General features: G+C 50.7%; 1 protein-coding gene across 4 annotated transcripts; it reads right to left on the bottom strand.

Moving 5' to 3' along the window:
• Nucleotides 1-13,434: 13,434 nt before the first annotated feature.
• LMO1 (LIM domain only 1) lies at nucleotides 13,435-54,782 on the bottom strand. Of its 4 annotated transcripts, XM_043903874.1 has the most exons (5): nucleotides 54,556-54,782; nucleotides 49,837-50,096; nucleotides 17,894-18,107; nucleotides 15,258-15,383; nucleotides 13,435-13,818 (listed from the first exon to the last, which is right to left on the bottom strand). In XM_043903874.1, exons 2-5 carry the CDS (start codon nucleotides 49,859-49,861, stop codon nucleotides 13,713-13,715), a joined length of 471 nt encoding a protein of 156 aa, XP_043759809.1. In that variant the 5' UTR covers nucleotides 49,862-50,096; nucleotides 54,556-54,782; the 3' UTR covers nucleotides 13,435-13,712. The 4 variants fall into 4 exon arrangements, with proteins under 4 accessions (XP_043759809.1, XP_043759815.1, XP_043759835.1 ...); XM_043903880.1 differs by lacking the exon at nucleotides 49,837-50,096; XM_043903900.1 differs by lacking the exons at nucleotides 49,837-50,096; nucleotides 54,556-54,782 and adding an exon at nucleotides 49,306-49,541.
• Nucleotides 54,783-70,983: the final 16,201 nt, after the last annotated feature.

Below are 70,983 nucleotides of genomic sequence, written 5' to 3'. Positions count from 1 at the left end.
CCCAATTGAATATTAATTAGCTAATTAACGGATTTATTGTTCCACGCCATTTCTGGAGAGGCCATTTTTTTCGAGTGCCATTATTTTTGTAAATGATTTTTCGCATTGTGCATAATTGAATCTTTGCAGCTGCCAGCATCTTCTGCATGATTTGGCAAAAAAAAGGAAGCAGAAGCACTTAGGGTTTTCTCCCCCCTCCTCTCTCTCTGAACAAATGTGTTCAGCCCCTCCTGCTAATGCGGGAGCGAGGGGGAGGTGGGGGGAGCGGGTTCTGTTTCACAGGTTTGTTTTTTAAGCTGAAGTGCAGCCTCCGCACCCCTCCTCTCCTCCCTTTTGTAGGCAGCTGAGGGCCGAGGCACTCCGGGCGGTCCCGCACCAGGCCTTTGTCTGGCTGTCTTCAAACTGGCCAGACTTCGCTTTTTGCAGCCCCAACTCCTTAAAGCACTGCTTTCTATCAGTGGGTGGGGAGGGGGAACAAGGTCCAAGCCTGTCCCGCCCAGAACTCCCAGTGGAGGCAGGCCAGCTCTCCCCAGCGGAGCAGCACTGCTTGGAGGCTCGGCCTGGTTTCCCGTCCTCACCTGCCATCCCCCAGCCTTCCCTCACCCGAGCCTACCAGGGTCTGGTTGCTCTGGGGGGACAGAACCCCATCCCAACATCTCTCTGCTGTTCTTCAATAAGTCTGCTCTGAATTCCATGCAAGGGCTGTCTGACTCCCTGTAACTGACACCTGCCCATAATAAGTTGACCTAGGTGGTCCCACAGGCAAATGGCTGATTGAATCAAACCCATTCCTTAGCAGAGGGTCTGGAACTGAGAGGGGTATGTGCACTGGGGTGGGGCTCACGTGGAAGGCTCAGCAATATTTTCAGGCAGCATCGGGGAGCCCGCTGGACCTCCCAGCCCCCTTCAGCATCATTAATGAAGTTGAGGGCAGACAGAGGCTCCAGGAATATTAGTCAGGGGCCCCTGGTGGGTGGGTCTAAGGAAGGCTTGTGCCCAGGACCTGGCCCTGGCCACCAGGGGCTGCAGAGTTTTATTGGGATTTTTTATTAAGCCACCTCTTCCTGCCCTTGTTCCTGTCCCTATCCTGCTGCTTCTGTTTAGAAAGAGGAATTCTGAGGGCTTTCTGAGCAGAGATGAGTCAGGAAGACGGTCTTGCATCCCTCTCTGCAGACACTGGATGGGATCATGCCATCTGCCCATTTCCCTTCCTCTGGGCTGGAATAGAGTCCCAGTGGACAGCCTGACAGATGTCATGGGCATCCCCACCAGGTGCACAAGTTGTAGAAGGGACCCAGAAGTCTGGCTAAGAACTGGAGGGGGCCCTTAGAGTTGAGGAGGGGGAGTCATTCTGCTTCTGTTTGAAGACCTCCCGGGGAGGGAAACTTTAATAATAAGGGTCCTCTTATATGAAGTCTGCATGCTCCTCCCTGCAACACCTCCCCCACCCAGAGTCTCCCCTTCCCTTGTCAACAATTTAGCTCTAATAACAATAATCATAATAGTGTCTAATGTTAGTTGAGGAACTACTATGTGCCACACGTGTGTGTATGTGTGCGTGTGTGTGCACTCAGTTGCTCAGTCACGTCCAACCTTTTGCGACCCCGTGGACTGTAGCGCACCAGGATCCTCTGCCGATGGGATTTCCCAGGCAAGAGTACTGGAGTGGGTTGCCCTTTCCTTCTCCAGGGATTGAACCCATGTCTCTTGTGTCTCCTGCACTGGCAGGCCAATTCTTTACCACTGTGCCCCCCGGGAAGCCCTGCCTCACATAGTATTAGGCACCTATTATGTACCACCTTATTTAGTCTTCCTAAATAAGTGGGGGGGAAGTGGGATTCTGAGCCACAGACACATGATACTACCTAGGCAAGGTCATTCATGAAAGTAACAGCATCAGACACCAAACCCCACTTTGCCAGACCCTACTTTTGACCACTCTACTCTGCAGACAGGAACACCGTGGCCCCGAGGCAGGCCTTCAGCAGTTAATGCCGCAGATGCTCCTTATCTAGCAAGGTCTCCCTTCTTCCTGCCATCCTGGGCCTCCTTCCTGCTGTGCAAATCCCAGAGGTGGTCTGGCCAGGAGAGAGAAGAGTGAGCCCATCACCTTCCACGTTGTAGACACTATACTGTGTTAATGCAGCCTCGTGGGCAATGAGGTTCTTAGCAAGGGTCCCTCTCTTCCCCAATGCTGCCTGTTCTCCAAGGTTCAGATTCATTGTTCTGAAAAGGAACCGAAAAGAATAAAGACACCAGAAGTAGGGTGGGACCCCAAGTTGGTCAAGAAGTTTGTTTGAGTTTGCCATACCAGTGCTCAGAAAAACCTGAATGAATTTTTTGGCCAAGCCAATATGTACTCCCAGTAGACTTAATGAAGTCATCAAGAACATAGGTGTTTCCATTCCTTCATTCTGCCTTCCTGGGTGTCAGCTTCATTCTAAGGCTGGTTTCCTTTGTAGTCATAAGACGCTTCCAGTGGCAAACAGAGCTTCCTTGGGACAACTTGGATGCCTACTCACCGTGGACCAATAATTGGTGTCAGGTGGCCTCTTTTGATTTAGACTGATCATCTGTGGGATGGAAGTTGAACCAAATGTCCACCAGAGAGGGTGTCTCTGGGTTCCCTGGTTCCTCTGAGAGAGAAAAGGATGTTGCTGCTCTGGTTCTGTTTCAGTGTCTCAACCAGACATACATGGCTTCTCCCTGGATTTACCTAAGAGAAATTTGCCACTGCAACATAGCTGATTCTCACCAGAGGAATGCGTGTTCCTCCTAATAACTTCATTTTTATTTCTCTCCAATAATTATGACCTGGAATTACTGTGCCAAGGAAGTGTTTGACTCATTTCTGATCCTGCTTTCCCAGGCTTCTCCATTCACAGAAAATGCTCCCACTTGAGTCATTTGGGATATTGGCACCATTCTCAATTCCTTTCTCTATGAGCCCCAAATGTCTTCTCTGGTAATGGAGGGGGTGATACTGAGGAGCTGGCCACAGTCCATCTCAACTCACAAAAAATTGTTTACGCAATGTGAACACTGTTCCTTTGGCCATTTTATTCTCTGTGCTTGCAGATGCCCTGGGAGCAGAACATGGGTAAAAGTCCTTGGGAGGAGATCTGAGAGGCTGGATTTTCTGAAAAGGGAAAAGGCAGACCTTGGAAGGTAGGGGAGGTAGAGCATCTCACCTCTGCATCCCCAGGGGAGTTTGAGTATATGTTTTTTGAATGGGTATAAACATAAGAAATCCCAGCAGGGGCCCGTGAGGAGCAAGTCATGCAAAACTCATTTCTCACCTGGGCAATTTAAACCACAGGTGTTCCAACCCCTGGGGTCTGCTCCTTCTGATTCACCCTTTATGTCACTCCAGAATGATCTTTCAAAGAGTGCAGATCTGATCATGTCCTTATTCCATTTACAAAGGCCTGACATTTCCCTGTCGCCTCCAGGACAAAGGTCCATCTCCCCAGCCCAGTGTGAGGGCTCCCGCCAGTAGCCTGGCTGCTTTCCCTTGGGCCTCTGTGTTCTCTGTGGCAGGCCTACTGAGCTGTGGGCTACCCTCCACCTGAGCTCATTCTCTCCCATTTCTGGGCCTTTACCCACTGCCTGCCATGATCATCTTCGCTTGTTTGATGGTTGAAGCATTGTTTCCTCAGGAAATCTCTTGTCTCCCAGGCTCAGTCAGTCACCTTCTCTTTCTTCTTTCTCAAGCTCTATCATGACACTGACACTCTGAGTTATGACTTTTTCACTGGCTGGCTCCTGCCTCCCCTCCTTTCTGTGAGAGTTTTTGAAGGCAGTTACTTTGCTTCATTTCTTTTGTATCTCTCTTGTCATATCCTGTATTAGATGCTCAACATACATTGGCTAGATAGAGAAGTGAATGGAAGGGGGAATGGAAGTGGGGAGGGATGGATGGAGAAATTAAAACAACCTCATTTTTTTCCTGTCTACATCACACACACTTAGGTGTCTGAAGACTTGCCCCTCAAAAGCACCAAATATAGTAGCCTGATAGGAGGTGCCTAGTGATCAGATACAGAACTCTGTCCTAGGCCATGCCATGCCCAATTTTTAGCCAAGAGAGTGACCCTCTCTGCCTGCAATCAGCATTATTATCTCTTGGGAGAGGCAGCATTTAAAACTATCACCCCATATGGTGCTGAGCTCTGCCACCTGTTGAACTCTCTGGTCTCTCAGACCTCAAAGTCCTCCCCAATAAAGGGCACCCCCTGACCTTAATCAACAGAGGGCCCAGGGCTTGCACTGTGAAGGCCTGGAGGTCCCCAACAGGACAGAGCACACTACTTTTTCCCCCCTCTTATATTCCCACTTTAACAGGTTATGACTGAACATTGGTGGATATCTATTGCTGCTGGGGCTGGGAAGAGAGCATTCAGTATCACCACATGTCCTTTGAGAGGGGAATTGAGGGCTCCCAGAATGTAGGAGGGGAGGGATCTCTAGGATTATGTAGTAAATACCCCAGTGAACTCAGGAAAGCAGAGCCAGATGGAGTTGGGAGCCCAAGTCAGAGGCCCTAAATTAAGGAAACAATGTGTGGGCATCTCCCTATGTTATTTAAAATAAATATAATATCTAAAGTGCAAAAGAAAAGTGCATTTTTGAGATGAAACAAACTTACATATATGACAAAATTAAGATTGTCCTTTGGGAATTTCCTGGTGGACTCTGTGCTTCAGGGTGGGGGTGGGGGCAGGTAAGGTCCCTGGTTGGGGAACTAATCCCACAAACTGTGGCCCCCCCCAAAAAAAAAATAAGATTGCCCCCTTTTTAGTTTGGTTTTTCCACCTGCACATTCCAGGCAGGAGGCAGAGAAGAAGAAGATGGGTCACTATGAAGGGCAGTATTGGCCATCATTTCCCAGAATTAGAGGGGCCTGAACAGGGGTCTCCCTTCTTAGACTCCAGATACTTCTGGAGACAGTAAGCACCTCTCTTCCAGAGAAAGGCTACATCTTGATACTTGGAGGTGCTTTCCACCATCCTTTCCACTCTGGGTAGCTGACAGAACCAGAGAGCTCAGGCTCAAAAAGTTCAGAACCATGGAGAGCTCCAGGGAGCGCTGTAGCCCTAATCCCATTCTCTCTTCTACAGGGCATGTTCAAGCCTTGGGTTTGAGCAGGAAAACTTGAAGCTCCAGAGGGGATGATCGCCACCATTCAGCCCTGCTTTTCCCTTTATCCCTCCTCCTCAATACTTTCTCTCCATCCAACCCTACCAGTTTGGACCTATCCTGCGCAGTCTCCTCCAAGCTTAGCTTTCCTGAACTCTCTTGGACATTTGCCTGGAGGGAGAGGATCCTCTGATGATGCTCCCATTGCCTCCCTGCTTCAGAGCCTGGAAAGGCATCTGTAAAAAGCCACAGCCTGAGGCTAGGTGGGAGGACAAGGAGCAAGGTCCCTCTTCAGATGGGAAGTGGTGGTGATTAGCCTTACTAGGGAGGGAAGGGTAGCCCATTTCATTATAGGGAAATGAGATTTTTAAATCACATTTTAAGGGCTGCATCAGTTCTAAAATGGCCTGTGGTGGGGCCTCAGAGCAGTTGGTAATTAGCTCTCTTGTTTCTAATGAAAGCAGAGGGGCAGGAGGAGGGGTCACCTAATGAACACAGGGATTAGCTTCCAAATAGGCCCTGAGTAAGAAGACAGGTGCAGGAGAGGGGGTGAAGGACAGGCCAGGCCAGCTGGGTCTGAGAATGAGGGGCATCCAGCCTGTGCAGACTTGGAGAAGGGGGTCCAGTGTTTCCTGAGCCCCACAGAACCAGTGCCTACACCAACCCTACTTTGTGAAACTTCCCCTCACTTCTTCACTGCGAGCTGATAGGGCTGGGTGGGGGCCTAGTGACCCTCATCTAGAAGTAAGGGGCTCTACTGTCAGGGGGATTCTGGAAATCTATAGCCCTGGATGAAAGGCCAGGATGAAGCAGGAGGGGCATCTCAGGGGTCAGACAAAACCACCCTTCCTTCAGGGGGTGCCTGATGGGGTACACTGTTGGCAGCAGCAGGAGCCCCCAGCCTCAGCTCTGTGACACACAGTCAAGAGAAACCCAGCTCCATTGGCCCCTCTCTGGGCCAGGTCAGTCCAGTAGGAGCCCTAAGACTGAGCCCTCAGAACAGACCAGCAGAGCTGAGGGTGGTGAGGGTCTGGAGAAGAGGTAAAGGATTGTCCTGTGGCCCTCTGGGCACTGCCAATTTCTGCTTTTAAATCACCTCTTCTTCCCTGGAAAACTGGTCATGCAGAGTCTGCAGAGAAGCCTACTTTCCTGATGCATCCTCTGTGGAGGGCAGTAATTCCAAGGGTTTAGAACAATCAGACTAGAATCCCCAGAAGCCATGGATCCAGCCAGTGTGTCCCAAGTTAGTGGTATTACAGTGCAGGGAGATTGGTGATGGCAGCCAAGAACCCAAGCCCAGTTTCTTGGTATTTTAAGGAATACTATTTCTCATTAACCTAGAAAACAAAAGGAGAGGAGCAGCAAGCAGGCATCAGGGCTGAGAGATGCTCTCTGTCCTCCAGGCGTTGTATCCCAAGGAAGATCCTTGACTGGAATACAGGTCTCAGGATGCAGGAGACAGAGCCCTGGGTCAGGCTGAGGCCCAGGAGGTCAGGCTTCCAAACCAGTCTGGCTACAGTGTGCCTACAGACATTGCTTTCTCCCTGGGCCTCAACTTCCCCAAAGTGAGCTCTTTGATTAAGATGGTCTATAAGAGTGAGCAAGAAAAGGCTATTCTTTCTCACTCTGTCTGAAGTAAGCCTCCCTCAAGCCACTTGATACTATATTTAGCTTGTTATTGATCAATTTGTTTATCATTTGTCTCCCCCACTAGGGTGTAAATGACACAGAGAGAAGGACGCTATAGGCCTTCTCTAATGGCATTTCCATTCTTTGCACCCAGAACCATGCCTGGCATGTGGCAGACACTTGATTCATGACTGTCAACTGACTGATGGGCTGGCTCCCTGACTGAATGAATGATGATGCATTGAGGACTGTCTCACTGAGAAACCTCCAACCCAGGGATTGGGTGAATGAGAAACCTCCAGCCTTGGGATTGGTGACTAAGAAACCTCCAACCTCAGGAGTGGATGAGCCGCTGGAGTCTCAGCATTGCTCCACCTTGCACTGCCTCTAATCCATCACCTGGAATTGCTCCATTCCAACCCAGCACCCAGCACAGGCCAGGCCCAGTGACAGGCTCAGTTAGGATGAGCAGTAAGGGACAGAAGGGCCATCCTTACCCAAGAAATAAGTTCTCATTTGGAGGATGGGCTGTGAGACCCAGGGGCAGTCTGGGGAGGTGGAAGTCCAGGGGCTCTGTCATAGGTGAAACCAACTGTGCGCTCTCAGATCCTTTCACTGCACGAGGCTGCCTCTAGCTATTCATCTCATATGGAAATTACCTGCATGGAATCTGGTTAGGCCAGGTCTGAATTCAGATCTAGGTTCTATTGCTTACTAGAACAGCTCTCTGAGCCTGTTTCTTCAGCTGTAAAATGGGGATGATGATAATAGTGGCACCCATAGCAATGGGGGTAACAAAAATAGCACCTACCTAATAGAGTTATGGCTTCCCTGGTGGCTCAGTGGTAAAGAATCCGCCTGAAAAGCAGGAAATGTTCAATGGTTCAATGGTTCAAATGGGTTCAATCCTTGAGTTAGGAAGATCCCTTGGAGAAAGAAATGGCAACCCACTCCAGTATTCTTATCTGGGAAATCCCGTGGACAGAGGAGCCTGGCAGGCTACAGTCCATGGGGTCCCCGAAGAGTTGGACACAACTAAACAACAGAGCTCTAGAATGGCTCAGCTGGGTTTGGCATGTTTTTGCTTTTGAAAGCCCACTGGGTCCCAGAGTGCAGTGCCCTTTCCAGGGACCACACACCGATGCCCGAGAACAACCAGTGGGGTGTGGCTAGAAGCTGCCGTGGGGAGCCCAAGCCTTCTATGAGAGGGCTCCAGGCCTCAGGACCAGACCTAGACATGGCTGAATGCAGTGAATGTTCCAGCAGTGGAACTGCATGTCCTGGTATTTACCATGAGCCTGCTGCAGTTCTAAGTGTTGTCCATGTGATGACTCAGCTAATGCTCAAGGCAGCTCTGAGAAGTAGGTACCATCGACACACCCCTTATAAAGATGAGGAATGCCTGATCTATAAGCTAAGTAAGTTGCCCAAGGCTGTAAGCTGCCAAGAGGAGGAGCATCTGAACCCACACAACTGGCTCCTGGGCCACATGCCACCACCATACCACACTGCCCTCTGCCACCATGGTGGCCCCTACCCCAAGTCTTCCCTGCAGTTAGCAGATTCTTCCCAGACTCTTGCCCATTGTCTCTCCTGCTCTGGCTCATCTCTTTTCATCTGTTTCTTTCCCCCACGTCCCCTTCCTCCTCCCTTTCCTCCCTTCCTGCTCCCTCTCTTATTCCCTGTCCCTCTATCTCGGGGAAGTGATCCCTGATCTGTGTTGGCAGATGGGGAGGGAGGAGGAATAAGGGGAGCCTGGGTCCTCTAGGGAAGCCTTTTGCCCTTCTATGGGGTGAGCCCCCATGTCCCCAAGTGCAGCGGGAGACCAGGTGGAACAAGAGGTGTGGCCTGGAAACTGCCTCAGTCCCTCAGCATCTCAGACTCTGGGAGACAACCATGGACTTGCCAGAACTATAGGAAACTCCACTCCGCTCACAAAGCAGATCCAGGAGGTATGAGTCTGTAAGTCAAGCAGAGGGACAAGTCCCCGTCTTAGCTTCTCTCTGGGATCTGGTTGTGTCTGCAGAAAAGGCAGGAGAATGTAGGTATGTAGACCCCCGAACTGGGTGCTACAAGCAGCCCGAGGGACTCAGCCTTTCTCTGCCAAAGTCATAGTCTCTGTAAAGCCCAGTGCCGGTGGGATGGACTTGGGCCTGGGCTGCTCGTCTTGGGCTCTCAGCATGTGCAGAGAATCGGGGCCTGAGCAGCACCCACTGGAAGCCTTGGGTAGCTGTGAAGCCTGGGCATCTGGAGAGCAGGAGCGACCGGTGTTTTGGGGAACCCAGCAGCACAGAGGGCTTCTATCAGTTCTCAGGAAGGAGAAGAATGTGGCCCCAGAATAAAAAACATCTTGTAGAGTCCAAAATATTTGCATCCAAGTTTCCCCTGCCCCCAACACTGAAAATAGGTTCTTAAACCTAACTTCTCTCTCTGAGCTACAGGGTTCCCTCCTACCTGAGGCCTGGTCCAGCCTCTCCTTCTTCCTGCTACAGCAGTTTCAGAGTGAAGCACCTCTCTCCTCTGCCCCACACCCCTGATGGATGCCAGAGCAGCAGTGGCGTTCCCTTTCCTTAGGTGCAGCCCTGAGACCCTAGAGAGGGTTGTGGGGGTCTAACGCAGAGCCACACCACTGGAGGCACCCTGATCCCACAAGAAGGGTGTAGGCAGTGAATGGGAGAAAGCACAGGGTGGAAAGAAGTTTGCTGTGAAACTTATTATGTGAACACTGGATCCAGTCCCAAGGGGAGAGTTGGTGAGTGTTGGAGGCCACTGGGTCCTCAGGGGCTCAACATGGTAGCAGGAACAGAGAGGTGTTGGTAGACTGGGGGCAGACCCACTGGCTGGAGGGGTTGTTGGTGGGGGACAAAAAATGGCCCCAACAGGAGGGAGCTTAAGAACAATCTACTCTGGAGGTACCAAGAGTCGGAAGGAATCTGGACACCCCTCAAACCTTGCATCTGGGAGTAGGAGGTTCCCAGTCTTGCTGGGATAAACTAGCCTGAGAGTCTGCCCCAGGGGCCAGGAACAGAGATGAGGTTTGCTCACTAGGTACTGATATACCAGCACTTTTTGCTGGATTTTAGTTCTGTGTGTGGGTGTGTGTTCGGTTCATTTGATCATTTTCTCATGATAAACCAGTCTGGATCAAGTATTTTTCTGCACCAACTCACCTTCATGTCAGCTCTTCTCTATTCATTATTAAGCAATTATAGTATGGGAGGTAATATATAGCAAGCTTTGGCCACCTGATGCGAAGAGCCAACTCACTGGAAAAGATCCTGATGCTGGGAAAGACTGAGGGCAGGAGAAGGGGGCAACAGAGGATGATATGGCTTGAGTTTGAGCAAACTCCGGGAGATAGTGAAGGACAGGGAAGACTGGAGTGCTGCAGTCCATGGGGTCGCAAAGAGTTGGACACGACAGAGTGACTAAGCAACCACCAACAACATATAGTGAAATAATGATTTGCAGATGGACAGAATTTTCCCACTGGAGTTTTCACCAAGAGTGACACACAATCTCAGCTACAAAACATCTTTCTTGAACCTATGCTCACCTGGTGGCGGCATCCCCAGGTGGGTGATGCTGGGGATCACTTAGTGCCGGATTCAGCCTGCCCTTTACTATCTCTGACAGCTTTAAGGGAAAGAGCAGCTGTCTCCATGTAGAAATGAGATTTCCCAGGCAGAGATTTCATGTGGATTCCACCTGTGGCTCCTATGTGTCTCATGGTATGGGGCACAGTTTCTGGGCCATGTGAGATTTCAGGATGGGCCCTATAGTAGTTTCAAGGCTAGAATCAAACTTCTTTCCAAACACAGACTCTGTGGTCCAGCTTTAGACCAAGCAGCAGGGGCATACGCACATGCCATGTTCCACGGGCCCCAGGCCTCTTTAAGAGTATTTTTGACGCCAAGCCACTAAGGAAAGCAGGAGGGGAGATGGGGTCCCATGGGCTGGTTGGGGATAGAGGGGATTTAAGCACCACTACAGTGCAAGGCCTTCCATATCCCCACCACCCACAAGCCCCAGGCTGAGGCTTGAGTCTCTATTGGTTCATGTTCAGTACAACCTGGCTTCTCTAATCCATTCTTCTGTGGTGGGAGGCAGCCTCAAGGAGAACCAGGTCAGGACCATTTATGCGCTATACTTAACCAAGTTTCTCCTACACAGTGACCAGGGAAGTGGAGAAAATCAGGGTCTTCCTGCATCTCCCCTGGGGGGTTGCAAATCCTTTCCAGGCACATAATGCCTGGCTCCCAGTAGCCATTCCAGCCCTAGCTTGGTTGCCCTGCTACAGAGAGATTGGACCCCGCTCTGATTTGCTCTCCTCCCCACCTATTGGTTCTACACCTGCGGAGGCAAGGCCTTGTGTGGCCTCTTCATGGGGGCAGCTGTGAACTGCTATGGGTCTTCCTGGGCAAAGGGTCTCCTACTCAGGACTTCATGATGTTCAGGATGGTGACCCCAGCTCATGTAAGCACAGCACTTCACAGTGTAGATCTCTGCCCTGTGGCTGTCCCAGGAAACAGATCATCCCCATTTCCTGGAGGAGGACAGTGAGACAGAAGTAAGTGGAGCCATGATGCTGGACTTGGAACTTTCCACACCATGTTAGGCTGAGGAAGCACCCCGGCAAGGTCTGCGTCAGGCAGAGTGGGGCTGGGGTCATCTTAGAAGGCTGGCTCTGCTCTTGGGGGCTTTCAAAGCCTAGCTGCCTGACTTTTGAGTCAATCTCATTGTGAATGAATTAATTGTTGTGCAACCTAGAGTGTGAGACAAGTTAATTACATAATTACTGCAAAATGACACGTTATTTCATGGCTGCAATATGGTAACTCTGTTGGAAACAACTGTAATTGCCCAGAAACTGCATTTGAGTGGCTCTGTTATCTCTCGATAACCATGCAATTAACTTGCATTACAACTTTATCTGTGGCAAACTCCGAAGTTAGGAGTTGGGTTCTTGGGGGTGGGCACAGCCATCCTTAAACATCAGGGCCCAGGGAGGGTCTGGCATTGGGGACTCTGCTACAGTCCAGAGAAATAATTTACTTGTTCATGTTGAGCAAGAAAAATCCCTCACTACGGACTTCAGCCTCCAGTTCATGCGCTCAGATCCATTCACAGTTTCACATGGTCACATATAGATGACAGCTCCTGGTCTCACCAGACTCACTCAAAAATACCTGCTGCAAAAAAAACCCAAAAAACCCACTGCAGCCTCTCTTCTCTCTCATATACATGGATGCAGCTCCTTCACAGAAGGTGGGAGACCCAAAGTGGAGAACTCTTAACCCAAGATCCTTGGCCATAGCAATCCCTTCCTGTGGAATGGGTCACTGGCCATAAAATCATACCTTAGAGACACAACCTCCTCCAAGTGCCTCCAAGAGCCCAGGCTTCCTCCCACATCACTCCAGGGGAGAAGCAGGCCTTGGGGCAGGTGACGTGAGGTCACAGTGCAGCCCCCACTCCATCTAGGCAACAAGTCCCTTGTCCAGGAGTAGGCAGAGCTTGAAGCTGTGGGCTGACTTCATCTGGGCTCTGGTCTGTGGCCAGGATAAAAACAGTCCCTGGGGAAGGGGGAGTGAGTGGCCTGATGGTTGGAGGAGCCTGTCCATTCAGCCTTCTCTGTTCCGGCTTTGGATCCAAGGAGCCTCTCTCTTATACTGCTCAGTGACACCTCTTCAGTTCCAGACCGTGTGCTCGGCACTGTGGCTACAGCCGCGGCCTCACTCAGTCACTGGTTGTCTGGCTGTCTTCCGGTCTGAGTACCTGCCAGCTTCCTGGCTGTCCCTACCTGTCTCTGCCGACACACCCACCTACGTGTGTGTCCATCTCTTCTTCTTGTCAGCACACGTATCTGTCTGTGTGGTGTTGACTTGTCTGTCTGACTCTCTGGAGTCATCGCAAACAGTCCTGTGTCTGCTGGAGGGAATCGGCCTGTCTTGGGTCTCCCCGTGGCGTTTGTCCTCACCTTGATGTGATCTGTTTGTTTTCCTGGCTTTCCCCCTCGTCCTCAAGGGCATGGACTGTGTCCGATCCGTGATTCATCCTCGTCTGGTACTTGCAGGACAGGGCTGAGACAGAGTGGATTAAGGTTTGCCGACTGAATGAATGAAAACCTCCAGCCTGCGCGGGCTGAGTTACAGAGAAACAGGATTTTCGCTCTCACCCAGAGGAGCAGAATGCCAAGACCCAGGCTGTAATGAAGAGACAGCAAATGTCTGTCCCCCTGAAGGTGAAGGGAGGTTTCAGGATTGTGCTCCCACGGCAGGGAGCTGGGGATTTGGGGTCTTACCATGGAGGGAGATCAGAGCTGGGTCCCTGACTGAGCATTCTGGGGGGAATGTAACACAGGATCCCAGGAAAGGGAAGTTTTCATTTGGGGGCCAGGGTATATGGTTGCCAGAGGATGGGGGGTGGACAGCCTAGCTCCCACTTCTGGTTGGGGGGTACTGGGGGTTGTCCATTCCCCTTCAGCTTTTCTCTGTAAACCCCACCTGGAACTCCCTTGCCCAACAACAGTACACACTAGAGGCCCATGTCCTGCTCTAGGGCCCTCCTCCCTGCCAAGAACTGAGGGAAGGCCTTGTTTTACTCCCAAGCCGAGGGGAGGGTCCCCCAGGTCTGTGTCAGTCATGTGATCAATGCAGAGTAACCTCCCCGGAAACATTCATAAGTTTAATCCACGCCAGTAATAAAATCGCATTACATTTCTCATAAAATAAATGTTCCCATTTATATACAGAAGACAGACTGTACAGGCCCAGCCTGGCCCCAGGAGGGGTCACACACAGACGGGCAGCGGCAGAAGGAAGGTCGTCCTTTCCATCGAGGACGGAGGAGTTCTGATCGGCAGGAGAGCGGCTGGCCGGCCAGGTGGGTGGGCAGGCGGGTGGATGGACAGACAGACGGGCCTGGAGGCCAGGTGCCGGGCGTTACTGAACATGGGAGTCAAAGGTGCCATTAAGCTGCCCCTCCTCATAGTCCATCTGACACAAGATCATGTTGTTCTTCAGGAAGAATTTGTCTCCCACACAAAATCTGGAAAATCCAAGCAGGAGAATGAGGCCATGGTGGGGTCCCAGTGGATGGTGGGGGCTCCAGGCAGGACCCCACCGGCCCAGGAGGAGGACATGTGGGCAGTGAGGTCCTGGGAGTCTGTGCCTTGAGCTTTCCAGAGAGGATCCCGGAAAGTCCCAAGCAAACCTGGCCAGTCACCCTGGCTCAGCCCAGGCCACAGGCTTCCTCTGCCAGGTCTCTCGGGGGGTGGGGGCAGGGCTGGGGTTGGTGGGAAGGTGTAGAAATGATGCCCAGGAGAGGGAGAAAGAGAGATGGACAAAGAGATATGAAAAGACCAAGAGAGGAGGGGGAAGGAGAGAGGCAGAGATGGAGAAGGAAGAAGGGATAAAATGGCTGACTTTTCCAACCCTCTGTTCCCCACCCCACCTTAAGGAGATGGCTCAGTGAAGGGCACTCTTCTTCTAAACAGAATCTGTGGGTTTCCTGGAACATCCTTCCGGGAAGAAGTGACCCTGTCCCACCATCTTCCCTCTAACCCAGAGAAGGCCCTGCCCCTCCCCATCCTCCTCAAGCCCTGCAGGATTCAGCCCTTCCCCCAAAGGTGTCCCCAGCGGGTCGGAGGCCTTGAGTGGGACCCCAGGGTCACAGGCCTGGTCCCAGCCAATCCCGCTTCAACCACCAGGTGGCGCTGCAACTTCACTGCGCCCTCCTGGCAGTGGGTCTGGGCACAGCCCCAGACAAACCAGTGTTCCCTGCAGGACCCCCTGGACCTCAACCTCTGGGAAGACTTGTATGAGTTCTTTCCTGACCTGGGGGCTCCTGAGCAAAGGGCCTGCCTTCTGGGGCTTGGCCCCTAGTCAGGGCTGAAGTGCTCTGGTTCCTTAGGTCCCCAGGGTCTCCCACAGGGCGGCGGGGCACAGAGGAGGGGCCAAGAGACCAGAAAGAAGGCTGGGCTGGAACCAGAATCGCAGGAATGAGTGACAGTTCCCCAGGGGGATTTCACCAGTCAGGTCTGGGAACCCCTTCTCATTAGATCGTCCATGCGGGTATCTCCATGTAGCACACACACAGGGCTGTTGTGCACACACATTTAAAACACACATGCACAGGCATACTCACCCATCACACACACAGCACACACAGACCCGCCTTGTACATGGACATTTAAAAATACATGCATGGACACAACACACAATGTACACACAGCTCATGCATGGCCCTGTCCGTCACGTTTGCATAGACCTAAACTCCACAAATGAGCGCACACGGTATCAGAGTACACGCATCTGGCTAGAGGGCTCAGGCATATATAAAACACACACATGCATGTACATGCTTACAACAACATGCACTCAGAACCCACGTCTGCATGCATGCCTCCGCGGCACTCCTGGTCTGTGGCAGCAGGTGTCTGATAGGGGCTGCTGAGTGGGTTGGGTCTGGGGCAGACCAGCACTCACCTCTGGTTGCAGAGCTGGCAGGCGAAGCAGTCAAGGTGATATACGTTGTCCCGGGCCCGCATCACCATCTCGAAGGCTGGAATCAGCTTACTGCAGGCAGCGCAGTTTCCTGTGGTGCCGAAGAGCCTGCAGAGGGAAGGGTGCAGAGGGCTCAGGGGCCTGTGGGGGGCTGTGGGGAGCAGGGGAGTTGCCTCGACTCGGGGGACCACCTGCCCCCTACCCCTATAGTTCAGCAGGTGGGCCCCGGCCAGAGGGAAGGAGCACAGATGACAGTATCAGCTTCTGCTAAGAGAGCAGGCTTCAGAGAAATTTTCACAGCCACTCAGGAAGGAGACTGTGGGGACTCGGGAGTTGGTTGATACTGCCTGTCCCCTGGCTTCACTGACAATGAGGGCTCCCACTGGGGTCTCTCAAGCTCCTGGGGCTACCAGAACAGTAGGCTGGGCCCTGGGCAAGGACTGCAGGCTCACACAAGCCTGAACTTAGACATAGTCTGACAGTCACGGGCTGTGTGTCCTTAGGCAAGTCATTGAGTTTCTCTGAGCCTCATTTATTTCAACTGTAAAATGGGGACTGAAACATACCCTTCACAGGCTTGTTGTGAAAACTGTAACCTCTCAGCCACAGCTCCTTTAGTGAATGCCTGCATAGCATTTGCTATATGCCAGGCACTGTTTTAGGGGCTCTCCAAAGACCAAGTCATTCAATCCTGACAAAAACCCTATGGGGTGGTCTTTTTCCGCTACTGATTCATGGTGTGACTTGCCTAACTCCCTCGAGCCTCAGTTTACCCTTCTTTAAATGGGAATGCTGGACTAGATGATCCTGTTTAAAGATGGTTCTAAAAACAGGACTGATGCCAAAAGGAAGTTTCAAGGACATCTGGCACAAAGCCTCTTTGGGGCAGGCACCCCTCCTCTTGGCTGCTGATTGCAAAGCTCTAAGGACAGGGAACTCACTCCCTCCCCATGCAGGCCTGCCCTTGACTGGACATTCCAGGGGTATGCGCCAGCCAGGCTCCTCCTCGCTTCCCTTCTGCACACTGGCAGAGCAAGCCCCAAGTGAGGCAGAGACCGAGAGGCAGGCAGGAGGCCCTCTAATCCCTGATTTGTCCAGCTCAAGCTCAGGCGCCTGCAGATGAGCGTAGCTCCATTATTCATCAGCCTGAGCTGCCTGGTGGCTCAGATTAAGGCAAACAAAGGCTGGGCCACAACATCTGCTTGCCAAGAGGGGCCTTTCTGGCCACCAGTCCAATGAGAAGTCACTGCAGAGGGGCAGGTTCTGGACAGCCATTCTCTGGGACTGAGCAACTCAAGGAAGCCCCACAGGCCCCCTGGCCTACTGGCCCAGGTGGCCTCAGAGTCATTCCTGGGCCTCTGCCAGAGCCCAGGAAAATATCTTCAGGCTCCAATAGCCGGCGGGGCCGAGGGTGCTTGTGGATGCATTGACCCTATGGGTGAGCCCCTCCTGCACTGTGGCCACCCCTGGCCAGGTCAGCTGGTCTGCCATCTCCCCTCAGCCTGGTTGGGTTAGCCCCCAGGTGATGTCCTAAACCTCAAGACTTGGAGGCCGCTTCCAGGTTGCCGAGGGGCGAGTCCCCAGTGCCTAACCCCTCCTCTTGGCCTCAGCATCTCTCCTCCAGCCCCAGTCTGAGTCACACATCTTGGTTTACAGCACCACTTAAAAACAAAAACAAAAACAAAACAAAACCTCCTGCAAAGGCAGAAGGTGTAGGCAGGTAAATCTTAGGCTCTTTGGGTAAGGAGGGGAGCCTCTGCTGATAATCACACCCTCCCCTGCAACAAGCCCAGTCCTGAGCAGAGGGAGCCCCAAGAAACCCTGGCCACGACCTACTAATTAATGCAATGGGCCTTCCTTCCCCGCAAGGCCCGGCCACCACCCAGCACCCTGCATGGGAGCCAAATGCAGATGCTGGGTCTCAGCCAAGGCCCCTGCCTGGTGGCCCCCTTCCAGCCTTGCTGATGTCATAGATGGCCTAAGGGGGTGTTAACTGGGGGAGGCGGCCCCGGGGAATAGGATCCAGGTTGTAGGGGAGGGGTGGGTTGGAACTCTGAGGAATGCAAGGTGGGGAAGTGTTGGTATTTTCACTATCTACAGAGGAGTGAACTGAGGCTGGGGAAAGAGGCTCAGAACTAGTTTAAATCCAGCATCAGTGGCTCTTCTAGGGTCTGGCTACCTACCAGACTCTGCAGGCATGGGGGTGTCTAATTCCAGGGCCCACCTGGAGGATCGGGAGCTGGGCCCTGGGGAGATTGAGGAGGAAACCAGCAGGCCAGGGGGCTCAGGGAAGATGGAACTCACTCTCCTACTTGCTCCTGGAAGCTCCACCGCGTCCCTTCCTAGATTCCAGGGACAGGGTGGGTCAGAAGTGCCTGGCAAAGGCAGAGGCAGAACCATATTGGTGCCCTTGGGAGGCTCCTCTTGGATGCCCGATGTTTAGAGACATGCCCACCTTGGACAAGTGCTGGGCACCGAGGGTCAGGGGCGGGCATGTGTGTACACTGGGTGTGGGGGCTGAGGCAGGGCAGAGCACTGCCAGCCGTGGAGAAGGGGGCTCTCGGGGTGGCAGGGCCAGGGTGCGGGCTGGGGGTGGGGGGCGGGGGGAGGCCGCCCACCTCAGGTAGTCGCGCCGGCACAGGATGAGGTTGGCCTTGGTGTAGAGCGTGGAGCCCACCTCGCCCAGGCGGCAGTCACAGCAGGCGCACTTGAGGCAATCCTCGTGCCAGTACTGGTCCAGCGCCTTCAGCAGGTAGCGGTCCTTGATCTTGCGGTTGCAGCCCGCGCAGCCCTTCTGCTTCCCTTTGGGCTGGACGGAGAGCATCGGCACACCTGCGGACGGACAGACAGATGGACACGGTGGGCGCTGGGGCTCAGGACACGTCCCTCTGCTTCTTTCTGCTGCCCCCTCCCAGGGTCCCTCCCTGTCTCCTTGGCAACCACCTCTCCTGGCCTTGGGGTCCCACGCTGTGGGGCTGCAAGGCCCAGCCTCCTCCCCTGGCCCATGAAGGTCCCTCCAGAAGCTGCAGGAGCCCCAAGTCTGCTCGGCTGCAGGCACACAACCAGCCCCAGGGCCCAGCCCCCCTGAGTCACCCCTCTCCATCCAGCCAATGTCCCCTGTGCTGTGTGGCCCACCGTATATCTGAGGCCTCCTCAGGCAGCCCCTCAGCTCTTCCAGCAGCCCTGAGAAGCTCATCATGGGCTTGGGGTCCACTAGGACTCCTAGATCTGTTTGCCACCTCAGGTCATTCTTACATTGCAGTGTGTTTTCTTTTTAACTAGACACATCAGGCTAAAGTCTCGTGGTTGTGGGGGTGTCGAGAAGAAAGTGGGGGTGCTCCTGTGATACTCCTGGGGGCACAAGAGCTCTGGAGCTCCTGGCTGGTGTTGGGGAGACAGCAGGCTCTGGCCTTGTTGGTGGCCTCCCTAGGAATGTTTCTGCCTGTGTGTTTGCTCGGTGGCTAAGTCTTGTCCAACTCTGTGACCCTGTGGACTGTAGCCCGCCAGGCTCCTCTCTCCATGGGATTCTCCAGGCAAGAATACTGGAGTGGGTTGCCATTTCCTGTTCCAGTGGAACTTCCTGACCCAGGGATCAAACCTGTGTCTCTTGCATCTCCTGAATTGGCAGGCTGATTCCCGCTGGGCCACCTGCGAAGCCCCCAGGAATGTTTCTAGCTAGATTCAAACTTCCTACCTGCCCTAGCCTGAGGAAGGGGAGTTTCAGTGCCTCTGCATCCTTGCTCATCCTACCAAAGTAAGAAACTTGGAGACTCTGGCGGGCTCCCAGGGTCCATATGATTCCCAGCATACAAGAAAATGGTGAGTACAGAGGACAGGAATCTCAGCATGGCCTTGCCTGGAGGGAGGGGCAGACCACCCAGCAGCAAGCAAGTGCATTCACACGCAACCACTGTACACTGGTACCACATGCAGGCGTGGGCTTGCATGTGCACAAAGGCACGGCTTCAAGGGCCCCAGCCCTGAGGCCACGGGGAGGGGTGGTTGAGAAGGAGGAGGGGGCAGATGTCCCCAGGGAACCTGGACATCCATGCGGAACCCTGAGGCTCCGGTGCGGAGAATTCCAGGCTTGGACGAAGTGTGGGGGGGTCTCAGAGACAGGCTGGACAGCGGGGTTGCCTGTGACACTTGTCTAAGAGCCCGTCACAGGGGTGGTGGGGGTAGGGGGTATTCCTTCCCTGACCAGGGCACTGCTGGGCTGAGGGGTCTCCTCTGGAAGATAAAGCCCGCTCTTTCCTGTCCCCTCAGTTTTCCAACAAGCCCCTGAAGGCTCCCTCTTCCTGGGCCCATCTTCTCCAAAGGACCCGCGTACGCCCCAGGCTCTGGGTTCAGTTCCAGTCCCAGGGCACCCCTCCTCTCGGCCCTCCCCCTCACTGCTCCCCCCACCCCCACTCCAACCTGAGCTGCTTCCATTCCCTTCCTTCCTCCAGGGGTGACCCTTCCTCAGGCTTCAGGAGAGAAGTAGCTTCCAAAGGACCTCAGTCTGAGTCCACAGGTGTCCGGTCAGAGGGGACCCGGGAGTTCTTACAGGCAAATGCTCTCATTCCACAGGTGGGGAAACTGAGACCCAGACAGGCCAAACGGCTCATGTAAGCCCCGCATCAAGTTGGCCTCTGGGGTCCTGCGTCCCTCCTGTGCACTTCTGGGCCTCACTGCCTCCTCTGGGAGAGGGGGCGGCCCTGGAGAACCCAGGATCAGCAAGACAGGTGAGGGCGGCGTGGAGGCAGGCCAGGCTTCCTGTGCTGGGCTCGCTCCTTCCTCCCTCCTCTAGTCCCTGCAGGGCCCATCTGTTAGCTGGGAAGTCCGCTGCCTAATTTCCTTAATGCAGCTCTAAAGGTTAATTGGTCTGAGAGAGTGATGGGGCTCAGGTTGGCTGTGTCCTCAGGCCTGCCTGTGTCTCCGCTGACAGGGGCCAGCCCGGTCACAGAGCTCTGAGGAGCCCAGAGAGGCTGGTTGGGGAGCAGACATGCCCGTGAGCTGAGGGGGGCCCAGGGGGCCCTTCCAAGGCCTAGCCTACAGGGAGCAAATGCAGGAAGGATTCAAAGAGCTGGGTGTGGGAAGGTCTGGGGGTTCCTGGGGGCAAAACTGTCCCTGGGGCCTGTGGAGGGATAGCCAGCCAGCATAGCTATGCATATAAATTCCAGCTTGGAAAACCCCAGGCAAAGCCTCTATCCAGCCTCCCTAAGGCTGATTTTCCCCTTGTTCCCCTGGGCTGGCAGCAGGCCTGGCTCCCTTCCAGACGTGCTGGACCCTCCCAGGGCTCTACACTTGTGCTTTCGCTGCTGGGGGGTTGGGGGTGAATGGAACATCCTTACTCAGGGGATGTACTCAGGGTCCACTAAGTTATACCCCCAAATGAAGGGGGATCCCAGCACTAGGAATGTCTGTCCTGCTCCATATTCCATCTGGCTTGACTCCTGGAGAGGCTAAGCCTGCAGGGCTATGGGCCACATGGTACTGGTAATTCCATCGCCACTGGGACGGGGTACTTGGATGACCCAGGGAGGTTATGGGAAGTGAACCCACATGCTGCCCCAGGTCCCCAGTCTGGCATAAGGTAGGTGCTCTGTAAGGCCTGAACACCCAGCTCCAGGCTGGGTGCTTACTGGACGCTCTGCTTTCTGGGCTCTGGAGAACTCTTAAGAAGCCACGTGGCTCCTGTAAGTGCCTGATGTCCACTGAGACATGGAACACCAGGGTCAGCCTGGCCAAGGAGGTTCCAGAGCATCCAGGGACCTTGTGCTTGCTCTGCCTAGAAAGTCTGAGGTCCTGGAAAAAGTCTGACTCACCCCTCCCTTCTTTAGGGAACACTCACGCTATTTGCTCTCCCTGGGCTGGTCCAGGACTTGAAAACACCCTTGGCAAGGTAAAGGGGCTTTAAGGAGGACATCTATGGTCCCTGTTTCCCCAGTTGGAGCAAGATGCTCCCCAGAGGGTCCGGGCTCTTCCTCCCTGTCCTGCCTCCCCAGCCCCCACCCAGCCTGCCAGTCGGCCCTGCAGACACCTCTTCCCTCCCTCCCTCCCCTGCCCGGCTCTGGGAGCTGAGCCTCGGGCCATGCACTTTCCATTAAGGAGATAGCATCCTTTTGCTGAAGTCCATTTGGGATCCATTTTAGTGTTATCTAAAAATCAAATCTACATGGTAATCCTTTTAATGTACTCCTGACTTTAGAAAAAAACAGCTTTGCGCTCCTTCAGGAAAGGTTTTAAAGCATTACCCAGTAATTACTACTCACCCATGAAAACACTGATATTTTACAATGGATGGTGTTTGCCCCTGCACATGCGTGCAGGCTCACGGTCAGACACACACACACACGCATACACACGGGACCCAGCAAAATAAACTAATTCACTCAGCTCGAGTGTTCCCCCAAATCTTGGGGTGTGCAGGGGGATATTTGAGGGGAGATGAGCCCAACCCTTACCCTACCCCTACCCTGGTCGGGCTGAATCCCTGGGCGGGCCGATGCAGGAAGAAGGCAGGCTCCCAGTCTGACTCATCCGGCTGCCAGACACTAACCCTCAGCTCTTTAATCTGGGGAAAAGCCAGACAGTCCGGGTGACCAGGAGGGACTGCCAGAGGTCATTCAGCTCTTCCCACACCCCATGGAGTGGTCTGCCAGGCCACACCCAAGTCTTCAGCAACTCCTGCCACCAACCCCCGGCCAGCCTGCCCCTCAGATCGGACTTTTCCAAAGTGCCCAGGCCACTGGCTCCTGGGCCCACCCATGTCTCCAGTTTGGAGAGCAGGCTGAGCCCAGCTGTGGAGCACTCCCTCCGCTCCTAGTGATCTCAAGGGCCGGTCCTCCTCCCCAGAATGCCAACCCCATCCAGCCCCGGGTCACTCCAGGTTATGCCCTGTGGCCCCCCTGCTGGAAGCCACTGTGGCCACCACTCAGAACTCCACCTGGTATTTGAGGCCCCTTCCACTGTCTGGCACTGCTGGCTCCACTCCCTGCAAAATCTAGGAATAATATTCCCTTTCCATCCTGCAAATGGATCTCTTCTGCTTCTGCCCCAGAGCCTTCTTTTCACCATTGATCCAGGAAGAAAAATGCCTGGTCCTGCCCACCCCACTCTTTCCCAGAGGTCAGAGTCAACAGTGGAGCTGAGGCGAAGAGCCTAGACCCTGAACTCAGAAAGTCTACTTCCAGTCTGGGAACTGTCCCAAGTCACTGGAGGGCCTAGTGCATATCCCTTTATCTTTCCAACTCTCATCTGTGAAATGGGGCCATACCAATTTCCTTCCACCAGGCTGTGGTGACGACAGGACAAGGTTCTGCATAGGAAGCCACAGCCCAGAGTCTGGCCACTGGCTGGGACTGACAAACAGGTGTCTGTCTATTGTTACCATGCACCCTGGGAAGTCTTCCCTGTTCTGACACTTGTTTTCTTGCTCTTTAACTTTTTATCTTGTCAACACTTCAAACTTTCAGATTTTGCAAGAACAGAAAGAATTCATGTATACTCTTCATCCCAAACCTCTAAATATGAACTTTTAAAACCATATTTACTTTATCCTTCCCTGCTTATCTATGCAGCTACATCCTTTCCTCCTTCCCTTCCTATAATTCTTTTCCTGACTCAGTTGAGAGTTGGTTTCAGTAATGAAGCCCCTGCACCCCTTAAAACTTTGGTGTGATTTCCTAACAGAAAGGACAGTCTCTCACATGACTCCAGTACAATGATCAAAACCAGAAAATTACCACTGATCTAATACCATTACCCATCCATTCAGATTTCATCAGTTCCCCCAATAATACCTTTTCCGGCAAAATAAAAGTCTGGATCCTGCATTTCATTCAGTCGTCAAGTTCAGTCTACTTGAATCTGGAAGAATTCCTAAGCTCTTCTTTGTGTTTCAAGACACTAGCATCTTTGAAGAGTACAGGCCAGTTATTATGGAGTTTCCTTCAATTTGGTTTTATCTGACACCTTTGACTATATGACCTTAACTGCTCTGTGCTTCTTTGTTATAAAATGAACATGAGAATAGTACTGCTACAGTTTCGGTGAGGAATCCGGGAGCTAATACGAGTGAAGTGCTCTGGACTAACCAAACCTGGCAGTCCAAACTTAGCCCCGATTAGTGTCAGCCCATTCAGCACGTGGGGAAGATTGACATTAGTCACAGCTCCATCTCAGGGCCCTACAGCCCGTGATGGACACATTTTGAGGGGAATCACTTGATTTGAACGTGCCACCGTGGTTAAAGTCATACAGACACTGACTAGAGTCGAGCCTCACCCAAAGGATCGTCTAGTGGCCACTGCAAACGTCTGCAGGAGGAGCTCAGCCGCATCTATCTGACAGGCAGCTTCAGGGACCAGTCAGGGGAGACGGGGGCTATGGCAGCTCAAGGCGTGACAGCCCAGGGTAGGTCCCGCTGGGTGCCCTGAGAGGCCTGGGACACAGGCAGGTGTGGGCTTGGGATTTCTTGTCATCGCCCCACGTGCCTTGGTACTGTTCCAAAACCGCATTCACACGGCACAATACAGCTGCCCAGCATAGCGCTAGGCCTCCCTTTCTCACCCGAGGGGCAGGCAGGGAGCCAGGGCTGGACTCTCCTGGGGGCTAAGGGTATTCTGGAGGGAGATCTACCTATGATTGAATACTTAGCAGTGCTCGCCTCCCACCTGCCTTATGAGACGGTACCCTGATGATTTTCATTATTTTTTGACACACCATGTAGACCCCATTCCTGTCCACTGTTGATACCTTTGCCCCGCCCCGAACTTGTCCTAGGCTCTGTTGGTCGTGTAGGGCACCCACTCTCCTCCAGCAGGCCGATGGAGCAGGGGGCTCCATGGATCAGCCCCGGTCCGGTCTCCTGTGCAGAGCCCTGGTCTTGATCCTGGATAAATCATTGCGTCTCTCAAGACCTGTTGGTCTCCTCACCGGCACAGTGGGAATAACTCTAGCATGTACTTCTTGGCTGTCCTCAGGCACATGTAGGATAACATCTGGCATTAAATGCACCTCTCCTCACAGAAACTAGCAAGTGCCCTTGAAGACGAAAACTAGTTCCACTTTAACAGTGGGAAAACTGAGGCACTGGAAAGGTTGTGACTTGTCAGAGGTCATACAGAGCTGGGATTTGAAGCCCAGCAGCCTGTCTTCAGGATTCATCTGCTTTGATGTCGGGCTGGGCACTGCTCACCTAGAGGTGCTAGCAGACCCAGGAGGCAGACATCACAGCGGTCAGGAGACACAGAAGGTACGCAGATGCAGGTCACACCTATAAACATAAATAGCTGCACACACACTTTCACACGTACATGGAATCGCACACTTGCAAACTAGGTCCCTAAGAGGCAGGGCCATGTCTGCTTATTCTCCCCAGAACAACTTTATTCCAGGCTCCAGCACAGCACGAGCATTAGTAGGTGCTCAGTAAATCACATGAAAAGACATACCCCTGCATCCAAGCACATGCATGCACGGGTGTCACGTAAATATACACATATACACTCGAGTGGTCATATGATCGTTAACTGTCTTTTAAAAAAAACAACATATCAGGACTTCCCAGGTGGTGCAGTGGATAAGAATGCCAATGCAGAGGACATGGGTTTGATCCCTGGACCAGGAAGATTCTACAGGCTGTGGAGCAACTAAGCCTGTGTGCCACAACTACTGAAATCTGCAAGCTCCAGGGCCCGCAAGAGTAGCCCCACTCTCCACAACTACAGAAAGCCCTTGTGCACCAGTGAAGACCCAGCACAGCCATAAATGAATAAAATTATATTAAAAAAAAAAACCCCACAACATATCCAAAAAGTGGATCGTAGCTCAAAATCAAGCTCTGATTCGAATAAAACCCACAAGTGAAAAGCCTGGTACTCTGTTCTCAATATCACGTTCCCCAGGAAATGGAGGAGCACGAGCCCTGAGGTTTTGTCCACAGGGACCCACGTGAAGTGGCTGAAATTATCCAGAAGTGATCAGTCTACAATCATCATATCCACGTCAGCTGCTGGAGGGTAGGGTCTGGGTCCCTGCCACCTGCAAGATGCCTGTACCCAGCGGGGTCCACACCTGGGCCTGGAACTGCAACGTAGGATCCCAAACACAGCCAGCCGGCGGCCCCTCCTCAGCATCAATCCCGTTTAATAAGGAAATTTGAAAGTGTAATCTAATTCTGCAGAATCTCTTTAAATCTCCTTTTCTCAGAAGTAACTTCATTTCGCACGGACACATCCAGCCTTGTGCGAAGGCCTCCATTTCACACCAGTTTTATCTCCACAATTTCTCGTCTCACTGCACTCCTATCCCAGGGCCTTGCCATGCGCCGGGCGAGGCCTGAACTAATAGCATTTCCTACTCATTTGGAATCAAAAGCCAACGAGAACAACTGTTGAAGCGCGCGGCCACAGCCACCTAGAGCACGCTCATTACCACCTCTGTGCACACACCCCCTTGCAGGCAGGCGGCTGCGTACTGGGTTTGATGACGGAGGGATGTGGGGCTCCCGTGACTTCCAACTCCCTGTGGTGGGGGCTCGGCTCCTGGGATGCTGGACAGTGCAGTGGGCGGACTGGCCCCTTTGACTCTGGAGGAGAGGAAGACCATATAGACCCTGAAGGTGGTCCACACAGAGAGATGCACTCAGCTGACTCCATCACTCCCCAGCCCAGGCTCAACATATTCACCTGCTAAATGAGGACAACCTACTTTAAAGGATTATTTAGAGTATCAAATTAGATAATGGACATGAAATGCTTATAACAACGTTTGGCAAAGTAGCTTTAAAAAGTCAGCTAAAAAAACTTATGTACATCTGACAACCCAACAATTCTCTTCCTAGGTATGCACCCAAAGAGTGAGAGTTTATGTCCACTAAAAGAGATGCACAAGGATGTTCCCAGTTCTCAATAGCTCCAAACTGAAGACTACACAGATGTCTATCAATAGTAAAATGGATACTAAATTATGCTATGATTATACAATGGAATAGTACACAACCACAACAAAGAATGAATCACCAATACACACAACAACATGGATGAATCAGACAGTATAATGTGGCACAAAAGAAGCCAGACAGAAAGGCACACACTGTATCATTCTATTTGTATGTACTTCCCAAACAGAAAGCCAATCCATGGTGATCAATGTCAGAATAATGGCATGTATTATCATCTGTCAGGAGGTGTGAGGAAGCCTGCTGAAGGCCTGAAAATGTCCTTTATATTGAACCTGGTGGTGTGTGAATGGGTGCACACATATAGAAAACTTCTCTGAACAGTTGAGACTTGGGCCTTTTACCACATATACATTATACCTCAGCAACAACAAAAAACTAAGGAGGCCCCTCAGTTGGGACTTTATATGTCTTTTCATAAAACCCACCATTTACACATCGTTCATTACCTCTGTTGTCTCAGAGAATCCTCATTTTTACCCCGAGGCACTAAATGATTAACTCACTCAACAGAGCCCCAAGGAGGCTCAGGCTGTTACCCAAGGTCAAACAGCCGGAAGGTGGCAGGGCAAGGATTGGATCCCCAGCCTGCCTGATTCCCAGGTTCAAGTTCTCACCCCTGCACACACCCCATGGCCTCTGTGAACAGCCCAGGTGAAGAGGGTTTGCTGGAGCAGCTTCTGGGTTCTCCTGTGCAGCCTGAACATGGGTGAGTCTAGGGTGGGACTCTGGGGGCAAGCTTAGAGCAGGGCCTGGGCTAAGACCAGGAGGAGTGGCGGGCAGGGCACTGTCTCCAGGCTCCGCTGTGTCACAGGCTTCTCACCTGCTGCTCCTTCAGAAGCTGTGGCTGCTATGGGATCTAGACAGGGCTTCTGGATGGGCCAGCAAGGGGATGTGGACTGGAATCTAAGGACAAAGATGGTTCAGGGGCTGAGAAGGGAGCAGAAAGGCTGTGTGGAGGCAGGGCTGAGATGTTTGCGTTGTGGCCTTAAGAGAGACGAAGAAGCTTCACTGGGGAGGGCTGAGCTGTGAGAGGACAGCTGACGGCTCCGGACCCAGAGCCACAAGGGTGGGGGGGGGGCCTCAGTCAATAGCCAGGAGCTTCGGGTGAATGAGATGACTGGGGAAGGGGGCCCTGGAGAGGAGCCTAGGTAAGAAATTTAAAGGGGTCCAGCAATACTTGCCTTCTCTAAAGTGCCAAGTTCCTTCTGGTCTCCACAGACCACCACTGTAGAGGCCAAAGGAAAGCACTGTCCAGTCCTGTCCCAAACATCTGCAGCCACGGTGGGTATGTTTGACCTCATGATAACACTCCACAATGAATGCCCACTACAGCCAAACGCTTTAGATTCGTTAACGCTCATCCTCCTCATGACCCCGAGGTCAGGGAAATCACAAACCTGCCCAAGGAACCTGTGAGTGACTGAGCAGGGCTTTGGACCCAGGCTGCTGGCCAGGAAGTGCCCCACCCCCTCCCTGCTCTCTCCAGAGGCAGCATCACATCATTTTTTTCCTAAGCGATGGGGAAAGTGAACTTCTGCTTGGACCCAATCTGGGCCTGGCCCTGGCCAAAAGAAGGTGGCTCTGAAACACCCCTTGCAGGGACGCATCAGGGAAGAATGGGCCCCTGGTCCCCAGGGTCCCCCAAGGGAGCCACTTTCTGTGCCAGAATCCAAAAGCAGCTGGCACTTCTACAGTCAGTTCTGGTGGAGGCAAACCTCCTGAGGTATGGTGCATCCAGAAGCCTGAGCCCGTGGGGACCTTCCAGCGGGGGTAGATAACACCACATGGGTCCTTGCTGCTGAGGGAAGCCGGACCCAGCATAGCCTGCTGTCAGGCACCAGCTTTAGGGAACCCAGTAGAGAACTGGAAGGGGAGCTCTGAGAGACACGGGAGCAGCTGCAGACAGAACCTAGGGGCACTTTGAAACATCAGAAGCTGCACGTTCTCTTTGGAGGCTGTCATGGGGAATGATGCCTAAGTTAACTGCATACTTATCTGCAGTGCGTGCCCCTCCAGCATGGGTGGAGGTCTTCTCTTCTCATCTTTGGGAAGCCCCAGACATGTCTAGGAAGCAACAGACCCAAAATAGGACTCTAGATCTCCTCCCTCAAACCTATACCCTTACCTAGGCTTCTGTTCACAGCCCTAACACCATCATCCATCCTGGTGCTCAGGGCAGAAACTCAGAGTCATCCTCAGATCTTCTATCATCCTCATTCCTCTTCCCTGCTTGGTCTGTATCCCATCTCACCTACTTTGTTCCACTTCCAGAGCCACCACCGTCTTTCACCACACTACTAGCTAAGCCCCCCACCAGCTTCTTCTGTTCGTATCGATAACCCAACTTCAAATAGCAGCTGGAGAAATCTTTCAAAACAAAGTAGGTCATGTCTCTGCTCGCTTGAAACCCTTCAACTTCCAGGGGGCTGGGAATATCACCCACACTTTTCATCAAACCCATGATATCCTTGTGTGGTCTGGTCTCTGCTCCCCCACCCCCAACGAGCTTTAGCCAGAGTCCAGATCTCCCTCCTGCCTCAGGGCCTTTGCACCTGCTGTTTCTCCCTTGTCAGAACACCCTTCCTGTTTCTTCATGAGGTTGGTTGACTCCTTCTCATCTTTTGGCTTCAGCTTAAATGTTATCTGCTTAGAAGGCCAGCCTTGATCTCTTGATTTCCTTATTTAAATGACTCCTTAGTCATTTCCTTCTGAGTTTTCACCACAATTTGTAATTGTTTTTACTTTTTTGTGATTTTACCTAAGAAAAATGTTTGGTCTTTTATCATAAGAATGCAAATGCCATGAAGACCTATTCTGGGGACTCTGTCTTATTCATCACTGTGTTTCCAGCACTGAACCCCACAGTGATCACTTTTTTTTTTTTTTTACAGTGATCACTTTTTAACCATCAGTTCAGTTAATGAATGAAGAGACTGAACAGAAGCTATCGAGATATTACTGACCAGAGTCTGCTGGGCCAAGTGGGCTGATGCAGATAGGCAGGCTCCCCAGAGATGGGTGCCTTCATCAGGCTTGGTGCTGTCCTGAATCACACACCTGGAGCTATGTAGCTCAAAGAAACAAACACAGATGCAACTGCAGCAGTGCCTGGTCTGCCACTCTCAGGAATTTGAATAGGCCCACCCCAGGGCTCCAGCTGAGAAATGACTGCTCTTGTGCAAATATTGGATTGGCCAAAAAAGTTCCTTCGGGTTTTTCCACATAATCTTAAGGAAAAATTGAATGAACTTTTTGACCAACCCAATATAAACCCTCTACCTTTTAGATACAGGGACAGCAATTCTGTCCTTCAGCCCTGCAGACCGTGAGGAATGAAGCCCCCTTCCCCCCTCAGTGCATCTGAAAGTAAAAGTATTAGTAGCTCAGTCATGTCTGACTCTTTGTGACCCCATAGACTATAGCTCACCAGGCTCCTCAGTCCATGGAATTCTCCAGGCAAGAATACTGGAATGGGTTGCCACTCCCTTCTCCAGGGGATCTTTTCCAACCCAGGGCTTGAACCCGGGTCTCCTGCATTGCAGGCCTCTTGAGTAAATACTCCATCCCAACTCTCTTGTTGGGGTGGAGGCCTGGAGCTCAGGCATCTGTGTAATCTTGGCAGTTCAGTCATTCTCTTTGCACTTGTGGCCGGGGCACCCCTCCCCTGGCACAGACTCCCACAGCTCCCCTCTTGAGGGTCCTTTGAGCTTAAAGATATAACCACTCCTCCCTCCCTGCCTAGTCTGAACCTCTGTGGGGCAGTAGGAGGAAAAAGCCCCTGAAGTTTGCTACAGAAAACCCCCAGGTCCAAGCCTCTCTCTATCTGCAGCTTCCCCAAGCCCCATCCCATCCTGGTCTGTTGCAGCCAGCCCCCAGTTATTTAGCAGGATGCTGCTTGCAGCTGCATAGTTGTGGGTACTAGCAGGGAAACGTCTGGAAGCTGAATTCCCCAGATGGCAACTCAGCTGCTCCCTGGGCACCGGCAAAGCCCGTGTCACCCATCTAATGAAACAGGGCTCCCAAGGGACCTGCAATCTCCACAGAGGAGGAGGAGGGCACGGACTCTCAGACGAGTCTCAATTTCACAGCATCAGAGACGCGAGCACCAACGCGCTGAACCAGAAAACGAGAGTCTGGCAGGAGCTGCAGACACACCGTGAGCGCCAGGGGATCGGAGATTAGGGCCCTTCAAAATCAATTTTGAATTCAAACTTTTAAATGTGTTCTCTAGATGCCACGAGGGGACCCTCCAGGCAGGCTTGGCCTAGCCAGCTGTTGGGTCCTGCTTGCTTCTTGGAGCAGCCAGGGCCCATCTGCTAGCCCCCGGGCTGGATGAGGCAGGGGAGGGTGAGGAGGCTGGGAGGGAGACCCCAGGAGTGGGAGGAGCCTCTTAGGTGCCAGTGGACCCAGCACAGCCCCTAGGGTGCCTGCCTGAGGTGCCATCCTGGGGCCTCCTGTTGAGGCCTGGGGGGCTGCTCCTCCCTCCTTTGTAGACCTCGATGAAAAGAACTGAAGGCAAGGCCCACATGAGCCAGATCCCCACAAACCCCTAACCTGGCTGAGGAGGCTCGTGGGGCCCCAGTGGAGGAAGCTGCTAAGAACGCGAGCAGTGGAGTCAGACAGGCAGGAATCTGTATCTCAGACATGTGTATCTCAGACCAGCCGTGGATTCCCAGGGAGAAGGTGTTGGTTCAGAAGTGAATTTCCCTTCCAGAAACCTGGTGGGAGGAAGCCTGCTGTGAGGGCCTGGGCGTGTAGGCCCTGGGAAGTGAGAGGGGTCTGAAGCCTCCCAGGGCAAAGGGAGAGAAAGCATCGCTGGGCAGCTGGACTGCTGGGAGGGCCGGGGTGGCCGCAGGCTGCACTGAGGCATGGGGTCTGCAGCCAGGGAGCTGACAGTCACCCTGCCTGCCACCCATCAGGCCGTGTGGGGTGTGCTGAGCACCACCCTGGCCCTGCAGTGGAAGGGGACGGGACTCACGGGGCAGCCGGCCTCAGCTGGAAGCCAAGCAGAACAGACTGCTCCAGCCAAACTTAGGAGGAGACCCCTGGGCCCACAGGAGGAGGGCCTTGGGGATGTTTGCAGGAAGAGTAGGCTCCTAGCAGCCCCTGCTCTGCCTGGGTCCCTGCTCAGGCATATTTGTTCCTCCAAGCATACGATCAGCCCACCACTGATGCCTTCCATCTCTGGGTGTGGAAGCTGGTCCACGACAAGCCTGTCTGACTTCAGTGATTCACCGCCCCTGTCCCTCAGTTTTCTAAACCTGAGGCTAAGCCCTCAACTGGAAGCCACACTGAAAGAGACATAAACACGAGCGACTGTGAACCACTCTTCCACTGAAAGGCACCAGGAGGGCAGCCCCCTTCTGGAATGAGCAGCCCTGCAGAAGGGCTGGGGTCATCAGACCACTTGCAGGCGAGGAGGCAGGAATGCCCCAACCCCTCCCACCCCCTGTCTTGGGAGTGGGCTGCCGGCTCTGCGAGGAAATTACAACATGGGCCTGGGTAATGCTCCTTTTAGTTACAGCATAAACTGCGGCAATAAAGCGTACCTGGGGAATGTTTAGAGAAAGCACTAATGATTTCTTCCCCAGTGGTTAATAAATTCACTTCCAGATCAATTTGTTCGCGATAGAGCCTGGCGAGCGGAACCTGCGCGGCGGGCACAGCCGACTGTGTCTTTTTCAGTATAAATGATTTATTACAATGATTAGCGGCACATAAACAATTTAAAATACAACGCTAATTAGTTTGGGGAAGAAAGGAGGGGAAAAGCCACCCTGCCTCTCTCCCCATTATGTTCTACTTCCCTAAGTGTGTACTTTTTAATTAAATCCAAATGTCACAATAAATTTAAAGTGTTTTATTACCATTCGGACTAACTAAGGCAGTCAGGCAAGCCCCATCTCAGGCATCATGGGCAAGGCTGGGGGTGAGGGCTGAGGGTGCAGCAGGGCCTGTCTACAAGCTCTCCTGGAGACAGGAGGTTTTGGTGAGACCCCTGGAAACCCCTCCTGCTTTCTGGCAGCCCCAGGCTGCAGAACGCTGGCAGAGTGCACCTCCTCTCAGCTTCCTGGCCAGCCCAAGGGATGTCGCCTCCCCAACACTGGCTCTGAACAGCCCAGAATCCACCCATTTTTCCTCAAAGGTCCCACAACACTCCGCACCCTCCCCAAGCCCTCCTCAGGTGTTCTAGCACCTGCCTCACATCATGCTTGGCATTTCCTATACATCTTACCACATTCTCCTTCTAGTGCTCTGAGTAGTAATTACTGCTTCAGTTTGGTGCATGGGGAAATTGAGGCTCAGAGAGGTGGAGTAACTTATCCAAAGTCACACAGCTAAAAACTGGACTCTTGACAAATCCTAGAGTAGCATTCTGCCTTAGAGCCCACACCTTGCCATATCCGGGGCCTGACTTCCCAGCACGCAGGATGGGGACAAGAACATGATGGCTGCTCAGACAGGGATTTCCCTCACGTAACACCCTGCTGTGCCCAGAGGCACAGGTGAGACAGGTGTTCAGGCCAGGGACCTGGACTCTGATGAGTCTGGGTTCAAGTTCAGGTTCTTCCATTAATCCACAATGTAAACTCAGTCAAGTCCTCAGCCTCTCTGAGCTTCAGCATTCCAATCAGCAGAACTCAAGTAATAATACCCAAACTGCAGGGCCAAAAGAGCAAAGCAGCTAAAGCAAGAGGAGTGTTTTGCAATCCTGGACACACTATATAAGTAGTAATTACTAACAACAGCTCTTGAAGTGAGCAAAGATCCATAAGAAATCCCACTTCACCGATCAGGAAACTGATGCCAGCAGGTGAAAAGGACTTACCCAAGGCCCTGCTGAACCTTGGGTGCCCAGGGGACCAGGCTGCAGGCAACCTCCTTTCCCAAAGCTCAGACAGCCAAGGATGGTTTATCTTCTCAACATTCTTCTACTATTTATTTAAAGTGAAAAACAAATATCCCTAAACATAGAATTACCATATGACTCAGCAATTCTACCCCTAAATATATACCCAAGAAAAATGAAAACATATGTCCACACAAAAACTTGTACATGAATGTTCATGGTGGCATAATTCACAATAGTTAAAAAGTAAAAACAATTCAAATGCCCATCAACTGATATACAGATAAATAAAATGTGGTATATACAGATAATGGAATATTATTTGGCAATGAAAAGAAATGAAGTATTGAGACAAGCTACAACATGGATGAACTTTGGAAACATTATGCTAGGAAAGAAGTCAGCCACAAAGACCACAACTTGTCTGATTTCATTTGTATGAAATATCCAGAATAGGCAAATCCATAGAGACAGAAAGTAAATCAGTGGTTGCCAGAGAGGAGGGGAATGGGGAGTGACTGCTAATGGATCTGGAGTTTCTTTTTCGGGTGATGAAAATGTTCTTGAATTAGATAATGGTGATGGCTGCATCACTCTAAATACACTGAAATGCACATTTTTAAAAGGTTAATTTTGTGGCATTCAAATTATTCTCAGTAAAGCTGTTAAGCTCAGAAAAGCAAAACAAATAACAAAACAAATATTCCTTTGAGAACAAGAGAAAACAGTTCGTAAAAAGTAAGTTCTGGGGTCAGGGGAGGGGTCCTGGGAGGTCTAACAGCCAGCCCTCAGCCATGGTCACCCTGTCTCATAACAGCTACTCCACAGGGAAGGGCTTCAGATCACCCTCCCCACTCCTAGCGGCTCCCTCCTCAGTACTCCCATCCAGAAATCTGATTGTTCCTTCTCTTTCCAGCCCTGCTCCCCAGGCAGCTCAGACCATACTGGTGTATCACCTCTCCTCCTACACTTGTGTTTTGTCTCCCTAGTGCTCTCTGTTGAAATTTCTCCACCCACTGAGGCCATTGTCCCACCTGCAACCAACATACTCATGGAGGGGGTTCCCTATTCCAGACCCTGAGCTTGTCCTACATCAGGTACCACAAGTTACAGTATAGCACTATGACTAGGATCAGAGTGAGGTCCTCCGTGTCCCCAGCCGAGATTCAGTAAGGAGTGCTACCCCTTCTCTCAGGGTCTGAGAGTCTCCCCTAGGCGGGGTGTACAAGCTCAGATCCAGGCCACAAAGGCCAGGAAGGAAGGCGACTAGGCTGCCTTGGGGTCAAATGAAAACTGCAGGAGGGAGAGAGTACAGTGCCCAGGCCAGGGCAGTGCTCCTTGTGGCTAATCTGAGAAGGTGACTCAAGAAGATGAAGCCTGTGGTCAGCAGAGGGAGCCAGGCCCATCGTGGCAGGGTGCACCCAGCTGCCCCTGAATCTGGGGCCTGGACTGATGCTCTTGGGGTTTCTCTCCTCTTGGGGGAGGGAATCTACAGCCTTTACCCTGGAAGGGAAGGCAGAGCATCTGGAATGTGGGCCATGGGGAAAAGAGTGCGGCCAGGGTGGAATGGGCTGGGTGGCTCCCTAGGCCCTGGGCAGCCATGCAGGAGCGGTGCTGCACATGGAGGCCCTAAGGGACAGCTCACTGTAGGGTCAGGGCCTTATACTCAGCTCACCATGGAAGTGCCCTCAAACACAGGTTCTGATCTTCTCAGGCCAGTCATACTCTCATATAATCAGGAGGTGGACTGTATTTGACATGGATGAGGGTAGGGAGACGTGGCTCTTTCCCAGAATCAGGAGTTTTTTTAATTTTTATTTTATTTTTGGCTGCACTTCATTGCTGCACCTGGGTTTTCTCTAGTTGTGGCAAGCGGAAGGCTACGCTCTAGTTGTGATGCACAGGCTTCTCTTGTTGCAGAGCATGGGCTCTAGGGAGCCCAGGCTCAGTAGTTGCGAAGCACAGGCTTAGCTGCCCTACGGTATGTGGGATCTTCCTGAAACAGTGATTGAACCCGTGTCCCCTGCATGAGCAGGCCAATTCTTAAGCACTAGATCACCAGGGAAGTCCAGGAGCTTTCATGGAAGCCAGTATGAGAGAGGAAACAGGCCAAGAGCTGTGAAGGCCATGAAACACTTTACAGGCCGATCACATGAGATTCTGGGAGCTGGGACATGGGTGGCTTGTTGGGTGGGACTTGCTGCTCCCCTGCCCTGGTGTGCTCCCACCTGCCTCAGGCCAAGGGCTTCAGCTCACTCCTTTGAAGCCTGGAAAGCCAGGAGCTTGGTCCAATCATGGGGCAGCCACAGAAGAGAGCACATGTAGGAGCAGGGAGCCTCAGGCCAACGATGGGCAGGGTCAGCAGGAGCCTCCAGAACAAAAGTGGATAAGGACAGGCTTGCAGTTGAGGACTCTGTCTGCCTTCCCCGGGGCTCAACTCTGGAAACTCAAGCCTTGCTACTGGTAGTAGAAATGCTCCAGGCAAGATCCTGACTACCAGGAGACTTCAGAGGAGCCCCCACATTCCCAAGGCCACAGTTCTAGCCACGCCCTCCACCATTTCTTTCCAGGACTTCGACTGCCTCCAGTCTGACCATCTAGTCCCCATCTCCACTCCACCCACTCACAGGCTCAGAATGACTCTTGGAAGGAGGGGAACTGCAAGAAGGAGCAGAGGGCAGTCTGAGGCTGGAGTTGGTGGAGTGGTCATCCTATAAACTCGAAACAAAGAACACTTCCCTCCTACATTATCACTGGTTTTTTTTTTCTGCCCCTAGTTTTATCCCCTCCAATTATCCTCCAAATTGGGAAAGGAGTATGTCAAGGCTGTATATTGCCACCCTGCTTATTTAACTTATATACAGAGTACATCATGAGAAATGCCAGGCTAGATGAAGCACAAGCTGGAATCAAGATTGCTGGGAGAAATATCAAAAACCTCACATATGCAGATGACACCACCCTTAAGGCAGAAAGCGAAGAGGAACTAAAGAGCCTCCTGATGAAAGTGAAAGAGGAGAGTGAAAAAACTGGCTTAAAATTTAACATTCAAAAAACTAAGATCATGGCATTCGGTCCCATCACTTCATGGCAAATAGATGGGAAAACAATGGAAACAGTGACAGACTTTATTTTCTTGGGCTCCAAAATCACTGCAGATGGTGACTGCAGCCATGAAATTAAAAGACGCTTGCTCCTTGGAAGAAAAGCTATGACCAACCTAGACAGCATATTAAAAAGCAGAGACATTACTTTGCTGACAAAGGTCCATCTAGTCAAAGCCATGGTTTTTCCAGTAGTCATGTATGGATGTGAGAGTTGGAACATAGAAAAGGCTAAGTGCCAAAGAATTGATGCTTTTGAACTGTGGTGTTAGAGAACTCTTGAGAGTACTTTGGACTGCAAGGAGATCAAGCCAGTCAATCCTAAAGGAAATCAGTCCTGAGTATTCATTGGAAGGACTGATGCTGAAGCTGAAGTACTTTGGGCCACCTGATGCGAAGAACAGACTTATTGGAAAAGATCCTGTTGCTGGGAAAGATTGAAGGCAGGAGAAGGGGACAACAGAGGATGAGATGGTTGGATGGCATCACCAACTCAATGGACATGAGTTTGAGCAGGCTCTGGGAGTTGGTGATGGACAGGAAAGCCTGGTGTGCTGCAGTCCATGGGGTAGCAAAGAGTCGACATGACTGAGTGACTGAACTGAACAGGCTGAGCAGATATAACAGTAATATATCTTTGTCTTTGTCTCAGGTTCCTAGCACTGAATTCCTATAAACCTTGGAATTTCCTGAGTGATAGGAGTATCTTTTGTTATTCATAAGGAGTCCCTACTGAGTACCTCTGAGTTTATACTGATGAGGGGACCTAGGGTGGGGCCCCTAGATAGCCTCAGGCTGGGGCTGGTCACCAGAAAGACCTTACGATTAGATGGTCAGAACTTTCTGCCTCACCCACTGACCTCCAGGAAAGGCTGGGAGGTGGTTAGTGATGAAGCTCTATACAGAGTCCTAAACAAGATTTGATGAGCTCGGGTTGGTGAACATGTTCACATATTAGGAGGGTGATGCATGCCAACTCCACAGGATGGAAGCTGCTATGCTTGGGACCCTACAGACCTCACCCTATGTGCTTCTTCATCCACCTGCTCATCTGTATCCATTGTCATATCCTTAGAGCAAACTGGTAAATGTAAGGAAATGTTTTCCTGAGCATTGTGAGCCATTCTAGGAGATGATCTCACCTGAGGAGGGGGTGTGGGGAACCCTGATTTTTAGCATGTTGGTCTGAAGTACAGGTGACACCTGGACTTGCAATTGGCTTCTAAAGTGAAGGCAGTCTTGGGGGAATGGGCCCTGGACCTGTGGGATCTGACGTCACCTCTGGGTAGATAGATGTCAGAATTGAGTTAAATTTGTAGGACACCCAGTAGGTGACCACTGAGAATTGGAGAATTGCTTGGTGGTTTTAGAAAACATTCCAGAGTAGCCCAAATGATCTTAAAAAAATGAAAATCTGCCGTCTTTCTGGGATAAAGGAACTCTTCATTCTGTCTGCTTCTCTCCTGCCTTTACTGTTAATTCATTCATCGACAGGTCATGCAACAAATATTTACTAAACATCTACTACTAGGGGCTAGCCCCTAACAGCTATATGTTAATAAGCATTATATCTTGTGATATTTCATCAAGAAAGTAGTTCTTAATGAGCTTCATTAAGTCAGTTTGATGCCTTGATCAATTTTCTATTCACTAGTGTTAAACCATTTCTTTCTCCTTCTCCATTGTATTATACTGGAATTATTCTCATTGGGATAAATTATTCTTAAATTTTTCAGTTACTATGTGGTTCATGATCAGTTTGAGGCTCAAATCAAATCTTTCAAATTAGAATTTTCATTGTTGCCGAGAATTTTTTTTGTAGTAATTATTTATACCAGAAAATATTTCCTGAGCCAACTTTGGCAGATCTAAATTATATCAGGAAGATTTGGTTCTTCTGTCAATTTTTAGTCAATAACATATTTCGCCAGGTGTAGTCTTAACTGTTGCCAGTTTTGCTTTTTGTTAATTATTTCAACCAATTTAAGTTTTTTCTGGAATTTTTTTTCTTTACATTTTCAGTAATACTAATGAGATGTTATTCTTGTGTAAAAGGCATATTTTAGCACTGATCTGATAAAGCATTCTGAGGATCAGAGTAGTGTGAAAACATCCTAAGGGGCAAAAAGGCAGGTCAAAACATCATACCCTGTACTTGGGCTGAGTACCAATCAGGACCTGTGCCCAAGTTAGCCCCGCCCACTGTCCTCTGCTCCTTGGGAGCCCTAAGCCCTGCCGGGATGCCTGGAAACTGGGGAGCAGCCTCTGCCTGGCGTGAGAACGGCTGCCTGCAAGAGATTGCCTCCGGTCAACAGGCAAAGAGATGAGGTTCAGCCCTGATGTCCCATCCCAGGTTGCAGGCAGCCTCCGCTGGGCCCCAGACTTCTCTATTCAGAAAGTATCAGCTGAGTATCTCATCATCAGCAAAGAATTATTAATGGATGCTTCTTGGTGCATTAATCCCCCCCATCCCCAACCACTGATAAAAGGGCATAATTGACCAGGGTCCTCTCAGGTCTGAAGCTGTGACAGGCTCACTTGGCCTCCAGGCTTTAGGCCTATTCCAAGAGTCCCCTCTGCCTCCTAGTCGAGCTCTGCCTGGGAAGAGCCAGGGATGGGATCGTCCACCTGACCAAGTGTGGAGGGTTGGAGGCCACAAATGCTTTCACCTGGGATCTCTACTTCTCCTGACCCTGGGAGATGAAAGAAGGACACAGCAACATCAGTGGAGTGGTGTCTCTCTCCTGGTCTTGGCCTCACCCCTCCTGCTTCCCACCAGTGGTCACGTCTCCATGCATGGTATAGCTGGGCATCAAGCAGCCAGAAACCCTGGAAACGTAAATGGGAAAACATAACCCCAGAGAGGGGAAGAGGCCTGCCCAGGGACACACTGTGAGTTGGTGGCAGAGCCAGGTGGAGGAGGCATGAGTTTGGGTCTCCATCCTGTGCCCCAGCCCACAGGAGAGTCTCCTTCAGCCCTATTCACAGGGGAGAAACTGCTGAGGTGGTCTCTGCCCAGGCCACCTCAAGGACACCAGCTCCACCTGGCCTGGGTAGAGTGGGCAAGGGGCTGAGGCCCTCAGTCCCACTGCTGTGGGGAGGCTGCCACAGGAAGGAACGACTCTCATCTCCTCCGAGAGAAGACAGGCCCTGGAGTAACAGACAAGTGCTTTGCAAGCCTGCCCTTTCTGGGCATAACCCTCTCCTCTGCAAAATGGGACTAGTGTTGAGCTCCAGCCTCCTGGAGGTTCTGTGAAGATGAAACAAAGGGTGCTGGGACATCTGTGTCCTTCCCTGGTGTGAGGTGATGCAGGGAACAGAGGCGCTGGGCCTCCCGGGGATAGAGGTGAGTCACTCTCTCTGGGGGCAGCTAAGCTGTTGGACACCCTGGGCCTGAGATGCTATTCCAGAGGCTGACCTCTCACAAGCAATAGGAAGCTTCTTAAGATTGTCCCAGTGATCCTCTGGCTTCCCAGGTAACTCAGTGGGTAAAGAATCCACCTGCCAATGCAGAAGTCTCGGGAGATGCAGGTTCGATTCTGGGTCAGGAAGATCCCCTGGAGGAGGGCATGGCAACCCACTCCAGTAAATTTGTCTGGAGAATCCCACAAACAGAGGAGCTTGGTGGGCTACAGTCCCTGGGGTCACAAAGAGTTGGACACAACTGAAGCAATTGAGCACACATGCATGCAATGATCCTCTGTACCCTGTGTAACCCCACCCCCACCCACTTCCCTGAGTATGAGCTGCACCTAGAGACTTGCTCCCAAGGAAGAAAATACAGCAAAAGTGATGGAATGTCACATCTGTGATTAGATGTGTCACATTTTATAAAAGACTGTGACTTCCTGCTTGCTAGGAGACTTTCTCCCTTGGTGGCTTCAAGGAAGCAAGCTGCTCTAGTGGAGAAACCCATGAGGCATGGAACTGAAGGCAGCCTTTGGCCACCCTTCAGTGGGGAAAGGAGGCCCTCAGCCCAGCAGCCCACAAGGAATTGAATCCCACCAACAACCACATGAGTGAGCTTGAAAGCTCATCCCCACCAGATGAATCTTCAGATGAGACCACAGTCCCAGCCAATGCCTTGATTATTATGACAGACCCTGAGCAGAGGAGCCAGCTAAGTACCTGGACTCCTGACCTACAGACACTGTGAGATTAAAAAGTGGGTGCTTTTTTAAGCTGCTAAATTGTGAAATGATTTGTTACACAGCAAGAGATAACTAACACACCACCACACTGGTGGATACACACAGGACAGGAAGGACCTTTCCTCAGGCCAGAGAGAGGGGGCCTGTGTACGGATCTCTGCCCTAGAACCCCTGCTGTTGTGAGCCTCCTTCTGGAGCCCCATTCTTGCTGTGTAGAATGGAGAGGTTGGAGGACAGAGAACACCCTCTAGCCTGCCACAGCAGATTCCCGGCTCTCCACTGGGCAGACCAGGATGGGTGGGGCTGACCCACTTCCTTATGCAGTCATTGCTCTGGGTCCTCCCCAGAGAACACTCCTGCCAGAGCTCTGAACCCAGGCACATCTGGAGTGGAGTGACCGTTCCACAGCACACCCACATCCACTTTCTCCCCTGCTCCTCCCCAAATCCTAGGAATGGGAGGGAAACCACATCAATCACCTTGAAGACCATCAAGAGCTGTGTGAAGATGGTCGTGATCATACCCATTTCACCAGTTAGAATTACTATTCAGTTTACTACCTAGAATTACCTAGTGACCAAACTGGGGTTTGAACTCAGTCTGTCTGACTAAGCCCAAGCTAGTTTCACTTGGGAAACTAAGAAATGGAGAGTTCAAGCATTCATGACGGTGCTCATAGGCAGCCCCCCCAACAATCCAGGCTGGACAGTCTATCACCAAGGGATCAGGAATTGGGGTTTTTAAAGATTCAGAGGACAGGAAAGTCTGGATGGAGTGGGTGCCCATGGGGGCCATTGGAGCCCAGACCAGGGCTGCTCCCACTTATCTGAGAAGAACCAGACTCCCTCCCCTTCTCTATCAAGTCATTGTGCCAACCAGCAAAGGTGAATTATTAAAACTCCCTTCTGGGGTACCACATGGATTTTTCTCCAGTGAGATTCCAAGCAGAGGGGCGGCCGCTCCCGCCGCACAATATTAAAATGTCAGGAGTTTAAGGTCTGCGTTGGTTGAGTCATAAGTTATCAGCACCCAGTGAGGGCCGACAGAATGCCTCCCTTAAATTATTAAGCAGAAAGCGTCAGACTGTAATATTTTGCTAAACCAAAGTACAGACACAGACAAAGATGTCATTTCAATATTTGAAACCAGCAAGTTTAATTTAAAATAAGAGCAAACCAATAAGCTCAGAACATAGCGGCATATGAGAGGAAAATTATACTGTGAGAGGAAAAAAAGTGGAAGGACTTAAGAAATTTATAAAAGTAATCTCCAAGTGGAAATTAGAAATCAAGGCCTAGAAACAGAATAACACAAAAGAAATATTACTGTCCACTTTCTAAATCAATATAACACTGCTCCACGCTGGAATTACCATGGTAACTCAAGTAAAAAGAATCAAGCAATTCTTATTATTTCAAAATAAAATCACAGCCTGAAGCCTGGGTTTTATTACAACCACTGATAGATCGCTGGCTTGTATTTATCTGAAATATTGCTTTTCAATCAGCTGGTTTATGAATGTACACGGGCCTCTCACCAGCCCACTTACTGCCCTGTTTTGAGGCGAGGGGCTAACCAATGAATTGATTCCCGCCTGGCTGCATCTGCATGGATGTCCAGGTTTCAGTCCGCTCTGGGAACCATAGAACTTCACGCCCCTTCCAACTGACGGGTGGCTTTGCAGGACAGAGAAAAAGCCAGACAAGGCAGTGGGGCCTGACCTCACTGTGGTCCCCCTCCAGGCTTCCCCATGGAGGAACCTGCCAGGCTCTGATGTTGGCCCCCAACAATGTCCCCAACAGGAAGCCTCTCACACCCCCAACCCCAAGCCATCCTCTTACTGGCTCCACCCCTCTCCCATGAGCTCCCCCTGCAGCTCCATTACAGATGACTCCTGATCCTACTCAGGGTCACAAGTGTCCTTCTCACCCATCCTCAAGTCTGCCAGCTGCAACGGGGAGCTGGCAGCCGGCAGAGCACAGAGAAGGAGAGCAGATGGCCTGGGTTCACAGCCCAGCTCTGGTCTTGTGAGTTGTGCAACTTGCACGTGGCTCTAAGTCTCTACCCCTCCCCATATTCACACCCTTTGCAATGTGACTTTTCACCTCTTTCCTTCAAGGATAGAACTGTTCCCCCATCTCTTGAACTGGGGCTGGCCTTGTAATTTATTTTGGCCAACAGAATACAAAGTGACAATATCCCAGAGCCAAGCATAGGCCTCAAGAAGCCTTCTGTGCATTCATTCTGGACCTGCCTCCAGCCTGGAAACAATCCAGAGAAGTCTGCTGGATGATGTGGGACATAGTCTTGTTATCCCCAGCATCCAGCTGGTCAGCCATCCCCCAGGCATGAGTGAGTTCAGTCAAGGCCCAAAAAACCCCTTAGCCAAGCCCAACCTTCATCACTGACCCACAGATTCAAAAGCTAAATAGATGCTTGTTGTTTTGAGCCTCTGAGTTTTGGGGTGGTTGGTTATGCAGCAATAACTAACATACACATGCACAGTACAATGCTTGCTTTTAATTAAGGGCTCAGTGAAACAAGAGCTGCTGTGTAAAGACCAAGAGGCCAAAGCCAAAGAGATCACCGTGCATCTGTGTAGAGAGCACTCTCACTTCACATGGATATTAGGTGCCAGTTAAGTGTTGCTCCCACTGCAGACATGTGAAAACCGAGGCCCAGGAAGTTGTCTGAAGTCACACAGCAGTCAGCTGGGTCTCCTGACTTATGCTAGCAGGCTGCACCTGAAGAGAGTAGGCCACTCAAGAAAGCCCACTTAGGAAGGGGTAGGAGGCAGAGTTGGGGATCCAATCTGACCCGGTAGGTCTGCTCTCTGAGGTATCTGTCCCTGCACCTGGGCCAGCCCCACTCCCCGCTCCCCCCCCGCCCCACCTCCATTATGTCAGCCACTATAGGCTCCTGCCTTAGCCAGAACACAAAATAAACATCCTCCAACCAATGAGAGATGAGCTTGTAGCTAGTTGGGTGGATGTGACTCTGAATAGGACCTGGAATGGCCTGTAAGCAGCCAAGGCTGCCTGTAGGCTCCCTCAAGGCCAACCGAAAGGTAGAGCATGCACCAGGCAAGGGGGACAGCATGAGCAAGGATACAGAGGCAAATGCCAGGTCGGCATGGGACACAAAACCAGAGTGGACATATCAGTCCTGCCCAGCCTACTGTGGCAGCAGGTATCTGATAGAATGTCAGGGTGGCAAAGGGCTGGGTCTTCTGGTACCAAAGGAAAGGTGGTAGATGGGATGGGAGAATGGTGGTGAAAGAGTTAGGTCCAGAGTCCCAGATGAATGCAATCCAGTGGTGTGCTGATAAATATCTCACAACTGATTCTCCGGGGGAAAAAAAACACCTTGATTTCTGGTGTTTGCCAATTTCTGTGGTGTTAATATTTCCACCATGGCTTGTATCAAGTTACCAATGTGATGTCACTGAACTCAGAGTTGGGGAGGGATGTGCAAAATCAGCTTTTGCAAGTCAGCACAAGGTGACTCCACTGGTGTAGCCCTATCTAGGGTACAGACCTGCCAGGAAAACTCGGGCCAGCAGCACCACGAAAAGTTCAGCCGAGGCTGGGAGGGTGTCCTGTGGGCCTCGGTGTCCTTCATCTCCAGGCAGGGCAGGCAGGCAGCCTGGGCTACAGGCCACACGTACCTCTGGGGCTTCTCCAGCCCATGAAGGCCCAGGTCAGGTTAGCACCCGTCAGCACCCACCAGGAGGACCTACCTACATCTGAGAACACATGCCCTGGGCCGTCAGTGGGGCCATGAGCAGGATGCCCAGACGCATGGTCTTGGTTAAGCTCATATTCCTCCTTATCAGAGATTTCTACCATCCAGCCTTGTCACACTTTGGGTACAGGCAGAGGCATGGAAGCCAGGATGGAACACAGAAAGATGCTAAGGCTCTGGGCTCTAACTTCCTACGTAATTCTGGGCAACTTTGAGTCTCATCTGTGCCACTATAAATGGAAGGGCTTACAAAGAGTGATTTTGGAGGCTTCTTCCCATGGTGACTGTAGTGAGTCCACCCTGCCTCCTGGACAGTGGTGAGGGATGGCCATGATGGATAAACTAGAGAAAAGGAAGGATGAGGGCCCAGTGCTGGGCAGCAAACAAAGCACGGATCTGGGCACAAGACTATTTCAGATCAGCCTGTGGTTTTGCAGATAGCACTGTTACTTCACAACGCATGAAGCTTCCTGGTTTATTACGTGTGTACGTGGACATTATCTGAGTTAATCCTGATAACAATCCTGCCGGTTAGATGTGGTTGTTCTCACCGTAGAGATGAGAAAGTACAGAGGCAAAACCACTTCAACGCTGGGTTGGCACAGAACACAGAACTACAGTGGACATATTGGACCTATGCAGCTCAGCACAGTAGTAGATGTGACAGCCAGTCCTATAGTACCTGCCACACTGGGGTATCAGGTCCTTTTTTCTACCTTCTTCCCTAGCTGCTTCCAAACTTGCTAATGTGCCTGATCAGGGGTTCCTGGGAGGCCCTCTGGTCCCTGGAATTGAACCTGAACAACAGTTTTGGCCTCCTGGCTACACGGGGACAGCTCTGCCCTTTGTGGGATGTAGCTCTGGAGGGGGCCCACATTGGCTAAGGACCGGTCACTTTCATCAGCCAACCAGCTCTGTCTTCTTTTCAGAGAAGGCCCAGCCAGGACCACTCTCCAGCTTCAGCAGCCTTGCCAGTGCCAGCAGTCCAGCTGTGCTGAGGCTAAACCTCACGTCTCTTCCGATCATAGAGGGTTGGCCGCCAAAGCTCGCTGGCAATCATCCATCTGTTCCAAGGGGGAGAGACCAAAATAGACCTCCTCTTGGTCCTACTCTCAGATGGGGCTTTCTGAGTGTTCCTTAAATGGAGGCAGGTGGGGCAGCCACCCCGTCTGACTCTGGGACTTGGAGCGGGGTGGGAAATCAATTCTCAGGAGGGATGAGAAGCAGGCCCCGGCTCTAGGAAAATGCACATTTCCATGTGCTAAAAGCATCGTTGTGGGACATGAAAGAGAGAGAGAGGCAGTTCCTATGGCCACAGAGGCCAAGTGAGTGGCCAGGCCAGGGCCGAGACCCGGCACGCAAAGGGTGAAGCTTTTAGGCGAGCAGCGGCCAGTGATCTCAGCTTCCCCCAGTCCTAATGCTCCTGAAAGGCTCTCTCCCACTCCCTGTAATTGGGCATCAGTAGTTAATGCAGTATTGACTGCATTACACGCTCCCGTGCCTCCCCTCACTAATGCCAATTGCATCACCTTGTACAGTCACCGGCTTGCTTAGCCAATAGCCGTTAAAAGCAATCCAAATCATGAATCATATGGGAAACTTTTAGCAAGACACTGCCATCCAAGGAGACAATTTACAGTTGAGTTAATCTGGGTACATTAGCGAGACATGGATTCCGGACGACAGACCAATTTATGTTGTTTCCCTGTCCCCCCACCCTGCCCCCCCGTCCCGAGTTCTCTGCATGGGCAGATGAATGGAAGAGCGGGGAACAGACAGGAGCACCTGCTTTTTACCCTGAGCTTTGGGAGGGGGTTGGGGAAAGCCATCCTTACAGGCTCCCTGCCTCGCTGGGTTTGGGCAGGAAGGGGACATAGCTGTACATGCTGCTCAGATTTTGTGATACTTCATTCCCCTGCATGAGATGGCTGCAGCCCAGGCCAGACTGGTGGGTGCAGATGGACACCCTTCTCTTCCAGGCACACGGTGGGTGCCAGGCCTGGTCCCCACCGTGCCAGCCTCGCAAGGCCCTTACCAGCCCTCAGCAGAGAGCAGTGTCCACTGGGCTCCACCCTCCTGCCGATGGGTTGGGGTCTGCACTATGGAACAGCATCAGGACCCACTCCCTCCCTGCCTTTCCTCCAGGGCCAGGGAGGTCCTGGCCACACTCTGCTGGGAGAGGCCCCTAGAACCCTCCGTGGTCCAGAGTATGATGGGATATTCTAGGAGATCCTGCCGGTCAGTAGCCAAGTGTAGCTGAGAGCCTGCTCCCGTGGATCAACCAAGTCTGCTGTGGAGGCCGTGCTCACAGTGGTCATTAACAATTGAAGATGCACTGTCTGGTCCTCCTCAGCCCAGCTCCAATCTCCTTAGGTGTTTTTAACTTATTAAAAATGCCCTAGGAATTAAGTCTGGCGTTTAGTTCCACTGCCTGCCTGCTGTTTCCTGCAGCCGCCCCGGCCCTCCTGCTGGGCCTATGCAGAGGCAGCTTACACCCAGACCTGCCCTTCTGCATCACACACATAGGGCCACCCCTTGGGGGTGACTTCAGCATGCTCTCCTGCCCATTCCTTCACAACCTGAGGCTCTCCCTCTTTCTGGGGCTGCCTGGACCCGCTGCTGCCTGCCCCTACTTTAGGGCCATTTCTCCAACAGCCTGAGAGCTAATCCGACTCTTCAGGGTTCAGGGCTATAGCTCCCCTTGGACCACAAACCTCCCTGGAAAGCCCACTGCCTGGTGCCAGTCCAAGCACAGGTGCCAGGGGGAGAAGGGCGCTTTCTCCAGGAAAGTTGGAGCTGGGCTCCCTTTGCTGACAGGCAGGCCCCACAGCACGTAGAAAGGCAGGACCCTGAGTTCCAGTAAAGTGGAGCTGGCTAGGCCAAGAGCAAGCATCCAAATGAAAGCAATTAATCTTGAAACCCGAAGTTTAACCGTTTGCAAAACAGATCTTTCCTCTCTGTGGTGGCCCTTCACTGCTCGACCTAATGGATTACTTTATTAATAATGCACTGTGCTTAAAAGCAAAAAAAAAAAAAAATTTTTTTTCTGACGATTCAATACTTCAGAAAGTCTCTTAAACCCGTTGCTACGGCAAAGCGATTGATATTTTATTATCTTTCAGAAGTGCAACATGAAAGCCCTGCAACCCAGCAGAGCAGGAGCTTTGGTCCTCGGCAGCTGGCGGACCTGACTTCAACCAGAGGAGCCCGGGCCTCTTCCCACAAGACGCTGTCAGGTGGAGAAAAGGCGTTGGGGGTGGTTAATAGGAGCCTGAGTTCCCCGCTGCAGCCAGACAAAGGGTGCAGTTCACAGCCGGGAGGAACACACTCCTCGGGGGCCCTGGGGACCAGTGCTGCCACCCAGCCCAGACAGCCACCTCTGGGAGAGCATTAAGTGTGAGGAAGGAATTAGACAGCAGGTTTGGGCGGGGTGAGGATGTGAATGGGTCTAGAACCTTTCTCCCTCCACCTAGCTGAAGGTACCACCTTCAAGGTTTCCTGGAACCAGGAGATGCTAGACTCCAACAGGGAATGGAGGGTGGATTTATGAGCAAAAAGGCTGCTTCTGAAAGACAGATCTAGGCTGGGCAGGACATGAATCAAATGGCTCCTCAGGACTTAAGCCAGTCTTCTTCCTTGTGCTGTGAGGGGTCCCAGAGCTCAGTGATCTCAGCACTACTGGGCACCACATCGTTAAGACTGGACAGGGTGGGGGACCTTAGGGCAGAGTCAGCTCTTCTCTACAGGTCTGGGGCACACTGAGGGAAACACATATACCAGGGGGGCAGGCAGGAGACTGGCTGAAATGACCTCCAGAGAACCATTTCCATTTGGGGCTCATCTAGAAAGCTTTAGTACATAGAGCCGAGGCATTCTGGGGTGCCTGCACAGAGTACAAGACCTGAGGTGCTGGTGGTGGTATTATCTTGTCAGCTGGAGGCCAGTCTTCCTGCCTGAGGCCACCTGTGTACGGGGCCTGGGTCTTCTAGATTTCTGGCTTGGGCCTAGGGAGTCAATGCCAAACAATCTGGGCTGAAGACATACCCATTTCCAAATGCTCCCCATGGTGTGAGCACCTCCAAACACCAAGGAAGGACCTGGCAGCACTGGCTCCTCACTTTACCAAGAGGAAAAGTCTGGACTCGAGATGGGCATGACTGATCCAAGATAACACCGGGAGTCAATGAGAAAGGAGCTAAAGCAAAGACTCCTTCCTCCTTGTCTGGTCTCACCCCAGACCTCTTCTCCTTTCCAATCTGTACACACCTGCACCAGCCCAGCCCTCTAATGGCCCACCTGGGGCTCCAGGGGAGGGGCCCATAAAGAACAGCACACAGGAAGTGGATGTCTCACCCTAGCCAAACCCTGGCAAATGGATTCTTTTGGCCAGAGCATTTAGTCCTCCTCCCTCTCTTTCAACACACATGCCCAGAAATGGGCTGACCGGTCACAGTGCTCCCCCACGTGCCACTCCTGGGCCAGATGTTTTAAATGGCCCTTCCTGCTGGAGGCCTCAGTGGGTGGGAAGGGAGGCCAGGGGCATCGGCACACAGTGGCAGCAAAGCAAACATCCTGTGTGACCCTACGTCACTTAACTTCAGATTTCCACCAAGTGACCATGTCAGGAGCACCACCAGCCTGGAGGGCAGAGGGCACAGACCTCCACACTCACTGGGAGAGGTCAGCTGATGTCACCCTAAGAGGACTCCCGCTGACTCACAGAAAACCCCTCTTCTCAGGTCCTCACCAGCAGTACAATGCAGATGGGGCCTGGGTGCTAACAATTGCATTCGTGTCTCCAGACAACACTAACCCACCAGGTAACCCTCACCTCCAGGGCAGGAGGGCCTCGGCCAGGGCCAGGGCAGGGCCACTCTCTCGACCAAGAGGGCTGCCCCTAGGTCACAGGACACCCACTGGTTTTACCCTCAAGGGGGCTGGGTTCTCCGACCTGTGCTGCACAAACCAGGACAATTACTGCAGAACAGTCGCAGTCAGGAAGGCTTTGGGTGTGTGAAACCACCTGCTAGTGGCTTCTAGCCACCACGGGCCCCTCTATTCTGACCTCTCAGGCGCAGTGAACCTCTTGATCAGGGTAGGTCCTGGTGGCCCCGGCACGCATGCTACTGGCCAGGAGTGGGACACTTTCTTTCTCTGGGCCAAACTCCTGCCTCCGAGCTCAAGAGCCGCCAGGGAGACGGTGGGCAGCACAGGAGGCGTCCCTTTATCTCACCGAGTTTTTGGGCAGCCGTGTCCCCAGTGGTCCTGCCGGCTTTCCCCCTGGCCTGCCGGGCACCTGGGTGGCCACCTTCTTTCTGCGCGCCAGCCGGCCGCAGAAATCTGGAGTCCGATTTCCCGAAGCCACTGATTTGCTCGGCGCTCAGCGCCTCTCGGGTTACGCGTGCGGCGCGAGGGTGATGGCTGCGGTGAGAGGAGCAGCCGCAAAGACGAAACGCTCTACGCGAACCGCTGCTGCGCCGAGATCGGAGGGCAGCCGGAGCCTCCACGCGGCCCCGCAGAGCATCACACTGCCAGAGCGTAGCTCGCCCTCCCGCGGTCCGGTCCGGCCTGGCCCGGCCCCGGGGGCGCGCAGCCCAGAGCTCCCTTGCCTCCCCACCCCAGTCCCCAGCCCCCTGGGGACCTCCCGCCCCGCCAGCCCAGCACAGCCCGGCGTGTGCGCGCCCGTGTCCCGGCGTGTGTGTTCCCGCGCGCCGCGGCGGGGGTGCAGGGGCGCGGGGCGTCGGGACCCCCGCCCGCCACCTACCGTCCTCCTTGTCCAGCACCATCATCTCGGGCGCTCCGTGTCCAGCCGCAGTTCGACTCGGCCGGGAGAAGGGCGCCGACTCCGGGCGCGCTTCGGCGGGGCGGCCGGTCCTCGGGCAGCGAGCGGACTCTAATTACCCGCTTGTCCGGCTCTTAACCTAGATTGCACTCAGCTAGAATTACATTCAGGAGTGAAGCACTTCGCAGATACAAAAGCAGTCTCACCTACTTTTGTGCCTCAGAATTGCAAGGAACTACGAACTGCAATTTGGAGAGGGAGAGGGAGAGGGAGAGAGAAGGGGGAAGAGAGGATCAGAGCCGTTTCTTTGATTCTCACCTTCTAAATGGCTCAATTTGCCCAGTATAATCTGTCTTAATGTAATTGCATTTGATAGCTCATAACCCTGGCTCTGGCAACGACACAGCTTTCAGCCTCATAAAGTGTTTTCCCCTCGGATTTAATCTGAATCTCAATCTAAAATTATATTCAAAGAGATGGGGGAATCTCGGCGGCCGTCTCCCGCTGCCTTTCTCCCTCAATGTATGAGGTTTGCACTCCTGCTACTGAATAAATGCACACATTTCCCGAGGCCCCCCTCCCTCCCGAGTTAATGGGGAGTGGAGACGCGCGGCTGTCCGGCTCCGCAGCGCCACCTGGAGGCCTCTAGGACTCAACTCGGCGCGTGGCTCTGCTCAGGACCCTGGGTCCTCATTCTCAATCACTGTCTGGCAGACCACTTGTCTGTCAGTCCCCTCAGCCTTGATTTTGGCCCCCTCCCAAGGGGCACTCTTTCTCTGACTACGTACCCTCCCCCTTCCTACCTCCTCTCTCCGGGGTTCCTGGTTGCTTCCTGGATTGTTTGGCAAAGTTAACCCTCTGCAGGGCACAGATTTTCTCACTATTGAGTCTTTCATCACCATCCTTACCCCAGCAGCCCCTCGGAAGAGCATCCTGATTTCACAGAGAATGAGATCCTGTCTCAACTTCTATCTGAGCAACCACAGCATGGCCTTGAAGGTTATTATTTTCATTCCACAACTATTTATTGAGCACATATTATGTACCAAGCTCTATTGTAAGGCATTGGGGATACAGCAGTGAAAACAGATTTCTACTATTACAGAGTTGATGATTCCTGCTTAGTAACGCAGGAGGCAGGAAGGGACACAGCGTTCATCTCCTCTCCTTCTGAACCCTGCTTCCCTCTGTGCACCCTGGGGTTGGTGCCCAGGCTGCCTTCTCCAGGAAGGCCACTCTTCAATATCAAGGGCTTTTTTTTTTTTCTCTTGACAGTGCAGAGTTCCAGGATGGGATGGAAATCTAAACAGCTCTTCTCCAGACACATGTGCCAGATGTTCAGCCCCTGCAGTCACTTCTAAGGATTAGATCCAGGCAAGGAGAAGGAAGCTGGAGTCCTTGGAGGGGCAAAGGGCCACCACGACTTCATCTTGTCTCTGCCTATTACCAATAGGGGACTTTTGCAAGTCATTTTCTCTCCCTAGGGCCTCAGTTTCCCTGTCTGTGAAGCAGAAGACTTCTCCAAATTTGCTGTGGGGATCAGATGAGACAATGCATATGAATGTGCTTTGTAAACTGTGGCACCCCGGACAATGGGAGGAGGGGGAGGCAGTGGGTACAAAGGAGATTTGAAGGCCAGGTCATGCCCCTTAAGCCCTAGGGGGCCCCAATGTGGGGTGCTTGATGGGAGGGGGAAGGGGAGAGGGGCTGGTGCTGCAGCCCACCCTCCTCTACCCTAGGCAGGAAAGTCAAGCTTTGAGAAAACAGAAGAGAGGCTGCTTCTAATGAGATGCTTCATCCGCAGCTCAGAGAGTTTCGCTTTCCCCTTCATCTTGAATACTTAATCCTAATAGTCCTTGAGTATATTTGATGTTAAATATATCATTTTGCTCAGACTCACCATCCCTCAGGACTGCGAGCTTGATCTCTCCCCTGCCACTGCAGCTCAACTGTACCCTGAGGGTCTGAAGGAGGCTTTGGCACTGCCGCCGCCGGCACATTTAGTGCCAGCCCCTCACCCCAGCCTGAGCTGGGGGCCTGACAGCGCGGCAAAAACTGGACCCGGCAGGCTGGCAAGGGGGAACTTATTTCTGTAGACACCTCTGTGCTACCTAGAGGTGTTCACTCTACAAGGGCTGTGGCCTTACTCCTGGCCTCTGGGACTGCTTCTCCTCACTCTCAGGGTCTGGCCCTGACCCACAAACCCGAACTTGATTAGTTGGGGCCACTTTCTCACTCTCGGGTGTTGTGTCCCAAACATCAGCTCTCCCCAGCTCCCAAGGTGCCCAATTAGCAGCCACACAGTTAGCAGCCACTCTTTTGGGAGTCAGGGGCCTTGCAGCCCAACCCAGGGACTGGAGCAGGCCTGGGTTACAGAACAATGGCCTGTAGAAGAGGCTGGGGTGTGAGCAGGGAGTTGGTGCTGTGTGTGAAGGGCTAGCTGCCTTTGCCCACAGGCAGCTTCCTCTGCAGCCCCAGTGATGAGCACTGAGCTGCCACACTCATCTGGAGAAGGGCCTCCATAGAGGCCTTCTGGTGGACAGAGCTACCCAGCAACCTTTGGACGCTTTGGATGACTTGAGCTCCCACCCAGGAAGGGGCCTGCTGGGCTGACAAATCCAGGCAGGAGCCTGGCTCCTCCAGCAGCCTCCCTCTCAGCTTATGGGTAATTGTTGGGCAGGGAGGTAACTCCTGTGCCTATGCTCACTCCCACCCAAGCTGCCTTCAGGTCCAGGGGCACACCCACAACACTGAGGTGGAATTCGCATGTCCCCTGGGGCTGGGGGGCGATGGAGGGAGTGGGGTATCTGCACCTGAGACATTCCACAGGTGATGAGCATGTATTCACACTGTGATTCTGCCAAGAGTGCTCCAAAATGCCCTTGAAATGCCTCTGGGGACAGCAGAGGGAGGCCAGCTGCTCAACCCCCTAGGTTACGGTGAGCAGAAAGGGGGTAAGCCTGGCTGCTTTACAAAGTTTTGGGCAGGTCCTAGCAGTTTGTCATTGCATCTGGCAGTAAAGTCCCGATGAAGGATTCCTGCGCTGGGGTTGTGGGGGAGGGGGCTGAAGACTTGATGCCCCCGGGGGCCCAGCAGACCAGATATTCCAGAACTCCTCAGCGGGGCTTGTCACATGTGCCTTGGCTTGAGGGCCTGCTTCCAGCTCCAAGCTGGAGTTACAAGCTGGCCTCACAGGTGACACTCAAATGGGGTATCTGGAGTGACAAAGGCCTGTTCCCAGTGGCCGCCACAGAGTGGGACAGAGTGAATCTACAGACTTTGCGTACAATCAGGATGCCTGCTGGCCAAGTTCAGGTGCCCTGTCCTGTCCAGCCCCCTACTCCCACAAAGCAGCCCATGTATAGGGATTTGCAACAAACTAGAGTGGCAAAGCACACAGTTGGCAAACTTTTCCTCTTTCGGTTTCTGGAAGCCCAGGACAGGCCTTCTAGGAAGCTGCCGTTATAACTTGTTAGGTTTTGTGAGGGCCTATGCAGAATCTGCCCTCCAGAAAACAAGTCTCCCCGCCCCTTCAATGAAGGCCAGCCCACCCCTGCACAACAGCCCAGAGAAGGTTGTGGATATAGGCTGTTGACCAGATGTCCTAGTTTGCCCTAGCTCTCTGGACTGAGGGGCTTCCAGGACCTGGGATTGTCAGTGATAAAACAGGGATGGTCCTGGGCAAACCAGGACAGTTGATCACCCTATTGGGAGGTAGCAGGGTGGGACAAGGGACTAGCAGAGCCAGAGAGAAAGGCCAGGCACCCAGACCCCTCCCTGCAGACCAGTAGCTGCCTCCCAACCCCCAATTTCCCAGCCTCCTGCCTCAGGGCTTCATTTGCCGGGCACCAGAGAACTGCCCTAGCAACTGGGGATGCTCCATGGACCAGCAGAGCTGTGAGATCTCCTGAGAGACTGGCAGTTACGATGGGAAGGGTGTAAGCTGGACCCAGGGGTGGTTAGATTTTGCGAGAGTGAAGCTTCCTTATGCAACTAGGGTTGGGGTGGGTGGGTTAAGGGTCTTTAAGAAAAAGAATAGGAGATTTACTAAACAAAATTACAACGGAAGGGCTCTGAAGCTTAAAAACGTATTCCTTCAAGGTGAATCCGCCTCTGCTATCTTGGATATACAGCCCATCCACATGCCCTAATCAGCAGTGCACCTCCCAGCACTCTGGGCTGGGGGAACTGATCGGCGAGAGTCCTCCCCAGCCCGGCCAGGTGTGAAGCCATGTCACCCACCTCGCAGCTATGAAGTTCCAGACCTGAGGGACCCCAGGGTGCTGGTTGGACGGCACCCTCACCCCGGGGTTCTCTGGGCATCCTCCTGGGGGAGCCTTTCCGAAGCGGTGCAGAAGCGGGAACATGCAGATACCCAGTGGGGAGGCAGAGAGACTGGGGTCAGTGGGCACTGCGGGGAAGCCCACGGCACGGATCTGAAAGGCGCTCCTTTGCCCGCGAGGCGGCAAGAGCCACTGAGAAAGTTCCCTGCCCGAGCGTGCAGGGCTGCCGGGCTTGGCTGGCCCGTGTGACTTCCTAATCCGGCTGAGGAGCCTCGGGCTGAGCCCGGCACTCCGACACGCACCCGCGCGCACCTCCACCGCCGGGCTTCCGGGGAGCCGGCCAAAGGCGGCCGGGGCCGGGCGCCGGGGACGCTGCCGCTGCCCTCGCCCTGAGCCCCGCCGGTCCCCGGGCACCTACCGTCCTCTTGGTCCAACACCATGGTCCCCGGCGGCTCCAGCCCGGCCCGGGCCGAGGACGCGGAGGGGCGGGCGACTCGGACTCCGCCGTCGCCCGTCTGCGTTGCTCCCGCCGGCCCCGCGCGGGCTCCGCGCCCGGCGAGCGCGGCCGCTGACTGGGTCGGATCGACCCGCGCCCGGAGCTGAGCCCCACCGGTGAGGAGCTCCCGCGGGCGGGCGGGCCGGCCAGACCCGGGGGCGGGGCGGGACGGGGCGGGGCTGGGGCGGGGCTGGGGCTGGGGCTGGGGCGAGTCCGCCCGGCCTCGATGGCCAGGCCGAGCCGGCAGCCGCTGCCCGGGCCGGGCCGGAGCCGCCGGAGCCGCCGCCGCCGCGCGCTCTTCTCTCCGCGCGGCCCGCGCTCTCTCAGCCGAGTGAAGAAGCCTGCGTTTCCCAGGGCCCCTCAGATTCCCCTGTTAATTAAATCAATTCATTATGTTCAGATCTGATTAGCGGCCCTTCCCCCCCTTTGAATCAATTATTCAATACACAAACATAATTGCTTGGGCCAGAGGTGCCCGCCATTAGCTTATTTAACTCCAAGGACACTAATTACCCGCAGGGCACGGGAACTTTTCTCATTAATTCTGACAAAACACAAAAGCACAGCCAGAGTGTGTGCGTGTGAGGGACTGTGTGTGTGTGTGTGTGTGTGTGTGACCGCATGCCAGAGTGAGGGCTGTGTGGGGTAGTGAGACACCGTGGGAGCTTCAGCTCGGACTTGGGGGAGGCGGAGTGTGTGCGGTTTCCGGGGGGAGTATGTGGGGTGTCATTTTGAGTCTGTGACCCTGTCCTTGTGAGTGTGGGACTCCCCATGTGTGACTGTGAGTGCATCCGGGTGAATGCGGCTCTGGGGCTGCGGACCGTGGGCCAGTGTCTGAGGCCCAGCACAGGAATGTGTGAGCTTGCTTCTGTGTGTGGCTGTGAGTGTGACTCCGTGGTTACTGTGGCCGGCGCCCCATCCCCTTTCATTTTGTCTAATTTTCTGGCCATTGCACTCTGCAGGCTCAAACCTGCAAGGGCAAGGGCAGACCACAGAAGAGATGAATCAGGAGGCGGTTGTGGTCTGTGGAGGCAGGCTGAGAGAGTGTCCTCCTCACCCCATCACGGCCTGGAGGATGCTCCCCTTCCCCCCAGCTATAAACTCCAGGTTCCCATCATCCCCTTCTCTTGCCCTCTCACTGCACATCCCTATATCCACTCCCACCCCCCATTCTCCAGGTTTTATCCCAAAGCCCTCCCCAGTCTCAGCTTGCCTCCTCCCATTTCCACAAGTGTCTGATATCTAGGTGCACCCCCCACTCCCACTCCACAAACCCTAGTTCTTTGCCTCCTGTTTGTAAAGGCTAAACGGAGGGTGTGCCTATGGTTGACCAACTTCTCCACATTTTACCTCCCAGGAAATCTCTATTGAGAGAAAGCCAGTGAGAAAGCCCACAGAGGCAGGGACACAGAGGGTAATTGATTCCCCCAAATTAGGTTTCTGCTTTCTAAAGACCAGTATTGTTCCTGTTCTCAATGTGCACAGAGGTATTGAAGATTTCCTTTTTGTTTCCTCGGGCAATGAATGAGCTTAATCCATTTGGCTTTATAAATCAGGAAACTAATATTCGCTCCTTCCATAGCAGCTTTTTAAAAAATTTAATTGGTGGAGGAGGCACAGTTTGTCACCCTTATGCTGTCTCCCAAGCCCCCACTTATCAAAACACATTCTGATTGAGGGGTGGAGAGAGAGCTAGGGGAGGGGAAGGGAGGGCTCATCCTGATTCCTCCTGCCCTCCTCCATCCTTGCACATTGACCCACATAGTTCGTATGGGGCAAAGTTTGTGAAATGAGTGAATTAATTATACTCAGTTCAGTGAAGAAAAGGGAGCTGTTCAGAGGTGCTCTTCAGAATGACCTCCCAAGTCTGCTGCTCTCATCTTCCACAAGCATCGGACATAGCCATGCAGTGACCGAGTTTGGAAAATCGTCCTCACCATCCAGCACAAGCTGCTAGAGTCATCTTCCTGGTGCCAAAACCTGACCCTAACTACTCTCCTGCTCAGAAAGTTTCTGTGGTTCCCCTTTGACCACAAGACCAAGCCCTAACTGCTTATCAGATCATTTTAGGCCCTTCACCAGATCTGGGGAAGACTTTGTAACCACCACTGCCCTTCACTTCAATTTAATTGCTATCTATTGACCTCCAACAACAGCCTCACACTCCTGCCCCTCTGGATTGCTTTGCTGTAATTGAACACACCCTGCAGGTTCTTGCTCTAGTGATTCTTCTCGTGGCATCCCTTCGCTTAGGAAGCCCTTGCCCACCTCTCAAAATCCTCTAAGGAAACATCTCCCCTGTGTTCCTCTAAGTGAGTGTCGCTGTGTGAAGTCTGGACTTGTGAGTGGTACGTGCATTACTCCACTGAGGCCTGGAGAATAAGGTCAGTCCCTGAGGGCACAGTTTCAGCTCTCCCCTGGAGTAGAAGCACAGATACCATATGAGGAGTCTCCACTGGGTCACTGGAGAAAATGGGAGCCACAGAGGCAGGGGAGGAATTTAGATATAAAAATGGAGGCTCAGAAGGAGAGAACCTTAGGTACCATCTTTTTGTTCCCCCAGGACCTCAGATGGAAAGGGACCAGAACCCAGGTGCATGCTTCCTGTGAATCCAATATTTTGATCTCCATGCTGTTTAGTTCTTTGTGTTGCTAGGCACGGTCACTGTCTAGACTGGTGCTGGCTGTTCCTGGCATAGGGCTTCTGGCCAAGAGGACAAGAGGGGGCTGAAATTCTGCCCTTTCTCTGCTCTCCAAACCATGTGCCTGACATAGGCTGCACCTGCCAAAAGAGAGTACTAATTTTCAGAAAAGCACTGTATGGACGAGCATGGCCCTGCAATTGGGTTATCTGCTTGGCCAGACCTGACACTTGAGTCCAGCCCAAGGGGTTGAGCACCCAGCTTCACTGCCCCCAACCTCACTTACACTGAGGGCCTGTGTGAGCTCCTTGAAGACCAGCCTCGTGGTTTTCACAGTGGAAGAGAAAATTAGAGCTTCACCATGATGGGTGGTCAGGGAAACTGAAATAGATGCCCAGCCCCATCTCTGAATGTATATGGGCCTCAAGCACTAGTGAAGGACACTGAACTTAGTCCATCCCTGAGATCTGGACATGGATGGACATACTATAAGGATCAAGGTCCCCAATGGGGACCATGCTGGAGGAGAGACAATGAGGGTCCTGAGAGGCGATCCCCCATGGGGGTCTAGACTGAGTAGCAAGGCCTGGAGTTTGGAAGGGTAACAGTTCCAGGTATGGTGCAAAGCTGAGCCTGGCCCACTTCTGCCCAGCACTCCAATGAGAAGAGAGCAATGATGCAGATGAGGAAGCAGGTCACTAAGAGTCCTACAGCTCTACTATCAAAGCCTCCTCTAAAACAGCTGGTCACTAGAAATGATGAGTAACTGCAGAAAGGGACAAGAGTACCTGCGTCAGCAGCTCAGTGGCATGGGTGGAAGCATGTGCATGCAGTGATGACAAGATGGCGAGAGTATCAGGGAGCAACCCTAATTATATGGGAGGCATCAGTATCCCTAGCCTATCAACCCTACCTCCCAACCCTGGGAATATTAGAGAGAAAATGACTTTATCCAGAACTCAAAATCTGATGGTGTCCAGAGCACACCTGGATTACATGTGTAAGCATTCCTAGAAGGTCTTACACCTTTTTGGAGAGGAGGACCCAGAAGAGAGGAATCAGAATTTGGAGCTGATTGTTATAAATGTGTGAGATCTGGTACCTGACATATACGGCCTCCATGTTCCCACCTATTTTAGTTATGTGACCGGCATGAAGGGAGAGGCTGTGGGAGCAAGAATGGGCCAGAATAGCACCCACAGCCAGCCTTGCCTGGGGAGGCAGTAGAGCTCAGCCAGAGACGCAAAGGGCGTCATCAATGTCATCAACATCAGGCCAACCAAAGGCTTTGCTCCCACTGCCCCTCGCTGCCCGGAAGGTCTCCTGAAGCCACACGTGTTCTCCCACACTCTCTTTCTCTTCTTGTCTCTTTCTCTTCGTGTCCTCTTTCTCTTCTTGTCTCCCCAGCTGTCTGATCCATTTCCCTGCTCCACTGCAATGTCAGTAGGTGATGTCACTTCCTACCTTAAGAGATGAGATGCGTCAGACAGAAAGGCCCAGGTCCTCCTGCCCCAGGTCTGTGTTCCTACCATCATTTTCCACATCTGCAACAGGCACCTGGTCACGCATACCTTCCCTCCTGGAGAACATGACCTTCTTCCTGCTGGGCCCTATCTCTCAGCATGTGCTCTGGTCCACCAGCTACCACTGTTCAAAGGGTCCCATTGGTTCTTCCCCTTCCCTTTGACCTCCTGGCTCTAATGGACCTTTCACCACAGCAGGCAGACAAACTCTGGTGTTTCACCTGAAACAAGTAAACAGAGGAGTTCCTTGGACCTCACATCTGCCTTGAGACCCTTTGCCATCTATTCCCTTTGTTGTCGTACTTCCTCACCACCCACTCTCTCCTCCTCCACAGCTATCTGGCTTCAGCCTCCACAAGGCTTGTCAAGGTCACCAGTGACTTTTATGTCACTAAAAGACTATGTTCAGGCCTCACCATACCTCTCAGAATTTAATGCATATAATCCCTTCTGTCTTGAACATGTTTCTTCCTCATACAGAAACATTCTCTGAGTTTTCCTTCTACCCCGTGGACATTCCTTCTAGTCTTCATGTATTGCCAGCTTTTCTTCTTTCATCAGCTGTTAACTGTGGCATCCCTCAGGCCCGGGTCCCAGGCATCTCTGAACACCTTCCCCACCTTGAGGTGCCATCTAGGGTTGTTGGTGTGTGTAGCCCTTACTCAGGATTCTCCCTTTGAGTTCTACTCTGGTATTTCCACATACCCCCTTGACATCTCCCGTTGAATGTTTCATCCCATTGGATGTTTCCAACTGGATGTATCTTAAAATTTAAAATCCAAATTGAGCTCATGATTTTCTTCCCAAATCTTTCTTCTTCTTGTTTCAGTAAACCAACCACCCAATTCTTAATACCAGAAATCTAGAAGTAAAGCAGAGTTTCAACCAAGCCAGCAAAAGCAACAACAATAAAGGTATGTGTGTGTGTGTGTGAGAGAGAGAGAGGGGAAGAAACAACAAGTATATGGAATAAGATGGAACAAGTAAAGCTAAGTATATCGGTATGTTACACTACATGTGAAGAGGCTGAATTTCCCTATCAAAAAACAGATTGTCTGAGTGATTTAAAGCATAAAATACAGCCACATGCTGTTTACAAGAAATATTCTCAAAACAAGGTGACAAAGAAGACTGAAATAAAGCAATGAGCAAAGATATACCAAGTAAATGCAATCAGAGAAAGAGTAGGAACAGCAATATTAATATAAATAAGACTAATTTCAAGGCCAAAAGTATATACTGCTTGACAATTAAGAAACACTCTTTTAAATTACTACTGGATCAAAAATAAAGTCAAAACTGAAATTACAAATGACCTAGTAATGAAAAAGAGAATAGCATACCATACAGAATTTATAAGACACAGCTGTATTCAGAGGAAAAAGTATAGCCATAAATGTTTTTCATGTTTTGTATTTTTATATATTTACTATAGATATAACAGAAATTTAAAAAGTAGTTGCATCGTAAGTGCTTTTAACAATGAAACAAAGACTAAAAAAATTTTAACCAAGTATTTAATTTAAGAAATTAGAAAAAGAACGAACTAAGCCCAAAGAAAATAAATGAAATTAACAAAGTTATAAAAATCAGAAACTAATGCAACAGAAAATAAATAATAGAAAAATAATTAAAAGAAAACCCAACCCTGGTTCTTTGAAAAAACCAACAAAATTGATAAACTTTTCCAGGTAATCTTAGTTAAGAAAAACAAGAAAGCAAAAACATACCATATTAGATATAAGAAAAGAGGCATATCACAGGTACAGAAAAGGTTAAAGAATTGTAACAATAATGTACATAAGCCTGTGAAAACCTAGAGGAAATAGATGTTTTCCAGGCAAAGTAGAAAATTATCAAAATTGAGCACAGAAGTTGAAATCTTAAATAGGCCAATAAACAGAAGTTGTTGTTGTTTTAATGAAAACTCTGCTATTAAAACATTACAAGATACCATGTGCATGCATGCTCAGTTGCTTTAGTCATGTCCAACTGTTTGCGATTCTATGAACTGTACCCCACCAGGCTCCTCTGTACATGGGGAGTCTCCAGGCAAGAATACCGGAGTGGGTTGCCTTGCCCTCCTCCAGGGGACCTTCCCAACCCAGGGACTGAATCCAGACATTGCAGGCAGATTCTTTACTGTCTCAGCCACCAGGGGAGCCCATGGATACTGGAGTGGGTAGCCTATCCCTTCTCCAGGGGAATTTTCCCAACCCAGGAAGTGAACTGATGCTTCCTGCACCAGGCAGGAATATTGGAGTGGATTGCCTCGTCTTCCTCCAGGGCGTCTTCCCAAGCTGGGGAACAAACTCGTGTCTGCTTGCATCTGCTGCATTGCAGGCAGATTCTTTACCCACTGAGTCACCTGGGAAGCCCACAAGATACTGTGTGATCCAGCAATTCCTCTCCTGGGAATATACCCCAAAGAATTGAAAGCAAGGTCTTAAAGAGGTATTTGTACACCCCTGTTCATAGAATCATTATTCACAATAGCCCAAAGAGGGAAGCAACTCAAGTGTTCATCAGTGGATGAATAGGTATACTAAATGCAGTATATATACATAAAAATATACATATATGTGTATATATGATGGAATATTATTTGGCCTTAAAAAGGAAGGAAATTCTGACACATGCTACAACTTGAATGAAACTTGAGGACATTATGCTAAGTAAAAAAAGGCCATTACAGGAAGACCAATACTGCATGGCTTCACTCATAAGAGGTACCTGCTGCTGCTGCTGCTGCTAAGTCACTTCAGTCGTGTCCGACTCTGTGCAACCCCATAGACAGCAGCCCACCAAGCTCCTCTGTCCACGGGATTCTCTAGGCAAGAATACTGGAGTGGGTTGCCATTTGCTTCTCCAAAGAGGTACCTAGAACAGTCAAATTCATAGAGACAGAAAGTAGAATTGTGGCTGTCAGAGGCTGAGGGAAGGGGAAAATGGGGAGTTTTTGTTTAATGGGTATAGAGTTTCAGTTTTGCAAAATAAAAAGAGTTCTGGGAATTGGCTACATAACAATGTAAATGTACTTACCCTTAATGACATGTACACTTAAAAATGGATGAGATGGTGAATTTTATGTCAAGTGTATTTTACCATAACTAAGCATAAAATAAAAATATTACAAGCCACAGATTATAGCAAAAATGAGTTTTATATAACCTTTAAAAACATGATTTTTTTCTTTTTCTTTTTTAATTTTATTTATTTATTTATTTACAATATTGTAGTGGTTTTTGCCATACATTGACATGAGTCAGCCATGGATTTACATGTTTCCCCATCCTGATCCCCCCTCCCACCTCCCTCCCCACCCCATCCCTCTGGGTCTTCCCAGTGCACCAGCCCCTAGCACTTGTCTCATGCATCTAACCTAAAAACAGATGATTTTTAATGTTACCTAAATTATTTCCAGACAAGAGAATAATTCGGAAATATTACTGGTTTGTTTTATTCTCTAGCATCTTCTTAATTCCCCAAACTTATAAAGATTGAATTAAAAAAGAAAGAAAAAATTACAGACCAGTTTCAATGAGTGCAAGATCTAAAATAAGATATTAGCTACTAGATATGGGAGGAGTATCAAAAATTTACACCATACATAGGAGAGTTTATCATCAAAAACATGATTCTGAGGCTTCCATGGTGGCTCAGTGGTTAAAGAATCCGCCTGCCAATGCAGGAGACCCGGGTTCGATCCCTGGGCTGGGAAGATCCCACAAGCCACAGAGCAACTAAGCCTGGGTATCACAACTACTGAGTCCAAGCTCCAGAGCCCAGGAACCGCCACTACTGAAGCCTGCACGCCCTAGAGTGCTCAGCCACAAGAGAAGCAACTGCAACGAGACGCCCTGGTACTGCAGCTCCGCTCACAACTAGAGAAAAGCCTGTGCACAGCAGCGAAGACTGAGTATAGCCAATAAATAAACAAATAAATTTATTTAAAAAAAAACAAAAACAAAAACATGATTCTGCATCAAGAAATTTATCAATATAAGTCCAGTACATCAACCAATGAAAGGATCGAAATATGACTATGGTAATAGATGTCAAAAATCATTTCATAACATTCAGCAAATATTGCTAATAAAATACAAAGCAAAGCCAAAAAAAGAAAAATATTTTAATTTGATAAAGACTATCTATCAAAATTCAATAACAAATATATGATATTCAGAAGCTCTTGCCAGAAATTGGCAAGAGCATCTCTTGCCAAGATGCTCATTACCGTCACTAATATTCAACATTTTGGGGGAGATTTTAATTAATTCAATAAGACAAAAATAAACTAATTGGAATAAATAGCTGATTTTTTTAAATGACAAACATGTTTGTTTACAAATGATATGATTGTATTTCAAGAAATTCCAACGAAGTTTAGTTTAAAAGTTACTAGAATTAGATAATTGGGAAGGTGACTAACTACAAGGTAAAGGAAAATCTATAGTTTTTTTCTCGATGCAATGACATATTAGAAATGTAAATGACAAAAATTAATTTACAATAGTGACAAAACAGTAAAATACTAAGGGGTAATTTTAAAACAACAATTACAAAGGTAAAGTTCTTTGGATAAAGTTATGAAATCATATTGAAGGACATATAACAAAATCTGAACATATAGAATGTAGCCATGTTTCAAAGAAAAGACTTATTCTCATAAAAATAATTCATTGCCCTGACAAGCCAGCCTTTTGAAATTCCCTTGTGGCTCAACTGGTAAAGAATCTGCCTGCAATGCAGGAGACCTGGGTTCAATCCCTGGGTTGGGAATATCCCCTGGAGAAGGGAAAGGCTATTCACTCCAGTATTCTGGTCTGGAGAATTCCATGGACTGTATAGTCCATGGGGTCTCAAAGAGTCAGACATGACTGAGCGACTTTCACTTCACTTACTTTCAATGCAATTTCTATTAGAATCTCAAATTTAAAGGTATTTCAGAAATGTAAAAAAAAATTAATTTGAATTATATTTGAAAAATATGTGTCTGAGTCTGTTGAGAAAACATGAAAACAAAGACTAGTTGACAAGAACTTGCATCATTAAATAATAAACGATATTACAAAGCCACCAGGATCTGAACAGTACAGGATAAGCTAGGAAGTGGTAAATAGATCAGAGGAACAAAGAACCAATATGTAGATCCAAATTAGAAAATAATTTAATATATGATAAAGTTTCATTTCAGTTCATAAGAGAAAACAATGAATAGATCGAACTGAATAGATAGTTCTCTGAAGAAGATATACAAATAAGTCAATAAGCCACATGAAAAGATGTTCATCACTATTGGAAATGCACATCAAACCACAATAATGTACCACTTCACATCCACTAGGAAGCTAAATTCAAAAAGTCAGATAAAAACAAATGTTGGTGAACATGTGGAGAAATTGGAACCCCTAACTGCTGGTGATAATGTGAAATGGTGCAGCCACTTTGGAAAACAGCCTGGTAATTCCTCAAGAGGTAAACACAGAATCACCATATGACCCAATAATTCTACCTCTAGGTATGTAGACGAGAAAACTGAAAACATATCCGCACAAAAAATTTGTACACTGATGTTGAAAGTAGCATTATTTATAATAGCCAAAAGGTAGGAAAAAAACAAATGGCCATCAACTGACAAGGGATATTGCTGGGCCACAAAAAGGAATGAAATACTGATACATGCCACAAAGTGAATAAGCCTCAGAATGTTATGCTGTGTGAAAAAAGGCAGTCACAAAAGTTTACGTATTATATGATTCCATTTATAGAAATGTCAAGAGTAGGCAAGTTTATAGAGACAGAAAACAGATGAGTAGTTGCAGGGGTAGTAACAAGCTAGCTCCTAAAAGGTTGTTGTTATTCATTTGCTGAGTTGTGTCTGACTCTTTGCAACCCCATGGACTGTAGCCCTCCAGGCTCCTCTGTCCTTCACTATCTCCCAGAATTTGCTCAAATTTATGTCCACTGAGTAGATGATGCTATCGAACCATCTCATCCTCTACCTAAAAGGTACAAGATTTCTTTCTGAGATAATGAAAGGTTCTAAAATTGATTGTGGTGATTCACCTATCTAAGAATATATTAAAATACATTAAATTCTATGCTTTAAATGGGTAAATTGTATGTATGTGAATTATATACCAATAAAGTTATTTTTTTAAATGGTGCTGTCATAAATGGGCCAAAGAACTAAACAGATATCTCTATGGCTAACAAACACATGAAAAGATGCTCAACATCACTCATTATCAGAGAAATGCAAATCAAAACCACAATGAGGTACCATCTCACACCGGTCAGAATGGCTGCTATCAAAAAGTCTACAAACAATAAATGCTGGAGAGGGTGCAGTGAAAAGGGAACCCTCTTACACTGTCGGTGGGAATGCAAACTAGTACAGCCACTATGGAGAACAGTGTGGAGATTCCTTAAAAAGCTGCAAATAGAACTGCCATACGACCCACCAATCCCACTGCTGGGCATACACACCGAGGAAACCAGAATTGAAAGGGACACGTGTACCCAAATGTTTATCATAGCACTGTTTACAATAGCTAGGACGTGGAAGCAACCTAGATGTCCATTGGCCGATGAACGGATTAGAAAGCTGTGGTATATACACAATGGAATATTACTCAGCTATTAAAAAGAATGCATTTGAATCAGTTCTAATGAGGTGGATGAAACTGGAGCCTATTATACAGAGTGAAGTAAGTCAGAAAGAAAAACACCAATACAGTATACTAATGCATATATATGAAATTTAGAAAGATGGAAATGATGACCTTATATGCGAGACAGCAAAAGAGACACAGATGTAAAGAACAGACTTTTGGACTCTGGGAGAAGGAGAGGGTGGGATGATTTGGGAGATATCATTGAAACATGTATATTACCATATGTGAAATAGATCGCCAGTCGAGGTTTGATGCATGAGACAGTGTGCTCAGGGCTGGTGCACTGGGATGACCATGAGGGATGGGATGGGGAGGGAGGTGGGAGGGTGGTTCAGGATGGGGGACACATGTACACACATGGCTGATTCATGTCAATGTATGGCAAAAACCACTACAGTATTATAAAGTAATTAGCCTCCAATAAAAATAAATAAATTAATTTACAAAAAAAATGGTACTATTGTAATTGGTTATCCATCTGAAAGAAAAAAAAAATGATATCCCTACCCATCCCCCATAAAGATTATGTTCCAGATGGGTTAGAGATTTTAATATAAAAATGAACCTGTGAAAATATTACAAAAATTTAAAGGAAAATAGAATAGATTTGGATAATGAAATTATGAATAAATTTAGTGGGATATACCTGCAAGAGTAACAGAAAAAGATATATATTATACTAGAGTTGATTTTTAAAACTTTGATGGTAGAAGGCACCATAAACAAAGAAAAAGACAAATGATTTACCAGAAATCTGCAAAATATAAAACAGTAAAAGGGAAAATACGTCATATATACAAAGAGTTTCTATAAATTGTAAAGAAAAAGACAAATGCCCAAAAGAGAAATGGAAATAGGGTATGAACTAGTCATTGTGAGAGAAGACCTAGATGGCCAATAAAATGCTTACCCTAATTATTAGCTGGGAAAATGCAAATTAAAGTGAAATAAGTTTTCATTACTTTAATTTGTCAGATTGGAAAAAACATAAGAGTAAAATGTTCATGTCTGCTGAAAATCTGAGAAAATGGTGCTCTCATTTGTTGCTGAGCAAGTAATCTGGCACTATCTATTACAATTTGGGGCAAGTAACCTGGTGCTATTGATTAAAATTAGAAATGCACATGCCTTTTGACCTAGAAATTCTCCTTCCGGGAAAGTATCTTATGGAGGAAAATCACCCATATTTAAGGATAACCTAATAATTTCAGCATTATTTGTGGTGGCAGGAAACTATTTGAACATCAATGTCACTCAGTGATCAAACAAATTGTCGTACAGCCCAGCTGTAGAACACCATGAAACTGTTAAAATATGAGTTAGACCTACAGCTACAGAATTGCAAAGGATATCTGTGATGTACTGTTAAGCGAGAAAAGTAGGTTGCAGAGTAAGTAGCAAGTAATATCCCATTTAAAAGAAAACCTCTCTCCCCTTAGATGAACACAAAGGAAAGATGTGCAAGGCTGCTCCTGTTCCAGCTGTCAGCAGGGTGGCCTTAGCAGGTAAGAGCAGAAGATGAACGTTAAGGGGAAGGTATTACCTTTCTTCATTATTTACTTTTAGAGTCTTTTTATTATTTATAATGAATAAGTAATTTGTAGTTTAAAAATTTAGAAATAAATCGGAGTCATATTTAACACTCTCTCCAATCACATAGGCACCATTACTGTCTTAGTCCAAGTGACCATTATCTTTTCCATTCTGCTACTCCAAGAGCAGCATGAAATCTCAGCATTCAAAAACTAAGATCTTGGCATCTGGTCCCATCATTTCATGACAAATAGATGGGGAATTGTTTCCCCAATCTATTGGGGAAACAGTGACAGACTTTCTTTTCTTGGTCTCTAAAGTCACTTCGGATGGTGACTACAGCCATGAAATTAAGATGTTTGCCCCTTGGAAGAAAAGCTATGACAAATCTAGACTGTGTATTAAAAAGCAGAAACATCACTTTGCCAACAAAGGTCCATATAATCAAAGCTATGATTTTCCCAGTCGTCATGTATGGATGTGAGAGCTGGACCATAAAGAAGGCTGAGTGCTGAAGAATTGATGCTTTCAAACTGTGGTGCTGGAGAAGATTCTTGAGAGTCCCTTGGACAGCAAGTAGATCAAACCAGTCGATCCTAAAGGAAATCAATCCTGAATATTAATTGGAAGGATTGATGCTGAAGCTGAAGCTCCAATATTTTGGCTACCTGACGCAAAGAGCTGACTCATTGGAAAAGACTCTGATGTTGGAAAAGATTGAGGGCAGGAGGAGAAGGGAATGACAGAGGATGAGATGATTGGATGGCATCGCTGACTCAATGGACATGAGTTTGAGCAAACTCAAGGAGATAGTGAAGGACAGGGAAGCCTAGCCTGCTGCAGTCCATAGAGTCGCAAAGAGTCCTACATGACTGAGCAACTGAATAACAAAAGCTCCAAGAGTATCCTGTTAGAATACCTGCATCCACCCTGAGGCCTGCTAATCCAGCCTCCATACTCCATAGGCAGCCGGGACATATTATAAAAATGCAAATCAGATTTTGTCAACCAACCTTCAAAGCTGTAATGGCTACCCATTACTCTCTGCAGAAAACCCCCATCTCTGCCCATCCCTTGACTCTACACAAGTAGGCTCTCCTGGAGCATCTCCCATCACAGACATCCACTGCTGGCCCCTACCAACACCCATTGCCCTTGTCACTGCCTGAACCACTGCCTGCCACAGGGCCCTCGGACTTGCTCTTTCTTTTCCACGGAATGTTCTTCACTGGGACCACCTCTGGCTCACACTGTGAGTCTGCGATTTAATGTCCCTCCCTTCATCAGGGTGGCCTTTCCTCTCCAGACTAGGTTAGATCTCCCTGTCACAGTCTGGCAGGGCCCTCTCTGCTTTTCCTCCATAGCTCTTATCACAACCATCTAGTTAATTACATAGCTATTTGTACAGTGATTTGTGTGATGGGGATAAAAGAAAAACTAGTAAGCTGTAAGTGTTTGCATCTTCTCTTCCAGCTCCCTGCTTTGGGGGAGAAATGGGTCAGAGAAGAAGGCCTTGGGGGTCTAACAAAACTCTGAGATTCTGAACTTGCCCTTGCCCTCCACACACTCACCACCCAATGCCCAGCTGGGAGAATTTGTCTGCTCAAATATTTCCCTCCACTCTCTTATTTATCTAGCTAACTGACTTGTTCTGAGAATTGGTGATGACAGAGCCTCGGTATTGCTGGGGAGTTTGCAGTTTTCCTCAGCACACCTGGACGGTGGGTCTCTCCTAATGGCCGAATGGCTTTCTTCTGCACCTCCCACTCCTGAGAGACCCCCACCATGGGGGCTCTTGGAGCCCCGATGTCCCTTCTGGGGTCACAGCTACCCCAGTAACCAAACTCCAGCTTGACCTGCAGCCTCAGAATCCCAACCTCAGAATCCCCAATGCTCATCCTGCGTGATTAGGGTCCTCTCTCCCTCTCCCACCCTCCTAATCACCTGTCCACCGAGGTCTGGAGTCCTGGAGTGGTCCTGGGCTGGGTCTCCCAGGCTGGGTGTTCCCACATGCTCCGGGGGCTGATGCTGGTTCTAGAGCTTTGTGGACTCCCAAACGACTGGCCCGTAGGGCTGGGCATGGTGACTCACTCCCAGAGAACAGACCGTCTCCCGACAAGCTCCCAGAGTGCACACACCCACATGCAGGTGGTCCCCTTGGAGCTATGACTGCATGTCCCAACAGTACACACACCACAGAAGCCATCCTCATGCTGCAGGCAGGGGCTGAGGCATGTGGCCCTGGTGGGGGAGCAGTCCTGGTCTGCTTCCTCCGGGTTCTAGCTAGTGGGATCCTTCTGTCCCATCCCTGCCCCAAGATCGAAGGGTTCTTCCTCATGCCCCACCAGCTCCCAAATGATGCAAAGTTGGAGAAAAACTCAGCCCCCTGGGAGCACAGAGTCCTCCATGGCTGCTGCTACCCAGGACCTTGGGTTTCTCCAAGGCATTGAGTTCCCGCACTTGAGCCCCTCTCAGCCCCTCCTATATTAAGTCATAAACACGTCTGAGTCATGTCGGGGCTGGTGGTCACAGTCAGCCACCTCTCACAGGTTGTACTAGATGTGCCCCCAGTAGACTAGGTCATTCACAGCCTGAGGGACCGCAGGCTGGAGACTGGCTGCTAATTCAGACCCTCAGAGCCTGCGGGGCTGCCCTGAGGCCTCTCGGACTTGATGGTGACGGCTCAGGCCTGGATCCTGATTCAGGTTCAAAGATCTCCTCCATGCAGATCTTAGGCAAGTTCCTCTTCCTGAGCCTGGCCAACTTCTGGTGGCTTCCCAGCCTTTTTCTCTCCTCCCTCCAGGCACACAGCTGCCCAACGATCTTCCTCAGCTTCCCTTGCAAATAGGTGTAGGCTCTTACTATTCTCACCCATAGCAAGGCCAGGTATGAGCTACTTTCACTTCTGTGTACAAGGACGTTGTTTATCCAGGGCTTCCTGGCTTCACCCTTTCCACAAGCTAGAAGACAGACATTCTAACACCCAGATTTGATTCTGCGGGTGACAACACCAGAAGGGATGCGGGGAAACAAAGTGGAAAGAAGCTGGGTCCCTGAATGACCTTGTGGAGCAGCCTGCTAACCTGGGCTTTCTCCTGTCTTGCTTATCATGCTCAGTCACTCAGTCCTGTCCAACTCTTTGCAACCCCATGGACTGTAGCCCACCAGGCTCCTCCGTCCATGGAATTTCCCAGGCAAGAGTACTGGAGTGGGTTGTCACTTCCTCCTCCAGGGGATCTTCCTGACCCAGGGGATCAAACCGGTGTTTCCTGTGTCTCCTGCATTGGCATTCAGGTTCTTTACCACCAAGCCACCCAGGTTATGTCCTGTAATGAGAGACAAAAATAAAGTTTCATCTTCCTCAAGCTGTTGTAGATTGGGGTCTGTTATAGCAGCTAAGTCTTTCCCCTAATGAATAGACTGAGCCTGATTTTCCAGCAATAAAATAATTTCTATGATTTCTTCAAGTTTCAAGTTTCCAATACCAGGTTTTGCTCTGCCAGGCACTTGGTCTCTTGGAAGCTGCCCAGGATGGGAAATGTTGTCCCTTGGCCTGGAGCCAACCCTTGCTATACCCCCTGCTTCCTCCTTCCTTCAAGAAGTTCCCTGAGGGTCACATAAAGGCCTGACCCTGGAAGAGATGGGGGAAAGGATATGCAGAAACATCCAAGACCTTTTCTTTTTAGCTGAGGGCACAGATGGAGCAAGAGTCAAGGCTGAGGGACTGGTCTCAGTCTTAGGCTGCCTAGCCCTCCCTCGTTTGAGCCCAGTTAGGTATTCATCTTGACCCTAACCTTGGCTATTTTAGCCCAACGGCTCTAACTGTGGGGCCTCTGGGTAGGCCCTCCCCCTCACTCACTCTTTCTGCTGGTTGTAGGGCAGATTCTTTGACCCTGAAGATGTGACCTGGGCCTGTGGATACAACAGGAACAGGGAGCTGCTTTCATAAAAGTCCATTTCATATTTCATTTC

The sequence above is a fragment of the Cervus elaphus genome, chromosome 1 (genome assembly GCF_910594005.1).
Source record: "Cervus elaphus chromosome 1, mCerEla1.1, whole genome shotgun sequence".
Classification (NCBI taxonomy): domain Eukaryota; kingdom Metazoa; phylum Chordata; class Mammalia; order Artiodactyla; family Cervidae; genus Cervus; species Cervus elaphus.
This window is presented reverse-complemented; position numbering and strand designations above follow the sequence as displayed.

Coding starts and splice junctions, on each gene's coding strand:
- LMO1 (XM_043903874.1), bottom strand. CDS start 49,861: ATGATGGTGCTGGACAAGGAGGACG. Junction 18,108..49,836: donor GGTGCTGGACAAGGAGGACG/GTAGGTGGCGGG, acceptor GTCCGTCCGCAG/GTGTGCCGATGCTCTCCGTC. Junction 15,384..17,893: donor TGCCGGCGCGACTACCTGAG/GTGGGCGGCCTC, acceptor TTCCCTCTGCAG/GCTCTTCGGCACCACAGGAA.